At 37.0% G+C, this 72,089-nt stretch overlaps 2 protein-coding genes across 4 annotated transcripts in view; one reads left to right on the top strand and one right to left on the bottom strand.

Annotated features, from left to right (window-relative positions):
* The first annotated feature begins 378 nt into the window (after window positions 1-378).
* Window positions 379-19,623, top strand: LOC106084013 (2-acylglycerol O-acyltransferase 2). The gene is made up of 5 exons (XM_013247403.2): window positions 379-833; window positions 4,493-4,590; window positions 4,720-4,851; window positions 18,745-19,086; window positions 19,149-19,623. Exons 1-5 carry the CDS (start codon window positions 609-611, stop codon window positions 19,504-19,506), a joined length of 1,155 nt encoding a protein of 384 aa, XP_013102857.2. The 5' UTR covers window positions 379-608; the 3' UTR covers window positions 19,507-19,623.
* A 27,117-nt stretch (window positions 19,624-46,740) lies between these two features.
* The window catches only part of LOC106092082 (protein GDAP2 homolog), a 258,895-nt gene continuing 233,546 nt past the window's right edge, over window positions 46,741-72,089 (bottom strand). For all 3 annotated transcript variants that reach the window (XM_059370520.1, XM_059370521.1, XM_013247451.2), the window contains 4 exons: window positions 52,011-52,164; window positions 51,807-51,946; window positions 48,001-48,055; window positions 46,741-47,923 (listed from right to left, as the gene is read on the bottom strand). In XM_059370520.1, coding sequence (XP_059226503.1) covers window positions 47,729-47,923; window positions 48,001-48,055; window positions 51,807-51,946; window positions 52,011-52,164 — 544 coding nt within the window. In that variant the 3' untranslated portion in view covers window positions 46,741-47,728. The remainder of the gene's footprint in view (window positions 47,924-48,000; window positions 48,056-51,806; window positions 51,947-52,010; window positions 52,165-72,089) is intronic.

The raw sequence follows: 72,089 nt of genomic DNA on the forward strand, positions 1-72,089 counted from the left end.
TAATCAACTTGGGTAATAGCAACAAACCGATTATGACACATCAAAAAAAAAACAAACATGTTAAATATTTTTTATTTGTTTTTATTTTAGGAAAGAACATCAACTTTGACAACTGCAGCTTAACCAAACAAGTGTGATCACCACAATTACTCTGCCACTGAGACTTGCCCCCTGCCCTTAGTGAGCGGCAGTTAGGCAGCGGACTTTAGGCATGGTGCGACGACATTCACTCAATGTGAGATAAGATTTGAAATGAAGTTTCCACTTATCGTGTATGAGTGGGGCAACAATTGTACGTCTGTCCTTCCTTCCTTCCCTCCAGCCATATGTACTCTGAAATGAATTTCTAGAATGAATGTGCGGCGTTCTTTACTCACTCAGTCGAATTTAGTAGTGAAACGAGAACAGTCGTTGTGGTCGTGTGTTCTGAATTAAAAACGCCCGTTCATTAACCACCCTCTCTTACGTTCTGTTTGTTGTTTGTTGTTTTTTATTTTGTGTCGCGGTAGTTCATTTCTGAGAACGAAAATATCAACTTTTAATGAATAACCAAAAATAGATTTTTTTTTAATCAACCCATAACAAGTGTATGAAAAGTTTGGTACACGATGACCGTTCTGGAAGACCAATTGCTAAATTTAAAAAAATCCAATAAAAAAATTATGGAGTTCTCCAAAGAAATATCGAAGGAAATTTCCAGCCACATGAAAATCGATTGGGCCCCGGTTCATGTACCACCCCGGCGGCGCATACAAACCTTTGCAGCCGGTTGTTATGTCTACATTTTCATGTTTCTACCCTTCATTTCGTTGTTTCTCACAGTATTTTTCTTGGTTAGTATCAAAGGTGACATGATTTTGTTATACAAAAATTTAAATGAGCAGCCGAATTTTAGCTGCACTGATGGTTGTTTTGTTTTAACTTTAAAGGTAACAAAAAAACTTTTTTTACAAAATTTTTTCCAAATTTAATTTTTTTTGAAATTTATGACAATTGGAAATGTTTTCGGCCGTATACGCAAAACTATGTGAAGCCTTAAAATAGAAATTGTTTATCGAAACTTTACTCGTATTTTCATAGAAAATATTGGAAAAATTTTTAAGGAAATATTTTTTATCTAATTTTCATATATTTGATTCTATAGAGAATATGGTTAAAATTTTATTTTAATAGAAAATTTCATAAAAATCTATTTTTTAGAAAATTTCAGAAAATATTATTGAATTGAAAATTTTGTTAAAATTTTTGTGTTTTATTATAATTTCCATTGGATGATTAAACCACAAAACTTTTAAAATTTTCTAAAAAAAATTTGTCTAAAAAATTTTTTTTATATATTTTTAAAAAAATGTTAAAATTCATATTTTTTCAAGAATTTCATTTGTATTAAATTTTTTATTTGAATTTTATTTAACACAAAACTATTAAAATTTTGTCAATTTTTATACAAAAATTCTGTAAAAATTTTTGTCAACATTTAACTTTTCTTAGATAATTTAGATTGTCCAAGCATACAGGGTGGCTGATGAATATTGCTACAATGATGAATATTGCTACATTTTTTTTTCGGTGTATGGAATACATTTTTCTTTTATTCATGTTAAATTAAATTATTAAATTAATTATTAAATTATTATTAATTAAATTAATTAATTAATTAATTAAATTAATTATTAAATTATTATTATTAAATAGAAAAAAAGTTATTACATTTTTTTTTGGTAGCGGCTTTCATCAGCCACCCTGTAGAAGAGATTGACGAAAATGTCAACAGGATTACGACTGCACTGGTGGGATCCTTCGAAGATAGTTGTCCTCTTCGGGAAAAGAAATCAGCCCAAGAAAAACCCTGGATGACCGGGGAGATTCGCAATATTGGGAAACAGGTCCGCAGACCTTTTAACAGAGCATGTCATAAAAAAGCGGAAGTTTATTGGGATGTGTATTACACACGGCTCAAGGAACACAATAAGATTACCAGAGCGGCAAAACGTGCCCGCTGGAAGCAGGTCAATAGCGTTAATGACGCCGCCAAGATAAAAAGTTTCTCTCAAAAATCCATGTCCAAATTGAAACTTTATTAGACGACATGGGAGTGAGAGCGGAGACAACGGACAACATGTTGAGTCTTTTGATGAAAACCCATTTTCCACAGCATACGAAGGGACTCACGGAGACACCGGAATCTTGGAATAATGACGTTGATTGAAGGTTTATAATTACGTAAATTATGGTGAGGAATACTTGAGGAGCTTCAAACCATTTAAGTCAACCGGACCTGATGGAATATTTCCAGCGCTATTGCAGAAAGAGGCAGACTATCTGGCGCCTCGTCTGGCCAAAATTTTTACAGCGTGCCTAGGACTTTCATATACTCCGAAAGCTTGGCAGGAGGCAAGGGTGTTGTTTATACCCAAGCCCGGCAAGGCAAGTTATGCGACACCAAAAGCCTACAGACCCATAAGCCTTACGTCCTTTCTTCTCAAAACCATGGAACGTATTGTGGACGCTATGATAAAGAGAATGACATCCAGCGAACTGCTGAAATACAAGCAGCATGCCTATGTCAAGGGAAGGTCGGTGGAGATTGCCCTGCATGAGGTTGTGCATAAAATAGAAGAATTCTTCGATGCCAAAATTTACACACTGGCGGTATGCATTGACATCGAGAGGGCTTTTAACAATATGCGGACCGACACACTGATCCAATCCTTAGACCAATACCGGGCGGACCCAGTCCTCAGAGACTGGATAAACCATATGCTAAGGAGCAGGTGGATAAACTGTGTATCCCATGGCATAAATATAAGGGAGAAAGTGGCACAGGGCATGCCACAGGGGGACATTTTATGGCCACTCCTATGGGTGACCACCATAAATGACCCATTACGGATGCTGACAGAAGAGGGATTTAAACCCGTCTGCTATGCAGACGATATTATAATAGTTCTAAGGGGTAAGGATACGAACGAGCTATGCAGAAGGGCCGAAAGGGTCTTGCATATGGCATATGACTGGGCTAGACCCAGAGGTCTCAATGTTTACCCAGAGAAGACTGAAATATGCCTGATCACGAGGAAGACGAAAATGGGCCAATTTGACGTACCACGTTCCATCGGATAGGAATTGCGCCCTCTAGAAGCTCAAGAAGTCAAGATCCCAGATCGGTTTATATGGCAGCTATATCAGGTTATGGACCGATTTGAACTATACTTGGCAGAGTTGTTGGATATCATAACAAAACACGCCATGCAAAATTTCATTCCAATCGGACAAGAATTGCGCACTCTAGAGGCTCAAGAAGTCCAGACCCAAGATCGATTTATATGGCAGCTATATCAAAACATGGACCGATAAGGCCCATTTACAGTACCAACCGACCTACACTAATAAAAAGTATTTGTGCAAAATTTCAAGCGGCTAGATTTATTCTTTCGGAAGTTAGCGTGCTTTCGACAGACAGACGGACGGACAGACGGGCATGGCTAGATCGACATAAAATGTCGCGACGATCAAGAATATATAGACTTCATGGGGTCTCAGACGAATATTTCGAGTAGTTACAAACAGAATGACGAAATTATTGTTTATTTATACCCCCATCCTATGGTGGAGGGTATAATAAAATAAAACGAAATAAAAAAAAATAAAAAAAAATTAAAATAAAATAAAACAAAATAAAATAAAATAAAATAATATAAAATAAAATAAAATAAAATAAAATAAAATAAAATAAAATAAAATAAAATAAAATAAAATAAAATAAAATAAAATAAAATAAAATAAAATAAAATAAAATAAAATAAAATAAAATAAAATAAAATAAAATAAAATAAAATAAAATAAAATAAAATAAAATAAAATAAAATAAAATAAAATAAAATAAAATAAAATAAAATAAAATAAAATAAAATAAAATAAAATAAAATAAAATAAAATAAAATAAAATAAAATAAAATAAAATAAAATAAAATAAAATAAAATAAAATAAAATAAAATAAAATAAAATAAAATAAAAGAAGCATGCAAAATAAAATAAAATAAAATAAAATAAAATAAAATAAAATAAAATAAAATAAAATAAAATAAAATAAAATAAAATAAAATAAAATAAAATAAAATAAAATAAAATAAAATAAAATAAAATAAAATAAAATAAAATAAAATAAAATAAAATAAAATAAAATAAAATAAAATAAAATAAAATAAAATAAAATAAAATAAAATAAAATAAAATAAAATAAAATAAAATAAAATAAAATAAAATAAAATAAAACAAATATTAAAAAATAATAATAATACAAAATACACATATGTTAGAGTTTGAATATTTAGAACATTTAAGTTGAATGTCTTTTGTTTTTTATCTGTGAGATAATTATTTCAGTATAAAATCCAACAAATTTATTCAAATACGTCATTTAGGTATTTATTTACTCCATTGTTTACATAGACTATGAACATTTGCATTTATTTTGTGTTTTTTTTTTAGATATATTTGGATTATATTGGCCGCGCTCTGTTGCTCGTCTATCTGGCCTACATTTATTTCGATCACAAGAAGCATGCATCCGCAGTTAAAAGCAATGGGTAGGTAGGCAGTCCATAGCTGGATATTGTCTCTCACACTCTCTGAGTATTAACCAACCATTGGTTAATGATGAGAATTTTCGACTAATTGATTTATTTTTTCCTATACTTTTCGACTTGTGCCGACAGATGGATGTTTTTACGCAATAATTTCATTACCAGTCATTTGCGAGATTATTTTCCAGTGGAGTTGATTAAGACCGCAGAATTGACACCAGATCGCAATTATTTGGTGGCAAGTTTTCCACATGGCATTATTGGGTAAGTTTGTAGGTTGTGGCAGTATATATGGATATATGTACATTAGACCGTCCCATGCTATGAAGAAAAAAACTTTTTTTGCAAATAGCGTAGGGCTACGCCGAATCAGCAGGAATGTCTTAGTCGAACTACACGTTTCGTCACAGTCATAGTAGTGGTGCAGAGTAAAGTTTGTGTTTTAGTAAAAAACTTTATATAAACGTGTACTTGGTTTACCAATTTCATGCTAGGACCGAAAATACGCAACTGGTTCCTTAGAAAGCACTACATCCAACTTTGGGCGTCATGAGGGCACCGGTTTTAGCTAACAGATAGCAATAATATTTTGTGTTTTGCTAATTGGGATCAGAGGAAAAAAAAATGGAGCGTATGCGTTTCAAAAAAAATATTTATATATACAGTGGTATAAAAAATTCTACTTACCCTATCCAAAAACGCGTTTTACAAAACGAATTTTTGTAGAAAAAAGTTTTTCTGCCAAATGGCTATTCATAATAATTAGTTAAAGTTTTTAGGGTTAAATCTTATCCTAACTACATTACTGCCAGTTTACGTAGCTGCTGTTTATGAAAAGGTATGTAGACATATATATGCCACTGTATATACACTTTTTGTTTTTTTGGGACGCTCTAATGTACATACTTGAATCTGTGTGTGTTTGATTTTGGACTTTGCTTGTATCTGTGTGTGTATGATTTTGGACTTCGCAACTGATGCTGAGAGCATGTTTTTTTAATGAAAATTATATACACTCAAAGAAAAATTTTTGTTAATGATATAAGGGATGGAATTCAATTGGTAAGGAAAAATCTCTAAAATTTTTTGATAAAATTTTTTGGTAATTTTTTTTTATATCCTTTATTATAGGAGGGGGGTATACTAATTTTCGCATTCCGTTTGTAATACATTAAAATATTGATCTGGGATTCAACAAAGCATATATATTCTTGATCGTTGGGACATTTTAAATCGATCTAGCCATGTTCGTCCATCTGTCCTTCCGTCTGTCCGTCCGCCAGTCTGTCCGTCCGCCAGTCTGTCCGACCGTCTGTCCGTCCGCCAGTCTGTTCGTCCGTCTGTCCATCCGTCTGTCCGTCCGTCTGTCTGTCCGTCCGTCTGTCTGCCCGTTCGTCTGTCCGTCCGTCTGTCGGTTCGTCTGTCCGTCCGTCTGTCTGTCCGTTGTCTGTCTGTCCGTCTGTCGGTTCGTCTGTCCGTCCGTCTGTCCATCCGTCTGTCTATCCGAATTTCCGTCCGTCTGTCTGTCCGTCTGTCTGTCCATCTGTCTGTCGGTCTGTTGGTTCGTCTGTCCGTCCGTCCGTCTGCCCGTCCTTCCGTCTGTCCATCCGTCTGTCCGTCTTTCTGTCCATCCGTCTGTCCGTCCGTTTGTCTGTCCGTTTGTCTGTCCGTCCGTCTGTCGGTTCGTCTGTCAGTCCGTCTGTCTGTCTGTCTGTTCGTCCGTATGTCCGTCCGTCTGTCGGTTCGTCTGTCCATACGTCTGTCCGTCCGTCTGTCCGTCTGTCCGTCCGTCTGTCTGTCCGTCTGTCCATCCGTTTGTCCATCCGTCTGTCCATACGTCTGTCCATCCGTCTGTCCGTCCGTCTGTCCGTCCGTCTGTCCGTCCGTCTGTCCGTCCGTCTGTCCATCTGTCTGTCCGTCCGTGTGTCCGTCCGTCTGTCCGTCCATCCGTCTGTCTGCTGAAAGCACGCAAATTTTCGAAAAAGTAAGGCTGGTCGCTTGAAATTTTGCACAAATACTCCTTATTAGTATAAATCGGTTTGTATTGTAAATAGGCCACATCGGTCCATGTTTCGATATAGATGCCATATAAACCGATCTTGGACCTTGATTTCTTGAGCCACTAGAGGGCGCAATTCTTATCCGATTTGGCTGAAATTTTCCATGATGTGTTTTCTTATGACTTTCAACAACTGTTTTAAGTATGGTTGAAATTAGTTGATAACCTGGTATAGCTCCCAGGTCGGATTCTGATTTCTTGAGCCGCTAGAAGGCGCAATTATTATCCGATTTGACTGAATTTTTGGCATGAATTATTTAAGTTTAACCAACAACAACTGTGCGAAGTGGGGCTAAAATTGGTTCATAACCTGGTATAGCTCCCATATAAACCGATCTTGGATATTAACATCGTGAGCCGCTAGAGGGTGCAATTATTATCCTTTTTGGCAGAAATTTGGCATGAAATGTTTTAGTTTAATCATCAACAACTGCGCAAAGTAGGGGTTAAATCGATTCATAACCTGATATAGATCCCATATAAACCAACTTCGGATATTGACTTTGTGAGCCTCTAAAAGGCGAAATTGAATTGAAATTGGTTAATAACCTGGTATAGCTCCCAGGTTGGATTTTGATTTCTTGAGTCGCTAGAGGGCGCAATTTATATTCGATTTGGGTGAAATTTGGTATGAAGTGTTTTGGTTTGATTTCCAACAATTGTGCAAAGAATGGTCCAAATCGGTCCATAACCTCGTATAGCTTCTATATAAACCGATCTCCCGATGTGACTATTGACTATTCGTTGATTTTGCTGCTTTAACAGCAATAATCCTGCTATAATAGCAAGATCTTTACTATGTTACTACGACCATATAAGTGCAAATCCGGCGATAAATATATACGGGTGCTACATCCAAATTTGAACCTATTTTGAGGAAATCTCTCAGATATGTAAAAATCAGTAACAAAACAGTCCGTGCCAAATATTGTGCAGATCGGCTGAAAATTGTAGCTACTATGGCCATTTAAGTGCAAATTGGGCGATACATATATATGGGAGCTATATCTAAATCTTAACCGATTTTAATGAAATTTTGAGGATATGTTAAGATCATCAGGAAAACAATCTGCGTCGAATATTGTGCAGATCGGTTGAAAATTGTAGTTCCTACGGCTATTTAAGTGCAAATCGGGCGATATATATATATGGGAGCTATATCTAAATCTGAACCGATTTTGATTAAATTTTGAAGATATGTTAAAATCAGTAACAAATCAGCCCGTGCCTAATTTTTTGCAGATCGGTTGAAGATTGTTGCTACTACGGTCATTTATGTGCAAATCGGGGGATACATATATATGGGAGCTATATCTAACTCTGAACTGATTTTAATGAAATTTTGCAGATATTTTAGAATCAGTTACAAAACAGTCCGTGCAGATTTTTGTGAAGATCGGTTGAAAATTGTAGCTACTACGGTCATTTAAGTGCAAATCGGCCGATATATGTATATGGGAGCTATATCTAAATATGAACCGATTTTGATTAAATTTTGAGGATATATTTAGATCATCAGGAAAACAATCTGCGCCGAATATTGTGCAGATCGGCTGAAAATTGTAGCAACTACAGCCATTTAAGTGCAAATCGGGTGATACATATATATGGGAGCTATATCTAAATCTGAACCGATTTTGATGAAATTTTGCTGATATGTTAAAATCAGTAACAAAACAGTCCGTGCCTAATTTTTTGCAGATCGGTTGAAGATTGTTGCTACTACGGCCATCTAAGTGCAAATGGGGGGTTACATATATATGGGAGCTATATCTAAATCTGAACCGATTTTAATCACACTTTGCAGATATGTTAAGATTAATAATAAACAGATTCATGCCAAATTTTGTGCAGATCGGCTGAAAATTTTTGCTACTACGGCCATTTAAGTGCAAATCGGCCGATACCTATATATAGGAGATATATCTTAATCTGAACTGATTTTGATGAAGTTTCGCAGATATGTTAAAATCAGTAATAAATCAGCCCGTGCCAAATTTTGTGAAGATTGGTTGAAAATTGTTGCTCTTACGGCCATTTAAGTGGAAATCGGCCGATACATATATATGGGAACTATATCTAAATCTGAACCGATTTTAATAAAATTTTGCAGACATGTTAAAATCAGTAACAAAACAGTCTGTGTCAGATTGTGTGCAGATCGGTTGAAAATTGTAACCACGACGGCCATTTAAGTGTAAATCGCAATACACATATATGGGAGCAATATCTAAATCTGAACCGATTTTAACCAAATCCAATAGAGTTTGTCCTTGGGCTAAAAAAGTGATATGAACAAAATTTTGTGTTGATTGAACAACAAATGCGACCTGCACTTTGATGATAAGAATACATGGACTCACAGACGGACATGGCTAAATCGAATCAGAAAGTGATTCTGAGCCTATCGATATCGGTTATCAATGGGTCTAGCTCTTCTCCTTCTTAGCGTTGCAAACAAATGCACAAACTTATATTACCCTGCACCACCGTGATGGTGTAGGGTATAATAAATCGCAATAAGATTTTCATGTTCACAGGGTATCCTCATTAAACGATTGATTTAAACCTACACCTTTAATTTAGTATTTTTTGGCATATGGTATTAGCAAATTTCTTTGGGTGTATAGCCACAGTAAGTTCAATTAAGCTTGGATTGTGCTCATTGCATAATATCAACTTAATGGTTCTAACAACTGCATCAATTATGAAACATCCATCTTGCCAAACAACATGTAGTAAAACTGCTTTATCTAAATGGGCTTATTTATCGACTGGTTTGGTTAAAATTTTTTTTTTTATGAAAAGATAAATGAACAAATAAATGAACAATGTTTTTAGTATGCTAGGTCGCAATCAATAGGCATTTACAACTTTAATATGTATTTATGAATACCCTTAAAGATAAAGAATTTTTAAAGGCAGATAAGTAGATACTAAGATAAGAAACTAAAATTAAAAAATTTTAGTGTCTAAAGTATTAGAGGATATGAAAATGCATAGTGAGTAAGATATGGCAATATTATTATTAATTTTTTTTTTTAAATTGGCATTTATATTCTTTTTTATACTTTATTTATGTATATGGAAACGTTTCTCTGATGTCTCCCACCTGATACAATATGCTTGATAATTCTAAATAATATACTTATAGTTGTCCACTTCGTCGTCTACCCTCAGATAGCAACAGCAAAAGAAATACCAGTGCAATCTTATCACGTTTTATACTGGAAATTCTTGAAACCATTTTTTCCCCTATTTAATGGTTGTGTATATAAGGGTTTATCAATAGAAGAGGATATTTGTCTAGGAATGGGCTAGATATGAAAACAATAAATAGATTTTGGAAAAAGTAAAAAAATCGCTGGCATAAGATTAAACGAATAGCGGCATACAATAATCAAAATTTGCTTATCTTAACCTTAACCGATTAACGAAATCTCAATTCTTAGAACTTTATGTTCGATACTTATAAAAACATTAATAGTTGAAATCAAGGGGGATTTCAGTCTGCCATTATGGAACAGATAGGGATATCTTTAAGAGATTTGGATTGGACAGTGGCAAATAAACACAATTTTGGTCAATCAAGTTCGACATTTGAAAAGTTAAGACATTTGAAAAATATTCCAAATGATAAATTTAATTTTTAAGACTATCAACTCTTTATTCTCTTGATTATACTGTTCCATTTGTTCTATGGGTTGCCCAAAAAGTAATTGCGGATTTTTTAAAAGAAAGTAAATGCATTTTTAATAAAGCTTAGAATGAACTTTAATCAAATATACTTTTTTTACACTTTTTTTTCTAAAGCAAGCTAAAAGTAACAGCTGATAACTGACAGAAGAAAGAATGCAATTACAGAGTCACAAGCCGTTGAAAAAGTTTGTGAACGCCGACTATATGAAAAATCCGCAATTACTTTTTGGGCAACCCAATAGAAAAATGTTTTTTTGATATGCAAACAAAATTTGTAATTCAAATGAAAACAATGCTAAATTTTGGGTTGCCCAAAAAGTAATTGCGGATTTTGCTTGTGACTCTGTAATTGCATTCTTTCTTCTGTCAGTTATCAGCTGTTACTTTTAGCTTGCTTTAGAAAAAAAGTGTAAAAAAAGTATATTTGATTAAAGTTCATTCTAAGTTTTATTAAAAATGCATTTACTTTCTTTTAAAAAATCCGTAATTACTTTTTGGGCAACCCAATATTAAATCTTATATATAAAAATCCATTTGTGTTTGTTTGTTTGTTTGTATGTTTGTGTGTTCCTTATAGACTCAGAAACGGCTGAACCGATTTTCTTGAAATTTTCACAGATGGTGCACAATGACCCCTCCCCCTTACCCTAATTTTCAGAAACTCCAAATCTCGGAGATGGGTGGTGCGATTGAAGCGAAATTTTGTGTGCTCTCATATAGTACCCTAAAAATAAAAATTTTGTGTTCAAATTTCGGATGGGGTACCTAGGGGGGCTGCCCCACCCTAAAACCTAGCAAACATTTATTTAGACCACTCACGACAATATGGGACTCAAATGAAAGGTATTTAGCATATGAAAACGCATCTTATATCCAATTGTCTTACCAAGTGCTAGGGGGATCACCCCAAGCCCCAAAACACCCCTAAATCGGACATATTTACAGACCATGGCAATATGGGACTCAAATGAAAGGTATTTGCGAGTAGAATACGAATCTGATATCCAAATGTGGGACCACGTTTCTGGGGGTCCACCCCTTTCCCAAAACACCCCCCAAACAGGACTTATTTACTGACCATGGTAATATGGGGCTTAAATAAAAGGTATTTGAATGCTGAATTCGAATATGATATCCAAATATGGGGCCAGGTGTTTGGGGGACCGCCTCTCCCCAAAAACATCCCCCAAAGGGACAAATTTACGACATGGGGCTCAAATGAAAGGTCTTTGGGAGTAAAGCACGAATTTGATATCAATATTCGGGAAAGTGTCTATGGGGCCACCCCACCCCCATAACACCACCCAAATAGTAGGTATTTTCTGACTATTGCAATATGAGGCTCAAATAAGAGAGTTTTTAGAGTAGAACACGAATCCGATAAATATTTTCAAGGCCACCTCACTGAGTGGCCGCCCATCCCCCAAAACACCCCCAAGCCGGCCATGTTTGCCGACTATGAAAATATGGGGCTCAAATTAAAGGTATTTGGGAGTACCACGTATCTGATATCAACATTAGGGACCAACTGTCTAGGGAACATCCCACCACCATAACAAGCTCCAAATAGGACGTATTGGCTCACCAAGACAATTTGGGTCTTAAAGAGAGTGGAACTAAATATTTATAGTTTTTAGGGCCAATACCCCCAAACCGGACATATTTGCTGATTTTTGCAATATGGAGTTTAAATGTGATTAGAAAACGAATGTGGTTTCCAATTTTGAGGGCAATGACAATATGGGGTTCAAATAAATGGTATATAGTTATATGAGAATAGAGCACGTTGCTGATATATTTTCCGGGCTTAGTATTTGGTGGACCACCCCAAAACACCCCTTAATCGGCCATATTTACCGACCATGTCAATGTGGAGCTTAAATGAAAGGTATTGGGGGGTAGAGCAAGAATTGATACCCACTTTCGGGGCCAATTTTCTGGGGGTCTATCCCCTTCCCAAAATACCCCACAAACAGCAATATGGGGCTCAAATAAAGGTATTTTGGAGTAGAATACGAATTTGATATCCAAATGTAGGACCATGTATGTAGGGCATCACCCCTTTCCCAAAACACCCCCAAAGGAAAAAAAAATTTTCGACCATGCCAATATGTGGCTCAAATTAAAGGTATTTGAGATTAAACAAGTAAAAGCGTGCTAAGTTCGGCCGGGCCGAATCTTATATACCCTCCACCATGGATCGCATTTGTCGAGTTCTTTTCCCGGCATCTCTTCTTAGGCAAAAAAAGGATATAAGAAAAGAGTTGCTCTGCTATTAAAACGATATCAAGATATGGTCCGGTTCGGACCACAATTAAATTATATGTTGGAGACCTGTGTAAAATTTCAGCCAATTCGTATAAGAATTGCGCCCATTGGGGCTCACGAAGTAAAATAGAGAAAACGATTTATATGGGATCTGTATCGGGCTATAGACCGATTCAGACCATAATAAACACGTTTGTTGATGGTCATGAGAGGATCCGTCGGACAAAATTTCAGGCATATCGGTAATAATAATTGCGACTTCTAGGGGTCAAGAAGTCAAGATCCCAGATCGGTTTATATGGCAGCTATATCAGGTTATGAACCGATTTGAACCTTATTTGACACAGTTGTTGAAAGTAAAAATAAAATACGTCATGCAAAATTTCAGCCAAAACGGATAGGAATTGCGCCCTCTAGAAGCTCAAGAAGTCAAATCCCCAGATCTGTTTATATGACAGCTATATCAGGTTATGAACCGATTTCAACCATACTTGGCACAGTTGTTGGATATCATAACGAAATACTTGGTGCCAAAAATTCATTTAAATCGGAGAAGAATTGCGCACTCTAGAGGCTCAAGAAGTCAAGACCCAAGATCGGTTTATATGGCAGCTATATCAGGTTATGGACCGATTTAAACCATACTTGGCACAGTTGTTGGGTATCATAACAAAACACGTCGTGCGAAATTCCATTTCAATAGGATAAGAATTGCGCCCTCTAGAGGCTCAAGAAGTCAAGACCCAAGATCGGTTTATATGGCAGCTATATCAGGTTATGAACCGATTTGAACCATACTTGGCACAGTTGTTGAATATAATAACAAAACACGTCGTGCAAAATTTCATTCCAATCGGATAAGAATTGCGCACTCTAGAGGCTCAAGAAGTCAAGACCCAAGATCGGTTTATATGACAGCTATATCAGGTTATGGACCGATTTGAACCATACTTGGCACAGTTGTTGGATATCATAACGAAACACGTCGTGCAAAATTTCATTTCAATCGGATAAGAATTGCGCCCTCTAGAGGCTCAAGAAGTCAAGACCCAAGATCGGTTTATATGGCAGCTATATCAGGTTATGGACCGATTTGAACCATACTTGGCACAGTTGTTGGATATCATAAAAAAACACGCCGTACAAAATTTCATTCGAATCAGATAAGAATTGCGCACTCTAGAGGCTCAAGAAGTCAAGACCCAAGATCGGTTTATATGGCAGCTATATCAAAACATGGACCGATATGGCCCATTTACAATACCAACCGACCTACACTAATAAGAAGTATTTGTGCAAAATTTCAAGAGGCTAGCTTTACTCCTTCGGAAGATAGCGTGCTTTCGACAGACAGACGGACGGACGGACGGACGGACGGACGGACGGACGGACGGACGGACGGACGGACGGACGGACGGACGGACGGACGGACGGACAGACGGACGGACATGGCTAGATCGACATAAAATTTCACGACGATCAAGAATATATATACTTTATGGGGTCTCAGACGAATATTTCGAGTAGTTACAAACAGAATGACGAAATTAGTATACCCCCCATCTTATGGTGGAGGGTATAAAAACGAATTTGATAACCTATTTTGGGGCCATGTGTTTGGGGGACGCCTCATCCTGTCAATGGCAATATGGGGTTTAAATAGATGGTATTTGAGAGAAGAGCACGATGTTGATATTTTTTCAGGGCCACGTATCTGGGGGACCACCTCTCCCCCGAAAACACCACTAAATCAGACATCATGAGAATATCGGGCTGAAATGAAGTAGTTTAATAGTTTAAGAATGGAGTACACCTTATATCCAAATTTAAATTCGTAGACCAATAAATATCATGTGGGATTCAAATAAAAGCACTTCTATTGTGAAACTGTAAGTCAAGTTTGCATGGTATATCACTAAAAGATCTTTAATTGTCGAAAATAAATATTCAAAGGAAACTTTTGTTCCATATAAAGTAAAAGAAGGCGCAGCGGAGCGGGCCCGGGTCAGCTAGTGGGTATATAAGATCCGGCCCAGCCGACCTTAACGCTCGCTAAACTCGTTATTGAATCAAGAGTTTTTAGAAAGCAAATGTGATTCCATCGTAACTTACATGCCCGAAGTAACTCGATATTGATTCAGATCATAATTAAATTCTACTTAGGATATTTATTCATTCCATGTTTATATCGATTCTCCAACCGGTACTACTGAAAAAGAAGGCTATGACTCACTCCATGTGTTCCAAAAAAATGATTGTTTTGAAATGCAAACAAAATTTGTAATTCCAATGCGGTGTTAAAAAGAAATGTTTTTTTTTGTTTTTTTACTTCATGGGTTTTAATGCATTCTGCGTTCCTGAATGCATTAACCGAAATGTTGAGCGGCATACGTAATAAAATTCGTAATATTATTAATGCCATAAAAGCTTACCATTTCATTTCCAAAAAAATTTTGTTTTGGTTGTCGATAATAGATTCTTATGCATATGGCAAATAGCAATCACTTATTTAAAAGGAGTTCATTTATATTATTCACCTAACGGTTGAAGCAAAGAAAAAGTTGTGAATATTTTTTTTTCAAATATTTACATTAGACTGTCCCACGATAAAATTTTTTCGCAAATAGAGAAACGCATACGCTTCCTTTATTTTATTTTGATCCCAATAAGCAAAATACGAAATATTATGGCGATCGAGTAACGATAATCCATGCCACAGACGTCCAAAGTTTGACGTACTGTTTTCTATGGAATCCAGTTGAATCCAGTTCTGGCAAGAAATTGATAAACTAAGCACACATGTATGGAGGCCACCGTAGCGCTGAGGTTAGCATATCCGCCTATGACGATAAACGCCTGGCACCGAATCCTGGCGACACCATCATAAAAAAATTTTCAGCGGTGGTTATCCCTTCCTTATGCTGGCAACATTTGTGAGCTACTATGCCATGTAAAACTTCGTTCGGACTCGGCTATAAGAGGGAGGCAACTTATTATTGAGCTTAAACTTGAATCGGACTGCACTCATTGATAAGGGAGAATGTTCATGGGCAAATTTGCATTTGCAAGCACACATTTATGCGAAATAGAAACACAAACTAAACGCATATGCACTGTTGCGGCTGTGATACAATGAATAATTCGACCCAGAAATTCCTCCGATTCGGCTAAGCCATATACGTCTGTCCGCACATCCTTTCTGTGTCGTTTGTTGGTCTGGGGTGTTTGTTGGGCTGGGGCGTTTGTTAAAAGAAGTCATAAAACACACCTCTTTCAAAAGTTCAGCCAAATCGGATAAGAATTACTCCTTCTACAAGCTCAAGAAGTCAAGGACCCAGATCGGTTTATATGGCAGCTATATCAGGTTATGAACCGATTTGAATCATACTGAATACAGTTGTTGGAAGTGATGCCAAAACACTATGTTCAAAATTTCAGTCAATCCGGACAAGAATTGCGCCCTCTAGAGGCTCGAAAAGTCAAGACCCAAGATCGGTTTATATGGCAGCTATATCAAAACATATACCGATTCGGCCCATTTACAATCCCAACCGACCTACACTAATAAAAAGTATTTGTGCAAAAGTTATTATCCGATTTTGCTGAAATTTGGGCCAGTGAGTTGTGCTAGGCCATTCAACATACTCCTTTAATTTGGCCCCGGTCGGTCCAGAATTGGATTTAGCTGCCATGTAGACCGATCTCTCGATTTAAGGTCTTAGGCCCACAAAAGGCGTATTTATTTTCCAATTTCACCGAAAAATAGGACAGTGAGTTGTGTTAGGACCCTCGTCATCTTTCTGCAATTTGGCTCAGATCGGTTCAGACTTGGATATAGCTGCCATATAGACCGATCTCTCGATTTAAGGTCTTGGGCCCTTAAAAGGCGCATTTATTTTCCAATATCGCCGAAATTTAGGACAGCGAGTTGTGTTAGGCCACTCGATATCCCTCATCAATTTGGCCCAGATCGGTTCAGATTGGGATATAGCTGCCATATAGACCGATCTCTCGATTTAAGGGCGTGGGCCCATAAAAGTCGTATTAATTTTCCAATTTCGCCGAAATTTAGGACAGGGAGTAGTGTTAGGCCCTTCGACATCTTTCTGCAATTTGGCTCAGATCGGTTGAGATTTGGATATAACTGCCATATAGATCGATCTCTCGATTTAAGGTCGTGGGCCCATAAAAGGCACATTTATTTTCCGATTTTGCAAAATTTGGGTCAGTGAGTGGTGTTAGGCCCTTCGACATCCTTCGTCAATTTGGCCCAGATCGGTTCAGATTGGGATATAGCTGCCATATAGACCGATCTGTCGATTTAAGGCCCATAAAAGGTGCATCTTTCTAGTATATGGCATAAATAGGTTCAGATTTGGATATAGGTGTCATATAGGCCGATCTCTCGATTTAAGGTATTAGGCAAACAAAAGGCGCATTTATTGTCCAATTTCGCCGAAACTTAGGATAGAGAATTGTGTTAGGCCACTCGACATCCCTCATCAATTTGGCACAGATCGGTCTAGATTTGGATATAGCTGCCATATAGACCGATCTCTTGATTTAAGGGCGTGGGCCCATAAAAGTCGTATTAATTTTCCAATTTCGCCGAAATTTAGGACAGGGAGTAGTGTTAGGCCCTTCGACATCTTTCTGCAATTTGGCTCAGATCGGTTGAGATTTGGATATAACTGCCATATAGATCGATCTCTCGATTTAAGGTCGTGGGCCCATAAAAGGCACATTTATTTTCCGATTTTGCAAAATTTGGGTCAGTGAGTGGTGTTAAGCCCTTCGACATCCTTCGTCAATTTGGCCCAGATCGGTTCAGATTGGGATATAGCTGCCATATAGACCGATCTGTCGATTTAAGGCCCATAAAAGGTGCATCTTTCTAGTATATGGCATAAATAGGTCCAGATTTGGATATAGCTCCCATATAGACCGATCTCCCGATAAGAGGTCTTGCGGCCATTAAGGCGGATTTATTGTCCGCTTTCGCCGAAATTTGGGACAGTGAGTTGTGTTAAGGCCTTCAACATTCTTCTTTCATTTGGCTCAGATCGGTCCAGATTTGGATATAGCTGCCTTGGGCCCATAAAAGGCGCATTTATTGTCCGATTTCGCCGAAACATGGGACAGTGAGTTGTGTTAGGCTATGGTTACAGCTGCCATATGGACCGATCTCTCGATTTAAAGGCGCATTTATAATTCGATTTCGCTGAAATTTGACACAGTGACTTATATTAGGCTTTTCGACATCCGTGTCATATATGATGCAGATCGGTCTATATTTGGATATGGCTACCAAAAAGACCAATATTTTGTTCCACAAAATTGAACAATAACTTGTACTTATTAGACCACTCAATATCCATGTCGAATTTGGTCCAAATCGGACCATATTTCGATAATGCTGTTATGGGAGCATAAATTATGCATTTTTCACCGCATTCTGACGAAAGGTGGTTGACTTATATACCCGAGGTGGTGGGTATCCAAAGTTCGGCCCGGCCGAATTTAATGCTTTTATACTTGTTTACTAGTCATTTCGATTCTATTCCACTGTGCGACTCTCGGACTCGGCTTAAAAAAGAAGGCCCCTTTCATCCTTGAGCTTACACTTTAATACGACTGCCCTGATTGATAAGAGAGCAGTATCCCCTGTTTCTTAATGGAATGTTCATGAGAATGTCCATTTAAATCTTTCTAAATAGTTTGTGAACTAAATGTATTCTCTAAAATTCATGCTCTACTACTACAAACTTCTGCTAAATTTTCCATGAACATTCCATTAAGGAACAACGGATACTTCTATCATATCAAAGAGTGAAGTTAGATTAAAATTTTCAGCATGATGATAAGGGGCCAGCTTTCTTATGTCGAGTGCGAACGGCGTGCTGCATAGCGACATTGCTTGGTAGAGACGTTTTAATATGGCAGGATACCTCAAGGGGAAACCACCACTGAAAATTTTTCTGATGTTCGCTCCAGGGTTTGAACCCAGGTTCTCGGCGTCATAGTCGGATATGTAAAACTCTGCGCCACGGTGCTTAAGTAGTATTTGGTTTAAAACTTATCTTAGTTCTTTGACAATATTTTCATATTTCTTTTCTTTATATTTTTTACAGCACCGGAGTTACCATCAACATGGGTAAAAATATCAAAAAGTGGCTAGAATTATACCCTGGCATAAGACCCAAAATAGCCACCTTGGATATGCATTTCTACATTCCATTCATGCGTGAAGTACTACGTCGATGGGGTTTGGTTTCATGCTCGAAACAGTCGCTGCTTCATTATTTGAATGTCTCCAATGATCCCAAGCATAGGGATAACAAAGATGGTTTCACCGCAAATGCGGTAGCCCTACTGGTGGGAGGTGCTGAAGAGTCGCTGGACTCACATCCAGGACGTTATATACTGACCCTAAAGAATCGCAAAGGTTTTGTGAAAATTGCCATAAGATCTGGGTAAAAGCTTTTGAAATTTTTTCTCACCATCCATCATTTTAATGTCTTTTATATGTCAACAGTACCCCCATAGTGCCCTCGTTTTCGTTTGGTGAAGTGGATATTTTCGATCAAGTTGCCAATCCTCCGGATTCCATGCTGAGGAAGTTCCAGTCTTTTGTAAAACATTTAACTGGAGTCTCTCCACTCATAGTGCTGGGTCGTGGCTTTTTCCAGTACACCTTTGGCTTTATACCTCAGCGTCGGCACATTGTCCAGGTTATGGGAGCCCCCATTGAAGTGCAGCAAATGGATGAACCCGACACAAAATATGTCAATGAAATCCATCAGAAGGTGATTGATAGTCTCAATGAAATGTTTGAGAAGTACAAACATAAATACATACAAAATGCCGATAAAACTAAGCTGGTGATTCATTAGTTGGGAAGGAGGCCTTTTTTAAGACTAAGACTTTTATTTTTAAGTTGTCTATAGGAATAGTTTTTATTGTTGATTTTGTGTTTTTTTTATTAAATTATTAAATATTTTGATAAATCATGACATTATGATAATTGTGAGAAAAAAAAGACCTTAAAAAATAGGAGAGCCTTGGTAACGGAGTTGATAGCGAACTCTTATTATCAGTGCAGGGGTCAATTCCCACAATAAGACCACCAAAAGAAGGAGAGCCTTCGTAACTGAGTTGATAGCAAGCTCGCGTTATCAGTGCAGGAGTCAATTCCCACAAAAGAGTCTTTAGTCTGCAGTTTTGGTGCCTGAGTGAGGCGCTTAGAATCCGCCACTATAGCCCTTACTTAAGCCCAAAATAAAATTCTTGCATGTTTTTTTGTTTTTAAATGTTTATTTTTTTTTATTTTTTTTATGTTTTTTCATTAACGCAAGCCTTTTATACACTTTTTAATATTTTCTGAATTTTCTTTTTATGGTCTAAAATAATTTGCTCTTTGAGGATTTTATTTGGATATGCTTTTTGTTTTTGAACTTACATAATAATTAATAATCATTTGTTTTTTATTTTTTCTTTTTTAAATTGTTATGTACAAAAAGAGGGCAACAATAAATTGTTATATAATTCTATTCAAATGTTTTATTACAAACTAATATATTTGGTTGCCCAAAAAGTAATTGCGTATTTTTTAAAAGAACGTAAATGCATTTTTAATCAAACTTAGAATGAACTTTAATCAAATATACTTTTTTCACACTTTTTTTCTAAAGCAAGCTAAAAGTAGCAGCTGATAACTGACAGAAGAAAGAATGCAATTACAGGGCAACAAGCTGTGAAAAAAATTGTCAACGCCGACTATATGTAAAATCCGCAATTACTTATTGGGCAACCCAATATGTGGCATTTTAAGGGAATTTTTGTGGGCTCTTTTTCTCATTGTTTTTGGTTTGGTTACTTAAATTTTAAAATAAAATCTACACAAACCAAAGGAAACAACCTAAAACATAGGTTAGATGGATTTTTTTATTAATTTTTTCAACAAAAAAAAAAAAACTTACCATTTTTCAAGTTTTTTGCCTGTTAGGGCAAGATCATTAAATTTTACAATTTTTTGTTTGTTTCTCTTTCGAGACGAGCTCAATGATCGATGATGCAAATGGAAAAGGAAAGCCAAAGATAGCAACACACATCAACCACTATGGCACGCGTTTCGTCTTTGGTGAGAAGACTTTTCAACCATATTAGGTGTGATGGCTTCAAGCGCCTTGCATTGGTATGTTGTATTTGAATCGTATAAATAGCGAAAACACTTTTATGACACAATTACCACATTAAACAAGCCCGACAACCCTGATTATTAGCTGTATTTTTCCCAATGCATGTATTTTTGTGTAATGACAGACATTCTATCTGTGACAAATTACACTTCTTTCGTACTACACATGATTTTGTTCATCTGTTGGAAGTTGTATTGATGGCTTCGAACGCTAAGGCAACGGCAATGGCTCTCACTGTTGCTCCGTGTGCCCGGGTTCGAATGCATTGGAAACAAGTAAAAAGGTGTTAAGTCCGGCCGGGCCGAACCTTGGGTATAAATGTAAACCACCTTTCATCAAAATTAGGTGAAAGTTGCATACCTTATGTCCCATAGCAGTTATATCGAAATAGGATCCGATTTGGACCAAATACTAATAAGTAAAAATCATTGTTCAATTGTGTATAACAAAATATTGGTCCTTTTAGTAGCTATATCTATAAAACCGATCTGAACCATATACAACATGGATGTCGAACAGCCTAACATAAGTCAATGTGTCAAAATGCAGTTAAATCGGATTATAAATTTGCCTTTTTGGGGGCCAAGACTTTAAATCGAGATATCGGTCTATATGGCAGCTATATGCAAATCTTGATCGATGTAGACCAAATTGCAGAAATATGTGTAGGGGCTTAACGTAACTCTCTGTCCCAAATTTCAGTAAAATCGGATAATAAATGCGCCATTTATGGGCCCAAAACCTTAAATCGAGCGATCGGTCTATATGGCAGCTATATCCAAATCTGGACCGATGTGAGTGAAATTGAAGAACGAAGTCGAAGGGCCTAACACAACTCACTGTCCCAAATTGGGGCGACATCGGATAATAAATGCGCTTTTTACGGCCCCAAAACTTAAAACCGAGAGATCGGTCTATATGGCAGCTATATCCAAATCTTTACTGATCTGTGCCATATTGCAGAAATATGTGTAGGGGCTTAACGTAACTCTCTGTCCCAAATTTCAGTAAAATCGGATAATAAATGCGCCATTTATGGGCCCAAAACCTTAAATCGAGCGATCGGTCTATATGGCAGCTATATCCAAATCTGGACCGATGTGAGTGAAATGGAAGAACGAAGTCGAAGGGCCTAACACAACTCACTGTCCCAAATTGGGGCGACATCGGATAATAAATGCGCTTTTTACGGCCCCAAAACTTAAAACCGAGAGATCGGTCTATATGGCAGCTATATCCAAATCTTTACTGATCTGTGCCATATTGCAGAAGTATGTCAAGGGGCTTCACTTAACTCACTGTCCCAAATTTCAGCAAAATCGGATAATAAATGCGCATTTTATGGGCCCAAAACCTAAAATCAAGGGATCGGTCTATATGGCACCTATATCCAAATCTGGACCGTTCTGAGTGAAATTGAAGAAGGATGTCGAAGGGCCTAACACAACTCACTGTCCCAAATTTCAGCAAAATCGGATAATAAATGTGGCTTTTATGGGCCTAAGACCCTAAGTCGGAAGATCGGTCTATATGGCAGCTATAACCAAATCTGGACCAATCCGGGCCAAATTAACGAAGGATGTCGAAGGGCCTAACACAACTCACTGTCCCAAATTTCAGCAAAATAGATAATATATGTGGCTTTTATGGGCCTTAGACCCTAAATAGGAGAATCGGTATATAAGGCAGCTATATCCAAACCTGAACCGATCTGAGCCAAATTAACGAAGGATGTCGAAGGGCCTAACACAACTCACTGTCCCAAATTTCAACAAAATCGGTTAATAAATGTGGCTTTTATGGGCCTAAGACCCTAAGTCGGAGGATCGGTCTATATGGCAGCTATAACCTAATCAGGACCAATCCAGGCCAAATTAACGAAGGATGTCTAGGGGCCTAACATAACTCACTGCCCCAAATTTCAACAAAATCGGATAATAAATGTGGTTTATATGGGCCTAAAATCCTAAATAGGGGGATCGGTCTATATGGCAGCTATAACCAAATCTGGACCAATCTGAGCCAAATTGACGAAGGTTGTCGAAGGGTCTAACATAACTCACTGTCCCAAATTTCAACAAAATCGGATAATAAATGCGCATTTTATGGGCCCAAAACCTTAAATCAAGGGATCGGTCTATATGGTAGCTATATCCAAATCTAATCCGATCAGAGCCAAATTGACGAAGGTTGTCGAAGGGCCTAACACAACCCACTGTCCCAAATTTCAGTAAAATCGGATAATAAATGTGGCTTTTATGGGTCTAAGACCCTAAATCGGAGGATCGATCTGCGGGTTGCTATCTTTGGCTTTCCTTTTCCATTTGCCTCTACGATCATTGAGCTCGTCCCAAACGAGAGAGAAAAAAAAAACAAGTAAAAGCGTGCTAAGTTCGGCCGGGCCGAATCTTATATACCCTCCACCATGGATCGCATTTGTCGAGTTCTTTTCCCGGCATCGCTTCTTAAGCAAAACAGGATGTATGGAAAAATTTGCTCTGCTATTAGAGCGATATCAATATATGGTCCGGTTTGGATCACAATTAAATTATATGTTGGAGACCTGTGTAAAATGTCATCCAATTCGAATAAGAATTGCGCCCTTTGGGTGCTCAAGAAGTAAAATAGAGATTTCGATTTATATGGCAGCTGTATCGGGCTATAGACCGATTCAGACCATATTAAACACGTATGTTGATGGTCATGAGAGAATCCGTCGTACTAAATTTCAGGCAAATCGGATAATAATTGCGACCTCTAGAGGCTCAAGAAGTCTAGATCCCAGATCGGTTTATATGACAGCTATATCAGGTTATGAACCGATTTGAACCTTATTTGATACAGTTGTTGAAAGTGAGAATAAAATACGTCATGCAAAATTTCATTCAAATCGGATAATAATTGCGCACTCTAGAGGCTCAAGAAGTCAAGACCCAAGATCGGTTTATATGCCAGCTATATCAGGTTATGGACCAATTTGAACCATACTTGGCACAGTTGTTGGATATCAGAAGAAAACACGTTGTGCAAAATTTCATTCCAATCGGATAGGAATTGCGCACTCTAGAGGCTCAAGAAGTCAAGACCCAAGATCGGTTTTTATGACAGCTATATCAGGTTATGAACCGATATGAACCATACTTGGCACAGTTATTGGCTATCATAACAAAACACGTCGTGCCAAAATTCATTCAAATCGGATAAGAATTGCGCCCTCTAGAGGCTCAAGAAGTCAAGACCCAAGATCGGTTTTTATGGCAGCTATATCAAAACGTGGACCGATATGGCCCACTTACTATACCAACCGACCTACAATAATAAGAAGTATTTGTGCAAAATTTCAAGCGGCTAGCTTTACTCCTTCGGAAGTTAGCGTGCTTTCGACAGACAGACAGACGGACGGACGGACGGACGGACGGACGAACAGACGGACGGACATGGCTAGATCGACATAAAATGTCGCGATGATCAAGAAAATATATACTTTATGGGGTGTCAGGCGAATATTTCGAGTAGTTACAAACAGAACGACGAAATTAGTATACCCCCATCCTATGGTGGAGGGTATAAAAACTTACCGCTAAATGTGAAATTCTTTCATAATATTGGCTTATGCTTTTCTAACTTTTGCTAAGGATCCTTCAGCTTTATTTTTTTTTTTTTTTTTTTTTTTATAAATTAGGAATTTGCTAAGTAATCATCAGATTGTTTTCGTTCTCTGTTATTGAAATGAATCCCTGAGTTTAAATAAACAACTAATACTCGGTTTGAAAAATGTGGATTTTTCCAAACTTCAACATAATTCGGCAATTTTTGCTTTGTTTTCAAACTCTATGCCAAAATATTTCTAAGCTCTGTTGTTGCACATATATGTAAATATAATAGTTGTAGTGTAAAATCTCTTTTTTGTGTGAAAAGGTTGACAGGAATAGCTAGAATTGCAATTTTACTAATATTTAGTCCAAAAGATTTCTTGGTTTTTTTTTTATCAACTATCAGGCTTTTTGTGGGTGCATTTATAGCAGTTTGTATTCTTTTATTTATTGTTTTTGTTGCAATTAATTTTTTTTTGCTTTTATAAAATAGTGTTCCATATCTGATTTAAATATGTGGGTGTTGTTTTATAGGGAAAAAAGCAGTGCCATATAATCTTTTAAAAATTTAAGGGTTTTTTTTAATATACAATGATTGGTAAGCACTGGAGGTAATCAATAATAAGGAATAGTCGAGTCAAAGGTGCTTTTAAACGACAGGTATTTATCATATGTCTTTTCTTCGATGAAAAAAGAGCTTGCTTTCATCGAATAAAAATGGCAGATTTATCCATAATCCGAATTTAATCTTAAATGTTTTACATATATGTTTCATACGATGTGTACAACTTCCAGAGTTGCTGCATATGAGAATACATATCGTCTAGTACCCACTTAAGCGACTTCTCATTGTTGAGCAGTTTCACAATGTTGAAATAATGGAAAATACTGTAAGGATGGATAAAGAAATCTTTTTAATATTCTCATTAGAATTCAAATTAAAATATTCAACACTATAAAATGATACTTTACAATTTCACCCTTACAATTTAGAACAGCATTATGCTTAAACACACAAAGATTGTTCTAAAGAAATGGAAATAACATCTGTTACAAATGCTTGGTATTGTACTTTTGAAGTCACTTCAACAGTGACTTCAAAAGCGCCATCTATAGGGTTTTCATTTGCATATTGACAATTGGACGAATAAAGTTGGCAACGTCACATGAAGAATATTAGAGAAGAATTGTCATCTGATCATCTGTTGTATCGAAAATCGGAAAACTATTCCTTCGCAAAACAAGAACAAGTAATCAAAATAAAAATAAATCAGTAAAAGCATTCTAAGTTCGGCCGGGCCGAATCTTATATACCCTCCACCATGGATCGCATTTGTCGAACTCTTGCCACGGTATCTCGTTTTGGGCAAACAAAGGATAAAAGAAAACAATTGCTATGTTATTGGAACAATATCATGTTATGGTTCATTTCGGACCATAATTGAACTGAATATTGGAGACCATAGTAGAAGTCATTGTGTAAAGTTTCAGCCCAATCTAGTAAGAATTGCGCACTTTAGGGCCTGAAGAAGTAAAATAGAGAGATCGATTTATATGGGAGCTGTATCAGGCTATAAGCCGATTCATGCCATTTTCGACACATATGTTAAAGATCATGAGAGAAGCCGTTGTACAAAATTTCAGCTAAATCGGATAATAATTGCGCCCTCTAGAGGCTCAAGAAGTCAAGACCCCATATCGGTTTATATGGCAGCTATATCAGGTTAAGCACCGATTTGAACAATTCTTAGCACAGTTGTTTAAAGTAATAACAAAACACCTCATGCAAAATTTCAGCCAAATTGGATAATAACTGCGTCCTCTAGAGGCTCAAGAAGTCAAGACCCCAGATCGGTTTATATGGCAGCTATATCAGGTTATGGACCGATTTGAATCATACTTAACACAGTTATTGAAAGCCATACCAAAACACTACGTGCAAAATTTCAGCCAACTTGGACGAGAATTGCGCCCTCTAGAGGCTCAAGAAGTCCAGATCCAAGATCGGTTTATATGGCAGCTATACCAAGTTATGGACCGATTTATACCATACTTCGCATAAATGTTGGAAGTGATATCCAAACACTATGTGCAAAATTTCAGTTAGTCGTCGGATGAGAATTGCGTCCTCTAGAGGCTCAAGAAGTCAAGACCCCAAATCGGTTTATATGGCAGCTATATCAGGTTATGGACCGATTTGAACTATTCTTGGCACAGTTATTGAAAGTGATACCAAAACACTACGTGCAAAATTTCAGTTAAATCGGATAATAATTGCGTCCTCTAGTGCCTCAAGAAGTCAAGACCCCTGATAGGTTTATATGGCAGCTATATCAGGTTATGGACCGATTTGAATCATACTTAACACAGTTATTGAAAGTGATACAAAAACACTACGTGCAAAATTTCAGCCAACTTGGACGAGAATTGCGCCCTCTAGAGGCTCAAGAAGTCCAGATCCAAGATCGGTTTATATGCCAGCTATACCAAGTTATGGACCGATATATACCATACTTCGCATAAATGTTGGAAGTGATATCAAAACACTATGTGCAAAATTTCAGTTAAGTCGGATAAGAATTGCGTCCTCTAGAGGCTCAAGAAGTAAAGACCCCAGATCGGTTTATATGGCAGCTATATCAGGTTATGGACCGATTTGAACTATTCTTGGCACAGTTATTGAAAGTGATACCAAAACACTACGTGCAAAATTTTAGTTAAATCGGATAATAATTGCGTCCTCTAGTGCCTCAAGAAGTCAAGACCCCAGATAGGTTAATATGGCAGCTATATCAGGTTATGAACCAATTTGAATCATACTCAGCACAGTTGTTGGAAGTCATAATAAAACACCTTATGCAAGATTTCAGCTAAATCGGATAATAATTGCGTCCTCTAGTGCCTCAAGAAGTCTAGATTCCAGATCGGTATATATGGCAGCTATATCAAAACATGGACTGATTTGGCCCATTTACAATACCAATTGTCCTACACTAATAAAAAGTATTTGTGTAAAATTTCAAGCGTCTAGCTTTACTCCTTCGAAAGTTAGCGTGCTTTCGTAAGACAGAGGACAGACGGACGGACATGGCTACATCGAATTAGAATGTCGAGACATTCCAGAATATATATACTTTATGGGGTCTAGATCAATATTTCGAGGTGTTACAAATGGAATGACTAGATTAGTATACCCCCTATCCCATGGGGGTGGGTATAAAAACCACTTTTAGTTATTATACCCACCACCGAAAGATGGCGTATATTCATTTTGCCATTCCGTTTGCAACACATCGAAATATCCATTTCCGACCCTATAAAGTTTATATATTCTTGATCAGCGTAAATATCTAAGACGATCTAGCCATGTCCGTCCGTCTGTCTACGCTACAGTCTTTAAAAAAAGTGATATTGGGCCGAAACTTTGCACAGATTCTTTTTATGTCCATAAGCAGGTTAAGTTCGAAGATGGGCTATATCGGACTATATCTTGATATAGCCCCCATTTAGACCGATCCTCCAAATTAGGGTCTTAGGTTTATGGGCCTAAGCCACATTTTTAATCCGATTTTGCTGAAATTTGGGACAGTGATTTGTGTTAGGCACTTCGACATCCTTCTTCAATTTGGCCCAGATCGGTCCAAATTTGGACATTGCTGCCATATAGACCGATCCTCCGATTTAAGGTCTTAGACCCATAAAAGCCACATTTATTATCCGATTTTGCTGAAATTTGGGACAGTGAGTTGTTTAAGGCCCTTTGATATTCTTCTTTAATCTGGCTCAGATCGGTTAAGATTTGGATATATCTGTCATATAGACCGATCCGCCGATTAAGGGTCTTAGGCCCATAAAGCGACATTTATTATGCGATTTTGCTGAAATTTGGGACAGTGAGTTGTGTTAGGCCCTTTGACATCCTTCGTCAATTTGGCTCAGATCGGTCCAGATTTGGACATTGCTGCCATATAAACCGATTCTCCGATTTAGGGTCATATGTCCCTAAAAGCCACATTTAATATCCCATTTCGCTGAAATTTGGGACAGTGAGTTGTCTTGTTCCCTTCGACATCTTTCTTCAATTTGGCTCTGATCGGATCAGATTTGGACATAGCTGCAATATAGACCAATCCCTTGATTTAAGGTTTTGGGCCCATAAAAGCCACATTTATTATCCGATTTGGCTAAAATTTGGGACAGTAAGTTGTGTTGGGCCCTTCTGCAATTTGGCCTAGATCGGTCCAGATTTGGATATAGCTGCCATATAAACCGATTCTCCGATTTAGGGTCATGTGTCCCTAAAAGCCACATTTAATATCCCATTTTGCTGAAATTTGGGACAGTGTGTTGTCTTAGGTCCTTCCACATCTTTCTTTAATTTGGCCCTGATCGGTTCAGATTTGGATATAGCTGCCATATAGACCGATCACTCGATTTAAGGTTTTGGGCCCATAAAAGGCGCATTTATTATCCGATGTCGCCGAAATTTGGGACAGTGAATTAAGTTAAGCCCCTTGACATTGTTCTGCAATATGGCACAGATCGGTAAAGATTTGGATATAGCTGACATATAGACCGATCTCTCGGTTATAGGTTTTGGGCCCATAAAAGGCGCATTTATTATCCGATGTCGCCGAAATTCGGGACAGTGAGTTATGTTAAGCCCCTTGACATACTTCTGCAATATGGCACAGATCGGGTATCCAAAGTTCGACCCGGCCGAACTTAACGCCTTTTTACTTGTTTTTTTTTAGTTCTCTCAGGGGACGCCTTAAACACGTATAAAGGGTGATTTTTTTGAGGTTAGGATTTTCATGCATTAGTATTTGACAGATCACGTGGGATTTCAGACATGGTGTCAAAGAGAAAGATGCTCAGTATGCTTTGACATTTCATCATGAATAGACTTACTAACGAGCAACGCTTGCAAATCATTGAATTTTATTACCAAAATCAGTGTTCGGTTCGAAATGTGTTCATTCACCGTAACGTTGCGTCCAACAGCATCTTTGAAAAAATACGGTCCAATGATTCCACCAGCGTACAAACCACACCAAACAGTGCATTTTTCGGGATGCATGGGCAGTTCTTGAACGGCTTCTGGTTGCTCTTCACTCCAAATGCGGCAATTTTGCTTATTTACGTAGCCATTCAACCAGAAATGAGCCTCATCGCTGAACAAAATTTGTCAAAATTTGAACACATTTCGAACCGAACACTGATTTTGGTAATAAAATTCAATGATTTGCAAGCGTTGCTCGTTAGTAAGTCTATTCATGATGAAATGTCAAAGCATACTGAGCATCTTTCTCTTTGACACCATGTCTGAAATCCCACGTGATCTGTCAAATACTAATGCATGAAAATCCTAACCTCAAAAAAATCACCCTTTAGTATCGGTGGCCAAGGCACCCCACAGAAAGCGCCTGTAATACCTGACGTTGGTATTATGTCGAGGGTCACTCTTTCGTTATCGCTAGAATTAATGAAAAACAAAAAATATTCCGCTCGTAAAACAACGATGCAGGAGGTGCTGATGGTTTGCCAGTTGAAGCTGAAAACCCACTAACTAACTAACTAGGCCCATATGACTTCTTCCAGTGATTTCAAAGATATTTTAAAATATTCTTCTGAAAAGACTTCAGCCGACAATTGAAAGTAGGCAACTTATACCCGGTCACCAATTTGGTTTCAACAAGTTCACAGAATCGTTGAAGTTTCTGAAAAAGCATTGAAAAATAAAGAAGTTTGTACAGCCGCATTTCTCGACATTTGGCAAGCTTTCGATAAAGTCTGGCACCAAGGTTTATTGTTCAAGCTCCATAAGGATCTACCTACTCAGTTCTATAAAACTCTAAAATCCTATTTGAACGATCGCTACTTTCGTGTACAACTACATAATGAATATTCCAGCCATAAGCCATAAAAAGCAGGTGTTCCACAAGGCAGTGTCCTTGGTCTCTTATGAATCTCGATACTAAGATCAAATGGATGGAGCATGATAAAAAAAAAGAACAAGTAAAAGCTTGCTAAGTTCGGCCGGGCTGAATCTTGTCGAGTTCTTTTCCCGGTATCTCTTTTTAGGCAAACAAAGGATGAAAGAAAAGAATTTTTATAGCTTTGGAACTATATAAAGTTGAATTGAATGTTCGAGACCATAGTAGAAGTCATTGTGTAAAATTTCTGCCTATTCGAGTAAAAATTGTGCCCTTTAGGGGTTCAAAAAGTAAAGTACAGAGATCGGTTTATATAGGAGCTGTACCAGGCTAGATAGACCGATTCAGACCATATTTGGCACGTATGTTGAAGATCATGGAAAAACCAAATTTCAGCCAAATCGGATAATAATTACGCCCTCTGGAGGCTCAAGAGTCAAGATCCTAGATCGGTTTATATGGCAGCTATACCAGATTATAAACCGATTTGAACCATACTTGACACAGTTGTTGGAAATGATGCCAAAACACCACGTCAAAATCGTTCTATAACCAGATATAGCTTCCATATTTTAGCAGAATCCATGGTGATGGGTTCTCAATATTCGGCCCGGCCGAACTTTGTATGCTATTACATGTTAAAATTATTTTTTTTATATAAGAATTGAATCTATACTTACCAACTTTATATGCTGTACCCTCCGAATGACTAAGCGCTTGAATCGCGTTATAATTTTTATGTAAAATTGGGGTCAAACGATCGTTACAAAGTAACTCTGCTGGCGACCAAGTAAATACCAGGATTCCATACACTATGCTTGGTGTGTGGTGTCCTTTGACATTAATTTCCTATTTCAATAAATAAACTTCGATCATTTAGCTCAACTCGAAGGTGAACTAAACAAGTCATAAAGAAATTATTTTCGTTCTAAAGGCTGGTACTGTATTCAGTTTTCGCGATATTTTCCATGCATTCCGAACGCATCAACCGCTTCATTAGGTGTCGGGAAACGTTGACCACTGATATTATTTTTTACGCACGGGAATAAAAAGAAGTCATTTGGTGCCAAAACAGGACTATACGGCGGATGACTCATTAAATCGATGTTTTGAGTGTTAAAAAATCCGGTTGTTTAATATTTTTGGAGCATTTCAATTGATTCGTCTTGGAGTGAACTACGACCTCGGTTGAATTCACCATACCGTCGATAAACACTGGTGCTCGAATTAAGTTCATCGATGCAATGTTGTTGTGTTAATCTACGTCCAAAGTTATAAAAAAATTTTTGGGAGAGATGAATCTTTAAAGTTACTGTAAGCAATACAAAAAGCGCTCGTGTATCAAAACGTTCTGACAAAAATGTCAAGCTATACGATAGAGCTGTCAATTGGCTGATTGCAACACAAGGCTTGTCCAATCCCGAAATATAAAAGGCAACCCTCGTACGAGATCGTAAAATATTATTTTTTGCTAGAAGAGTGTTCTCCCGGCAAGGGATCCATATTTCAATGACAAGATCAGTTCTGTGTTGCATTCGCCAGACCGCACACTAGGAGAAAATCAAAAAAAAAAACAAGAAGTAAAATAGAGCGATCGTTTTATATGGGAGCTGTTTCGGGCTATAGACCGACTCAGACCATAATAAACACGTATGTTGATGGTCATGGAGGATCCGTCGTACAAAATTTCAGGCAAATCGGATAATAATTGCGACCTGTAGAGGCTCAAGAAGTCAAGATCCCAGATCGGTTTATATGGCAGCTATATCAGGTTATGAACCGATTTAAACCATTCTTAGCACAGTTGTTGAAAGTTATAACAAAAGACCTCATGCAAAATTTCAGCTAAATCGGATAATAATTGCGCCGTCTGGGGGGTCAAGAAGTCAAGACCCCAGATCGGTTTATATGGCAGCTATATCAGGTTAGGGACCGATTTGAACCATACTTAGCACAGTTGTTGGATATCATAACAAAATATTCGTGCAAAAACTCATTCAAATCGGATAAGAATTGCGCCTTCTAGAGGTTCAAGAAGTCAAGACCCAAGATCGGTTTATATGACAGCTATATTATGTTATGGACCGATTTGAACCAGACTTGGCACAGTTGTTGGACATCATAACAAAACATGTAGTGCAAAATTTCATTCCAATCGGATAAGAATTGCGTACTCAAGAGGCTCAAGAAGTCAAGACCCAAGATCGGTTTATAGGGCAGCTATACCAGGTTATGGACCGATTTGGACCATACTTCGCACAAATGTTGGAGGTGATACAAAAACACCACGTGCAAAATTACAGCCAAATCGGATAAGATTTGCGCCTTCTAAAAGCTCAGGAAGTCAAGACCCAAGATCGGTTTATATGGCAGATATATAAGAACATGGACCGATTTCGACCATTTACAATCCCAACCGACCTACACTAATAAGAAGTATTTGTGCAAAATTTCAAGCTGCTAGATTTACTCCTTCAAAAGTTAGCGTGCTTTCGACAAACGGACGGATAAACTGACGGTCAGACAGACGGACGGACCATCCTGTGGTGGAGGGTATACAAATATGCCCTGTGGGAACGGGTAAATATATCTCTTTGGAATGATTACATCTTAGGTGTTAGCGAGATCATGTGCATAATTTCAAGGCCCTAGGTTGTCTGGGCGCATTTTGGCAGGCCACCCAAAATTTATCACCTCGGTATTTCGAAAATTTGTTGTCGCTGCAAAATCTTTGTTTGTGATCCAATTTCCATAATATTTGCTGTATAATGCTCAAAAATCCCAAAAAAAAAAAAAATACATAATTTATGCATTGTGATATCGATGTAGCGACAACCCAACGCCTTAGATAACGGCTGTCCTACGCCTTATGAACCCTACATTTTATTCGGCAGATCGGTCAATATACAGTTTTAGCACATTTCGGTTCGATCTAGACCATTATCGGCAAGAGTGTATTAGGGGCTTCATACAACTCACTGCACGAAATAATGCGCCTTTTATGGCCTGAATACCTATAATAGAGACATCGGTCTATAAGAGGCCCATATTAAGATATGGTCTGGCTGTTCAATACTTCAACACATACAGACGAACGGACATAGCTAGATTGTCTTAAAATGCTAAATCGTAAAAATCGATTTATTTTAGGCCTACAATTTTTAGGTTATTTTCAAGGTCGAAAACGCTGTAGCTCCTTCATTTTTTCGAATTCAGAAAATTTTGCAGCATTTCGTAGTTCGAAATTCCCAGACGAATCGCATAATAAATAAAATTCCTTAAAATTTTACATATTATTTTTTTTCACTTTTTTTAGCAAAGGGGGTAACCTTTGAAAATTTCCAATTTTTGATGCGAAAAAAATTTTGAGTTTAATATGCAGCTTTGATGTTTAGTGCAAAAAATGAGTTTTGACCCAACTCCTGTGTTGTTTCCTCGAAAAACAAGCTCAAAATCGCACAAAGAAATCCTTAAAATCGATTTATTATCGGCCTACTATTTTCAGGTTATTTTCAAGGTCGAAAACGCTGTAGCTCCTTCATTTTTTGGAATTCAGAAAATTTTGCAGCATTTCGTAGTTCGAAATTCCCAGACGAATCGTAAAATAAATAAAATTCCTTAAAATTTAACATTTTGTTTTTTTTGCATTTTTTTATCAAAGGGGGTAACCCTTGGAATAGTTTAATTTTTTGATGCGAAAAAAATTTTTGAGTTGAATATGGAGCTTTGATGTTTAGGGCAAAAAATGAGGGTTGGCGCAACTCCTTTGTTGTTTCCTCAAAAAACAACCTCAAAATCGCATAAAGAAATCGTAAAAATCGATTTATTTTAGGTCATCAATTTTCAGGTCATTTTTAAGGTCGCAAACGCTGTAGCTCCTTCATTTTTTCGAATTCAGAAAATTTCGTAGTTCGAAATTCTCAGACGAATTGTATAATAAATACGATTCCTTAAAATTTAACATCTTATTTTTTTTGCACGTTTGTTAGCAAACGGGGTAACCCTTGGAAAATTTTCAATTTTTAATGCGAAAAAGTTTTTAAGTTGTATATGCAGCTTTGATGTTTAGGGCAAAAAAATGAGGGTTAGAGCAACTTCTGTGTTGTTTCCTCGAAAAACAAGCTCAAAATCGCATCGAAAAATCGTTAAAATCGATTTATTTTAGGTCGACAATTTTCAGGTTATTTTCAAGGTCGAAAACGGTGTAGCTCCTTCATTTTTTCGAATGCAGAAAATTTTGCATCATTCCGTAGATTGAAATTCCCAGACGAATCGTATAATAAATAAAATTCCTTAAAATTTTACATTTTATTTTTTTTTTAATTTTTTTTAGAAAGGGGGTAACCCTTGGAAAATTTTAAATTTTTGATGCGAAAAAGTTTTTGAGTTGAATATGCAGCTTTGAAGTTTAAGGCTAAAAAATGAGGGTTGGCGCAACTCCTATGTTGTTTCCTCGAAAAACAACCTCAAAATCGCATAAAGAAAACGTTACAAATCGATTTATTTTAGGCCTAAAATTTTGAGGTCATTTTCCAGGTCGAAAACGCAATAGCTCCCTAATTTTTTCGAATTCAGAAAATTTTGCATCATTTCGTAGTTCGAAATTCCCGGACGAATCGTATAATAAATAAAATTCCTTCAAATTTTACATTTTATTTTTTTGCATTTTTTTTTAGCAAAGGTAACCCTTGGAAAATTTTAAATTTTTGATGCGAAAAAATTTTTGTGTTGAATATGCAGCTTGATGTTTCGGGCAAAAAATGAGGGTTGGCGCAACTCCTGTGTTGTTTCCTCGAAAAACAAGATCAAAATCGCATAAAGAAAACGTTAACATCGATTTATTTTAGGTCTGCAATTTTCAGCTTATTTTCAAGGTCGAAAACGTTGTAGCTCTTTCATTTTTCTGAATTCAGAAAATTTGGCAGCATTCCGTAGTTCGAAATTCCCAGACGAATCGTATAATAAATAAAATTCCCTAAAATTTAACATTTTATTTTTTTGCTTTTTTTTAGCAAGGGGGTAACCTTTGCAAAATCTAAAATTTTTGAGGCAAACAAATTTTTGAGCATTTTTTTAGCAAACGGGGAAATACATGTACTTAAAAGGGTCGGAAATAGATGTTTTGATGAGTTATAAATGGAATGGCAAAATGAATAAACACCCGTCCTTCGGTGGTGGGTATTAAAATCAGCAATGCTGCAAAACTTATGTTGTTCTAATGAGATTCCTGTGTGCGTCTAGCTCCTTAAACGCTGAAATCACAAAAACCAAATTAGTTAACAAGAGGATGAAAAACTCTGAACGGGAAAATGGGCAAAACATTGTTGGTTTCGTGAGCATGAGTTATTGAGTAATAAATAACTCATGCTCAATAATAAATAAAAATGCTCAAGAATTTGTTTGCCTCAAAAATTTAAAATTTTCAAGGGTTACCCCCTTTCCTAAAAAAAATACAAAAAAAATAAAATGTTAAATTTAAAGGAATTTTATTTATTATACGATTCGTCTGGGAATTTCGAACTACGAAAAGCTGCAAAATTTTCTGCATTCGAAGAAATGCAGGAGCTACAGCTTTTTCGAACTTGAAACTAACCTGAAAATCGTCGACCTAAAATAAATCGATTTTACGATTTTTTGATGCGATTTTGAGCTTGTTTTTCGAGGAAACAACACAGGAGTTGCGCTAACCCTCATTTTTTGCCCGAAACATCAAAGCTGCATATTCAACTCAAGAATTTTTTTGCATCAAAAATTTTAAATTTTCCAAAGGTTACCCTCTTTGCAAAAAAATGCAAAAAAATAAAATGTTAAATTTTAAGGAATTTTATATATTATACGATTCGTCTGGGTATTTCGAACTACGAAATGCTGCAAAATTTTGTGAATTCGAAAAAATGTAAGAGCTACAGTGTTTTCGACCTTGAAAATAACCTGAAAATTTATGGCCGAAAATAAATTGATTTTAACGTATTCTTTATGCGATTTGAGGTTGTTCTTTGAGGAAACAACACAGGAGTTGCTCTAACCCTCATTTTTTTGCCCTAAACATCAAAGCTGCATATACAACTTAAAAACTTTTTCGCATTAAAAATTGAAAATTTTCCAATGGTTACCCTCTTTGCAAAAAAATACAAAAAAAAAAAAAATGTTAAATTTAAAAGAATTTTATTTATTATACGATTCGTCTGGGAATTTCGAACTACGAAATGCTGCAAAATTTTCTGCATTCGAAGAAATGCAGGAGCTACAGCGTTTTCGACCTTGAAAACAACCTGAAAATTGTAGGTCAAAAATAAATCGATTTTAACGATTTTTGAAGCGATTTTGAGGTTGTTTTTCGAGGAAACAACACAGGAGTTGCTCTAACCCTCATTTTTTTGCCCTAAACATCAAAGCTGCATATACAACTCAAAAACTTTTTCGCATTAAAAATTGAAAATTTTCCAAGGGTTACCCCCTTTGCTAAAAAAATGCAAAAAAAAATAAAATGTAAAATTTTAAGGAATTTTATTTATTATACAATTCGCCTGGGTATTTCGAACTACGAAATGCTGCAAAATTTTGTGAATTCGAAAAAATGTAAGAGCTACAGTGTTTTCGACCTTGAAAATAACCTGAAAATTTATGGCCGAAAATAAATTGATTTTAACGTTTTCTTTATGCGATTTGAGGTTGTTCTTTGAGGAAACAACACAGGAGTTGCTCTAACCCTCATTTTTTTTCTTAAACTTCAAAGCTGCATATTCAACTTAAAAACTTTTTCGCATTAAAAATTGAAAATTTTCCAAGGGTTACCCCCTTTGCTAAAAAAATGCAAAAAAATAAAATGTTAAATTTTAAGGAATTTTATTTATTATGCGATTCGTCTGGGTATTTTGAACTACGGAATGCTGCAAAATTTTCTGAATTCGAAAAATGCAGGATCTACAGCGTTTTCGACCTGAAAATTGTAGGCCTAAAATAACTCGTTTTAAGGTTTTTTTATGCGATTATGAGCTTGTTTTTCAAGGAAACAACACAGTAGTTGCGTCAACCCTCATTTAAAGTTCAAAGCTGCATATTCAACTCAGAAATTTGTTCGCATTACAAATTGAAAATTTTCCAAAGGTTACCCCCTTACCCCATGTTCCCGTTCAGAATTTTTAATCCTCTTGTTAACTAATTTTTTTGTGATTTCAGTGTTCAAGGACCTAGACAATCTTGTTCTTAAACCTCGGGAATCATTCAGAATTTCAAAGGTCATAATAAGGGGTTTCCGATGATTTTTGCTCTGGTACAAACCCTGCGACTACCAAATACTTATTACCTCCAGTGTCATTTCATATCATTCAGCAATTAGTGTTGTTTTCTTTTTTTTTATAAATTTTCAGCATTTTATTTATTTACCAATTTTAGGCAGATTTTATAACAAAAGTGGGTATTTGATTTAGGGTATAGGTTCGTTAGGTTTCATTTTATGATTTGGTTTCTTCCAAAAGAAGTTCAATTTATTCAACATGTTTTAGGTTTCGATTTGTTATTTTTTTTGGGTATTTTTTTGTAGTTGGTTTGAGTATAAAGGAAATAGTATTGAAAACGAATGAGAAAATGATGAATAAATATTGGAAATTTACAATTACAAAGATTTTTTTTATTAGTTGTGATTTTTGTTTCAAGTTTTTTTCTTTTTGTTTAAGGAGTTAATGGCGGAAATGTTCGTTTGCTTTTGTTTTTAGAAATTTGGAATTTAATACTTTTTAACAATTTGGGATTTTTTTTTTATAATTTAATTATGTTTTTTTTTCTTTATATTTAATAACAACAAATTTGTTTTTTTTCGGTTTCAATATAAGTTTCTTTCTTATCGGGATTTTTCTTAACTGTATAACGTTTACTAAACTGATACTAAAAACAAATTTTTCTTTTTTTTCAGTTTGTTTTCATTTTTGGAAAATTTTCTTCTTTTTTTCATTGTGGGAGTTGGTTTTTTTGTTTTTAATTTTTTTTATTCTTTAAAACTAATTTTAACATAGTTAAGGTTTTACATTTTTTTTTTGTATCATAAGAATTTAAAGTGGGGAGTTTTTTTATTCCTTAATTTTAAATACATTGTTGTTAAACAAATTGGTAATGCTGCACTGAGGGAAGTGATAACAACAATCAGCTCAAGTTGAAAAAGTATTGAATTCTCAAATAGTCTTAAATAAATATTCATAAAAAATTCATTCTTTTAGTAATGTTTTTCATTGCCTAAGTAAACAAACTTCCAAAATTTTATTCTAAAAATCACAAGGCGCCTCACGGTACCCTCCATAGATACCTGGCAGTTAATGTCCGTTATCATCCACTTTCAACCTAACACAAATTAATTAACTGGAAAAGCCACTAACTTCTTGACACTCGATTCATTCGCCAATTCTTCAGAATCAGCTGTTTCCCTTTCATAAAATCAGCTGTTTTCATTGAACTCGCGAACGAATTGAGTGACAACAATTTTGTGGTTTTGGCAGTTAACTTTTCCTATATTATGAGAAAGGTGAAGTAGAATAATTAAATTGTGGTATTCCTAGGATGCATTACGGGCCACTGACCAACTATTATTTGGCTCTAACTGGTTCTAGCCTTGAATAAGAGATCGAATCAGAGTTCCTTTATTTGGTAACTCCGGATTCAGAAAAATATCATCAATCCAGTGATTGATGAAGCGCAGGGCGTTACCTTGTGTAAGTGGTGAAGATTGGTTTCTTTTGGCAGAGGTCTTTAAAGCCGGGGTTACTAGGGCGAACTAGTTAGCATGCCCACCTAAGACGCTGAATCCATAAAAGGATAACATTTTAGCTGTGGTTATCCCCTTCCTAATGTTGGCGACATTTGGAGATCTACAGCCATGTCAAACTTCATTACAAAAAGAAGTCACCCAGCGGCATGCGGTTCGGACTTGCTTGTATAAAGGATATACCTTATCTTTAAGCTAAAAACTTGAATCAAAAAGCACTCTGCCATATGAGAGAAGTCTTTCCGCAGTTTCATAGTGGATGTTGAAGTAAAATTTTGCAATTATTTTGATCAGATTTGGTTATACAATTGTCTAAGGAGAAGGAAAGAGAGAAGGAGATTATTCAACAAACTTTAGCTCTCCTGGATCCAAGATGCCAACAACGATTCAAATCATTCATTTGCTGCAGCAAAGGTTCGTATCGGTTTTAACCGACACTGCACGGAATCTAGACAACAAACGCTAAGGGTAAACTCACTTAGACTGCCGCAGGTTCTTAAATAAAGCGCACCTTGCCCCGAAGGTCAATGGAAAAAAGTTAGGATAGTGTTTTGGGGAAGGGGAGAACCCCTAGAAACTTTGTCCCAAATTTGGATATCAGATTCGTATTTTACTCGCAAATACCTTTCATTTGAGTCCCATATTGCCATGGTCGGTAAATATGTCCGATTTAGGGGTGTTTTGGGGGTTGGGGTGGTCCCCCAAACACTTGGTCCGACAATTGGACATCAGATACGTTTTATAATCTTAAATACCTTTCATTTGAATCCCATATTGTCGTTATTGGTGTATATATAAATTTGGTAGTTTTTGGGGTGGGGCGCCCCCCTTAGGTACCCCATTAGAAATTTGAGTACCATACTTTTGTTTTTAGGTTACTATAAGAGAGCACACAAAATTTCGCTCAAAACGCACCATCCATCTCCGAGATCTGGCGTTTCGGAAATTAGGGTAAGGGGGAGGGTCCGCTCCCCCTTCAGATATCAAAAAATGTAGAACCCTATTTTCATTATGCCATCAGTGAAAATTTCAAGAAAATCGGTTCAGCCGTTTCTGAGTCTATAAGGAACACACAAACAAACAAACACAATTTGATTTTTATATGTAAAATAGTGTGGGATATGGGATATGGAAAATATTTTGCCCTGCTGTTAGTTCCAGATAGTAATGATGACAAGTATAACCTGAATGACGATGTGCAAAGAGATCAGAGTAGGAGTTACCAGGGTTAATCTACAAGGCAGCAGAAGCCGATGGGTAACCAGCTACACTACTAAGGACTTGAGGCGACACTGTGATGAAGTGTAGGTGTAGTTGTAGGCATGGCGACACCTCTTTGGCTGCTATGCCATTTTCCATCATGGCATCTCGCCAGCATTAGGAGGGGATAACCAAAGCTGGGAATTTTTCTGTTCTAGCCATCATCATAGGGTTGTATGCTAATCTCCACGGTGGCCTGCTGATGTTGCCTGGTATAGTGAGGTCAAAGTTACTATAACATGCTTCAGGAGACGATGGGTTACCAGTTTGAGACGGGAGTCGACTCGCCGATGGCACGTAAGCTTTAGCTCGTCTGGGTAATATGGCTGGAAGAATGCAAACCAGACGATTGTAGCATCTTTATACTACAAACAAGTAAAAGCGTGCGAAGTTCGGCCGGGCCGAATCTTAGAAGCCCACCATCATGTATTCTGCTAAAAGTTTAAGCAAAGGATTTGGACCGAACATGACACCACTGTTGGTAATCGTAACAGATCACTACGTACAAAATTTCACCACCATCGGATACAAATTGAGACTTTCAGGGACTTGAGATGTCAAATCAGGAGATCGGATTATATGGGAGCTATATCAGGTTATAGACCGATTTGGACCGTACTTGGCACAGTTGGTAAAAATCATAAAAGAACAACGCATGCAAAATTTCAGTCAACTCGGACCAAAATTGCGGCTTGTAAGGATTCAAGAAGACAAATAGGGAGCTCGGTTTATATGAGGGTAATAACTTGCACGCTTGCAAATTATTGAAATATTATGAAAATGGGTGCACTGTTAAGAAAGTTCATCGTGCGCTTCTTCTTCTTCTTCTTCAACGACGATGCTCATTTTTGGCTCAATGGGTACCTACATAAGCAGAATTGTCGATTTTTGAATTAAGATCAGCCAAAAGCATTGTAAGAGCTGCCAATGCGTCCAGAAAAAGTCAATGTTTGGTGCGGTTTATGGGCTGGTGACATCATTGGACCGTACTTCTTCAAAGATGATGCGAATCGTAAGGTAACTGTGAATGGTCAGCGCTATTGTGAGATGATAGCCAACTCAAGTCTCCTTACCCATTGCAAACAAATTATCAATGGAATGAAAGCAGATTGAATGACTTCGAGACTACTCAAATCGCAGTTTGTACTTCCACCGCCTTTCAGATGTACGAATTGCTGAGAGCAAATTGCCAAAGCATCATCAACGATTCTGCGGGTTGTTATAAACCAGCTGATCGAATTTGTGCCAAAGTGGTCGGTTCCCTAGAGTGAAAAGGCGAGAAAGAGGGCCATTTGTCACATTTGTGGTCTTCAAGCCAATGACCAACCTTCACAAACGTATCACCAACGTGAACTTTTCTAAGGTGCTGAGCCACTACAATGCCTTTACATTGATGCTGAAGCATTTGGATGCACTGCGTGTAGTGTACCTGACCAAGTTCCTTATCCTGTCTTCACCTACTTCAAATTGACTATTACAGAAATTTTATTCCTCTGGCCGAACGTAGAATAGATGTTCAAGCGCCTTGATCTTCTGCGCTTCTTATCCAATCTCTGTCGCCCAGTTTCGCGATGTCGTTCTCCACTTGATCACTCAATCGGTGTTTTGGTCTTTCCATTTTGTGTTTTCTTTTATGGTCGCTTTCAAAAGACTTCTTTGCTGCAGCTTCTTCATTTACTCTGACAATATGAGATCATGTTGTCAGAATGGATCAAGCCAACGTAAACGTTGTATTTTGATGTGTTTAACTATGCTCTGTTGCCATACGGCTCGTGGTTCATTCGACACCTATATTTTCCATATATTTTATGAAGGATTTTTCTCCCAAACACTCCAAGTACTGCCTCATCTGCATTCGCAAGTACCCATGTAACGTAGCCATGCAACAGCACGGATGTCTTTAGGCACTCTTATTATTTGTCACTTGTCTAGAAAAAAGGCAGAGCGGTGCCGTCACTGAAGCCAGGAAATGATGCTAGTAAGGGAGAAACGTATAGACCGATCTTCCTTCTCTGGCCGGTGACCAAAATATTTGAGGCACTACTTCACTTGAGTTCTGTAAAAGATTTCCTAATGACTGGCCATCAAGAGGCCACCGTAGCGACGATGTTAGCATATCCGGACCCCGGACTCGCCACAATTCACTGTTCCTAAATTCAGCAAAATCGACTAAATTCAGCAAATGAGTCTTACATGAGTTGAAGAACTAAATCGGGAAATCGATATATATAGCAGCTATATCCAAACATGATCCCATCAGCACCATATTCGAGGATGGTGTGTAGGGTTTGAACATAACTCAATCAACTTAATTTCATCAAGATCGGATAATATGCTACGCTATTTATGGGTGAAAGACCTTTAATCGGGAGACCGGCCTACATAGGGGCTAAACCCAAAATTGATCTGATGCAAATTGAACTCGACATGGACGTCGAACAGCCCAACGCAGCTCACTGTGTTAAATTTCAGCGAAATCGTGCAATAAATGGATCTTTTGCTGGCGTGAGATATTAAAACGGGAGATCGGTCAATAAGGGGGCTATATTAGATATACAGCGATTTATTATTAAGCCGAGGATCTTAAGACAAGTCATTGTCTCAAATTTTAGCCAAATCGGGTAATAAAAACAGCTTTTATATCTGGGGTCTATATCAAGATATAGTCTGATATAACCCATCTTCGAACTAAACCTGCCTATGGAAAAAACAAGAAAAGCGTGCTAAGTTCGGCCGGGTCGAATCTTGGGATCCCATGAATTCTGCTTATATACGGGAGCTATATATAGTTAAAGACCGAATTGGACCGTAGTTGTTGGAAGTCATAACAGAACACCATGTACAAAATTGTAGCCAAATCGAATGAAAATTGCGGCTTCCAGGGGCTCAAGAAATCAAATCGGGAGATCGGTTTATGTGGGAGCTATATCAGGTTATAAACCGATTTCGACCGTACTTGGCACAGTTGTTGGAAGTCAAAATAGAACACTACGTACAAAAATTTAAGCCAAATCGGACAAAAATTGCCGCTTCCAGGGACTCAGGAAGTTATATGGGGAGCTATATCGGGTTATAGACCAATTTGGACCGTACCTGGCACAATCGTTGTAAGTCATAACAGAACACCACATGCTCAAATTCGTCGAAATCGGACAAAAATTGCGACTTCCAGGGGTTCAAGAAGTCAAATTTGGAGATCGGTTATATGGGAACTATATCAGGTTATAAACCGATTTGGACCGTACTTGGCGGAGTCATTGTAAGTCATAACAGAATACCACATTCTCACTTTCCGCGAAATCGGACAAAAATTGCGACTTCCAGGGGTACAAGAAGTCTAATTTGGAGATCGGTTATATGGGAGCTATATCAGGTTATAAACCGATTTCGACCGTACTTGACACAGTCGTTGTAAGTCATAACATAACATTATGTGCAAAATTTTAGCCAAATAGGATGAAAATTGCGATTTCCAGGGGCTCAAGAAATCAAATCGGGAGATCGGTTTATATGGGAGCTATATACAAATCTGAACCGATATGGCCCATTTGCAATCCTCAACGACCGGCATCAATATAAAGAATCTGTGCAAAATTTCAACCGGCTAGCTCTACACGTTTGACCACTATCGTGATATAGACAGACGGACGGACATAGCTAGTTCGAATATATATACTTTATAAGGTCCTAGGTAAATATTTCGAGGTGTTACAAATGGATGGAATGACCTCATTAATATAATGAGGGATATATTAAGACATCCAATCCCATGTCAGCCAGTTGTAGGTACCGAATTGACCCGATGGAGTTCTTCATCGGCAGGGGCTTCTTCTCTTCTCTTCTCTTCTCTTCTCTTCTCTTCTCTTCTCTTCTCTTCTCTTCTCTTCTCTTCTCTTCTCTTCTCTTCTCTTCTCTTCTCTTCTCTTCTCTTCTCTTCTCTTCTCTTCTCTTCTCTTCTCTTCTCTTCTCTTCTCTTCTCTTCTCTTCTCTTCTCTTCTCTTCTCTTCTCTTCTCTTCTCTTCTCTTCTCTTCTCTTCTCTTCTCTTCTCTTCTCTTCTCTTCTCTTCTCTCTTCTCTTTTATTTAATTTTATACCCTCCTAATTTCGTCATTCTATCTGTAACACCTCGAAATATGCTTCTGAGACGCCATAAAATATATATATTCTTGATCGTCAGGTTATTTTAAGTCGATCTAACCATGTCCGCCTCTAGATTTGATTTGACTGAAACTTTGCACGTAGTGTTTTGGTATCACTTTCAACAACTGCACTTAGTATGATTCAAATCGGTATCAAATCTGGTATAGCTGTCATATAAACCGAACTCGGATCTTGACTTCTTGAGCCAATAGAGGGCGCTGAATTTTTCCATGAGGTGTTTTGTTGTGTCATGTAATTTTAAGTTAATCTACCCATGTCCGTCTCTAGAGGGCGCAATTCTGATTGAAATTTTGCACATGGTGTTTTGGTATCACTTCCAACAACTGTGCTAAGTATGGTTCAAATCGGTCCATCGGACCTCTAGAGGGCACAATTCTCGTCCGATTTGACTGAAATTTTGCACTTTCAACAACTGCACTTAGTAAGATTCAAATCGGTTAATAATCTGGTATAGCTGTCATATAAACCGATCTAGGATCTTGACTTCTTGAGCCAATAGAGGGCGCAATTCTCATTCGATTTGGCTGAAATTTTGCATGAGGTGTCTGGTATAGCTGTCATATAAACCGATCTAGGATCTTGACTTCTTTACTCAATAGAGCGCGCAATTCTCATTCGATTTGGCTGAAATTTTGTATCCATATAAACCGATCTTGGGTCTTGACTTCTTGAGCCTCTAGGTGGCGCAATTCTCGTTCGATTTGGCTGAAATTTTGCACGTAGTGTTTTGGTATCACTTTCAACATCTGCACATAGTATGATTCAAATCGGTTCATAAACTGGTATAGCTGTCATATAAACCGATCTTGGGTCTTGACTTCTTGAGCCTCTAGAGGGCGCAATACTCATTCGATTTGGCTGAAATTTTGTATGAGGTGTTTTGTTGTGACTTCTAACAACTGTTTTAAGTATGGCGCTAAGTGTGGTTCAAATTGGCCCTTGTTTTGATATAGCTGCCTTATAAACCGATCTTGGGTCTTGACTTCTTGAGCCTCTAGGGGGCGCAATTCTCGTCCGATTTTATTGAAATTTTGCACGTGGTGTTTTGGTATCACTTCCAACAACTGTGTTAAGTGTGGTTCAAATTGGCCCTTGTTTTGATATAGCAGGCATATAAACCGATCTTGGGTCTTGACTTCTTGAGCCCCTAGGGGGCACAATTCTCGTCCGATTTGATTGAAATCTTGCACGTGGTGTTTTGGTATCACTTCCAACAACTGTGCTTAGTATGATTCCAATTGGTCCTTGTTTTGATATAGCTGTCATATAAACCGATCTTGGGTCTTGACTTCTTGTGCCCCTAGGGGGCACAATTCTCGTCCGATTTGATTGAAATCTTGCACGTGGTGTTTTGGTATCACTTCCAACAACTGTGCTTAGTATGATTCCAATTGGTCCTTGTTTTGATATAGCTGTCATATAAACCGGTTTTGGGTCTTTGACTGAAATTTTGCACGTGATGTTTTGGTATCACTTTCAACAACTGTGTTAAGTGTGGTTTTAATTGGCCCTTGTTTTGATATAGCTGCCATATAAACCGATCTTGGGTCTTGACTTATTGAGCCTCTAGGGGGCGCACGTGGTGTTTTGGTATCACTTCCAACAACTGTGTTAATTATGATTCAAATCGGTGCACAATCTGGTTCAGGTGTCTTGACTTATTGAGCCTCTAGAGGGCGCTCTTACTAGTTTTAATTTAAAAATCTTTACTTAATTTTCTTTTTTCCGGAAGTTGGGGAGAAAATAAATCCTTTTTAAAATTTTTTTTTTAAAACTGTTTTTTTTTATTGCTTGAAGATTTTATGGAAGTTGGGAATTTTATATAAGATATTCCTTCTATAAGCTGAAGGTGGCATCATATCTCCCTCATTAACTAGCATTACTAAAAATTAATTTTAATGCATTCCATTGCCATTGTCTTCATACCTTTACAAACAAAAATCAAATTCAACAATACTGTATGTGTTTTGTTTTTTTTGTTAATTTTTTATGGTTTTTTTTTTTTGTTTCATTTATTAAGGGCTACAACAATGTTTGGTTTGTTTTATATTTAAATTTCGATTTTTTTATTAAGTGTATATAAGTTTTTTTTCATCATCATTTTTTTATTAATTAATAACTAACTTTCTAAAATTAAATATTAGCGTTTACGTTGGTTTTTTTGAAAATGGTTTTTATGTTTTTTTTTGTTTTGTTTTAATAATGATTTATAACAATATAATAATAATTAATAATAATTATAATTAATCATAATAATGTGGAGTTTTTTGTTTGTTTATGCTTTCATATAAAGGTACATCATTTTAGTTAATTATTTTTCTGTTTGGTTGATTGATTTCCTTATTTTTTTGTTTTATTTAATTTGTGGTTGTTTAAAGGTTTCCTTGTTTTAAATTTCTATTTTTTTGTTTTCTGTTAATAACGTCCGCCCAAACTCTACTTACATTTTGTATATATAGTTTTTTTTTTATTTATAGTTTGGGTTATGCTAAATTTTTCTTTAATTGGGGGGGGGAGGCCTTTTTGTATGGAGAGGACTTTTGGTGGTGGCGGTTCTTAGTTTTTCTTTGAAATTTTCTTGCTTTAAATCTTCCTGCAATGGGACTTTTGTTTATTGTTGTATGGAGTTTCGCTTGTATATATGTAGTAGGCATGTTAGTATATATATGTATATATGTATGCATGTATGTATATAGTTAGGTAAGTATCTATGTATGTATCTTACTTTTCATTTCATTAACATTTCTATTTCTATAAGGATTTTCGGTTTAAATTTCCGTTAAGTTTTTTGCTTTTTTATTTTTTTTTTTCATTTTTGTTTTGTTTTTTTTTTTGCTTATTTCACATTGCATAACACATTCCATAGACAGAGACTGTTCCTAATGATGGCAACACGTTGGCGGGCTGCCCTAGGACTAGGAGGACTTGTTTTAGTGATTGTGTTGTAAGTGTGTGGGTGTGTGTGTGTTGTGTTGTGGGTGTTTTATGGTTAATGGCAATTATTTTGATGGTGGTACAAAAGGACTTTTTTTCTCTAATACAAAAAAAGACCACAAGGATGGCGGAAAGGCTTCGTTTTCGTGGAAGGAAGTAGGTTGTTGTTGTTGTTTTTTGTTGCTGCTGTTTTTTTTTCTGCATTCAGGTGTTTTGGTTTTTTTTTACTTTTTTGCTTGAATTTTGTTTTATACAGCCTCTGGTCTGATGATTGTAGTCTATGACGTGGTCGTCTGTGTTTGTGGTGTGAAATAATGTATGCCATTTGTGGCCATATCGTATTCTGTTATATACGCGGGAATCTCCAATTGATCTTTTGTAATCGCCGAGTATAGGTGTTCCACGCCCGGCAATGAGTGTACTTTGGCTTTAATGGCTGGTGCCATGAATGTGGTAAACCACCAAGTCATCATCTGTAAACACACAAAAATCGAAAAACAAGGGAAATGAGTCTTTTGGCCAAGCAGAAGTGTTTGATTGTGATTCATACCTTTGTCCAAAATGTTGGGTGTACAATGTAGAAAGCTTTTAGATTCTTTTTGTATCTGGAAGGAAAAAGAAAAATTATAGGAAGACAAATTTAGAAAATAAAGACATATTGAATGTTGATTAAGAATAAGAAAAAGTTTTGAGAGGATTTTATTTATGGAAACTTTGGTAAAAAAAATTATTTTATGGAATTTAAAAAAAAATTTTTTTTTTAATTTTTTTTTTAAAATTTTTTTTTTTATTTTTTTTTTTATTTTTTTTTTTAATTTTTTTTATATTATGTGAATTATTTTAATTTTTTTATGGATTTTTTTTTTTTAATTACATTTTTTTTTTTAAATTTAAATTTTTTTTTTAATTTAAAAAAATTTTTTTTTTAATTTTAAATTTTTTTTTTTTTTGATTTAAAAAAATTTTTTTTTTTTAAATTATGTGGATAATTTTGAATTTATTTTCAATTTTTTTGCCTGTTAGGGCGAAGATTATTAAATTTCACAACTTTGGTTTGTTTCTCTTTCGAGACGAGCTCAATGATTGGAGTCGGCAACCCACCAACCACTATGGGACGCGTTTCGTCTTTGCTTAGAAGACTTTTAAACCATATTAGGTGTGATGAGTTTAAGGGCCATGCATTGGTATGTTGTATTTGAAACGTATTTATTGCGAAAACGCCTCTATGAAACAAATACCACATTAACCACGCTCGACAACCCTGTCTATTAGCTGTAATTTACCCAATGCATGTATTTTGGTGTAATGACAGATTTTTTTCCTGCGACAATTACACATGATTCTGTGCATCTGTTGGAAGCTGTAATGATGGCTTCGAACGCTAGACAACGGCTCTCGCTGTTGTTGCGTGTACCCAGGTTCGAATCCCGGTCGGCCTCTGCCGATTTTTTTCATATTCAAGTTTTTTGTTGCCTGTTTGGGCGAAGATCATTAAATTTTACAACATTTGTTTGTTTCTCTTTCGAGACGAGCTCAATGATCGAAGATTTTCTTTGCAAATGGAAAAGAAAAGTCAGAGATAGGTGTGATGACTTCAAGGGCCATGCATTGGTATGTTGTATTTGAATCGCACTTATTGCGAAGAGGCCTCTATGATACAAACACCATTTTAAGCACGCTCGACAACCCTGTCTATTAGCTGTCATTTACCCAATGCATGTATTTTGGTGTAATGGCAGATTCTGTGCATCTGTGCATGATTCTGTGCATCTGTTGGAAGTTGTAACGATGCCTTCGAACTCGATTGAAAAAAATCCGGTAATAAATGTAGCTTTTGGGGGCTTCAGACCCTTCATTGGCATTTCGGTCCATATGACAGCAATATCTACATGCAATACCATCTTTACCATATTTGTGTCGGATAGCGTGTGGCTCACTGTTACAAATTTCAGCGAAATTGGGTAATAAATTTAGCTTTTATGGTCTTCAGATCCTTTACTTCCAGATCGATCTATATGGCAGCTATATCTAAATACAGTCCGATCTAAACCATATTCGCTCTATCCACCAGTTTGGTGAGTGTAAGATCGTGGCTCGGGATATCTCCAAGGCATTTGATAGGGTCTGGCATGGTGCGCTTTTATCAAAGCTTGTCGCTTTTGGTGTCGGTAATAACTTCGTTCGATTTATATCGAGCTTTCTCCGAGATCGCACTATACGAGTTGTTGTAGAAGGGTTCGCGTCCAATGAGTACACATTGACCTTAGGTATGCCACAAGGTCCTGTCCTTTCCCTTTTTCTTATTTTCATTGACGATCTATTGGATCAGACTTCGAAACCAGTCTACTCATTTGCCGATGACAGTAGTCTGTGTCATTCATATTCATTCGACCCTAGGCCCAGTCCCCAAGAAATTGTGGACAGGAGGCGCATTATGGATGAGACGCTCTCCCAAGATTTATTGGACATTTCCGAGTGGGGTAGAATGAACAGCGTAGACTTTAACGCACAGAGGACGCAGTGCTGTTTCTTGTCTCACAAGCGATTCACTGACTCACTACAATTGTCGATATCTATCGACGGTATGGATATTGAACAGTCAGAAGCTCTTGATGTTCTGGGCATGAAGATACAATGTGATGTCCGTTGGTCAAAACACGTATTCGAAGTGTCGAAAGAAGCATTCAAGTGCTTGGGCTTTCTTAAGCGGTGCAAGAAATATTTCCCCTCTTCTGATCTTCTCAATATCTATACTACCTACATCAGGCCGAGGATGGAATATAACTCTCATATATATGGACAGGAGCTCCAAAATCATTCTTAGAGCTACTTGACCGGGTTCAATGGAGAGCGATGGTGTTGTTTGGGGACAGTAGGGTATCCAACTCTATTGCTTCCCTTAAACATCGTCGGAATGTGGGTGGCGTTGTATTGCTCTATTGTTATTTACATGGCGTGTGTTCCAGGGATATTCGTCTTCGCATGCCTAACGTAAGGATGTTCATCAGGAATACCAGACATGCCAAGAACTCACACCCGTTTGTAATCGATTGGCCAGTCGACCGGACCACGCATTACCGGGAAAATCCATTTTTCACCCGAACCATTCGTATGTGGAATCGACTTCCGGCTGATGTCTTTCCCACCGACATTGACGTTCAGAAATTTAAGACTAATATCAATAAACACTACTCCCTCTTTGCCCCCTCCAACCCTTAACTTTCCTAATTGCCAACTCAATGCACTGCATATGTAGGGGGCATCCCCTGCGTGTTGGTTACGCGAAAAAAAATTGCCCCGTGTAGGGGCTTAAGAAGCAAAAAAGACCGATTCAGACCTTACTTGGCACAGTTGTTGGGAGTTATAACAGAACACTATGTGCGAAATTTCACCCAAATTGGATGAAAATTGAGGCTCCCAGGGGCTCAAGAGGTCAAATCGGGAGATTGGTTTATATGGGAGCTATATCAGGTTCTTGACCGATTTAGACCGTACTTTCCACATTTGTTGGAAGTCATAACAGAACACTATCGGCAAAAATTCTGACAAATCGGACAAAAATTATGTCTTCCAGGGGCTCAAGAAGTCAAATCGGGAGATCGGTTTATATGGAAGCTATATCCATACCTGAACCGATATGGCTTATTTGCAATCCCCAAGGACCTACATCAATAGTAAGTATCTGTGCAAAATTTCAAGTGGCTAGCTTCACGCGTTCGACCGCTATTGTGATTTCGACAGACGGACGGACAGGGCTAGTTTGAATCAGAATGTCGAGAGGGTTGCCCAAAAAGTAATTGCGGATTTTTCATATAGTCGGCGTTGACAAATTTTTTCACAGCTTTTGACTCTGTAATTGCATTCTTTCTTCTGTCAGTTATATGAGCTGTTACTTTTAGCTTGCTTTAGAAAAAAAGTGTAAAAAAATTATATTTGATTAAAGTTCATTCTAAGTTTTATTAAAAATGCATTTACTTTCTTTTAAAAAATCCGCAATTACTTTTTGGGCAACCCAATATATACTTCAAGGGGTCGCAGATCAATATTTCGAGGTGTTATAAACGGAATGACTAGGGTATAAAAAATTATTATTAAGGAATATTAGTGAAATGACATAATGTAAAAAATTTCTTATGAATTTTAGTTAAAAAAAAAATTTCAAATATTTTCTACAAATTCATGTCAACAGTAGTTTGGGACTGTAGGAATCTAGGGTTGAGGACATTCACCAAGAAGGTGATATATACATAGAATGCTTAAAAAAGTATAGCCGCAGTTTTTTAATGAATGTTCATGGATAAATTTGCAAAAATTTGCAGTTTGCTAGAAGGCAGGTAGGTTCTTTCAATAACTTACTTGTAAGGCAATACACTGTAAACATCACGCAACCAATGTAATGATGGATAATTATTGGTGCTGGTTAAAGTGTGGAAGTAGGCAATAACATAGTCTCCTTTAACGATGGGATCCAAGAGTTTTATCAAATATAATAAGGCCTGAAATGGAAATATATTTTATAATAATTAACAACCACAATAAAAAAATCATACAAACACAAACCTTTTCCAAATCGATGTTGTGGGCAGGGAACCATTTGCCGCAAAACACTATCACTGGTCTGCCCAAACGATCCACGCCACTCTGATAAAGACAACCGATGCCGGAAACTTCGCTTAAATCTTCAATTTGAGCACGATGTAAAAGACGTTCATATCTGTAACAACATTTCAAGAAAATACAAGCAAATGTTAGGTGTGTGTGAAAATTTTTAAAAATTATTATAACTTGGGATATAAGTGTAACATATTCTTGCTAATTACGTCTTTTAAACGAATTAGTAAACAAACAAACTGAATGACTTTCCAAATTTCAGATTTAAATTTCACACATTTTTGTTTCTTCTTCAATATAGGAAAAAAACATTCAATAACGGCAATGAGCAATCAAATTTTATGGGAGTGTTAATTTTGACTACAAACATATGCCATATGCAATTCCATAAATACTTGATACTTTAATGAGTTTCCTTTTATGGCGAAATAAACAATTTTCAATTCGCAAAACAAGGGCAATTAATAGTCATTATTTCCATATAAAATGGGCTTATACTGCAAATTTATATTTTGAAGTAAAAAAGACGTGCGGAATAATAAGCCAGTAAGGAGGCGACTATATAATACCCTACACCACCGTGTCCACCTACTACTTTTAATACATAGAAACTATGTCGAAATCAAATTGGGCTTCAATTTTGGATACCTATTGATATAGAGTAGAACCTTGCAAGATTTACTTACGATAGGGCCGAGATTGTGGCTACTACAACAATAAACGGATAATAAACGCGCGTTTTATGGACTTTAGAACCTTAATCGGCAGAGCTATATCCACATTTGAATCTGTTCAAAATTTTGCCTTGATATCACAACCTTTTATATAAAAAATTATGTTGTATTTGAAACGTATTAATTGCGAAAATGTCTCTTTGATACAATTACCACATTAACCACGCTCGACAACCCTGTCTGTTAGCTGTACTTTATCCCAATGCATGTGTTTTTGTGCAATGACATTTTGTAAAAAATAAATTACGCCCACCATTTTAAAATATTCTCAATAAGTAAAAGTGCGTTAAGCTGGGCCGAATCTTATAAACCCTCCATCATGGATTGCATTTGCAAAGTGGACCGTACTTTTCGCGGCTGTAAAAAGTCATAACAAAAAAAAACCCACGTTGAAAATATCATGCAAATCTGTTAATAATTGCGCACCCTACATGCGAAAGAAGTCAAGTCAGGGGATCGATTTATATGGGAGTTATATCAGGCTATGGACTGATTTGGACCACACTGGGTAAGGTAGTTGGAAGTCACGGCAAGACATTGCTTTTCAAATTTCAGTAAAACAGGTGGTAATGACGCTTTTTAGGGGCTCAAGAAGTCAAATCGGAAGATGGGATTATACGGCAGCTATATTAGGTTATAGACCGTTTTTGCCCATACTTGGCATAGAAATCACGATAACGGTCAAACGCCTAAAGCTAGCCGCTTCAAATTTTGCTCAGATACTTAATATCGATGTAGGTCATGGGGGATTGCAAATAGGTCATATCGGTTCAGATTAGGGTTTAGCTCCCATATAAATCGATCTCTCGATTTGACTTCTTGAGCCCCTAAAAGACTCAATACTGAGTATGGTCAAGATCAGGCTATATTTGGATATTGCTGTCATATAGACTGATCTCCCGATTTAGGGTTTTGGGCCCAGGGCATTTTTCCCCAATTTGGTTGAAATTTGGCGCAAGGAATTATGTTAGGCTTTCCGACATCCCTTTTCTGTATGGTACAGATCGATCTATATTTTGATATAGCTGGCATATATACCGATCTCCCGAATTTAAGGTCTTGGACCAATAAAGGGAACATTTATTACCCGATTTCGCCCATTATTTCGACATAGCTGACATATAGACCGAACTCCCGATCTAAAGTCTTGTGCTCATTGAAGTCGTGACTTATGTTAGGCTTTTGGACATCCGTGTTCTATATGGTTTAAATCGGTCTATATTTGGATGTAGCTGATATATAGACTGATCTGCCGATTTAGGGTTTTGGGCCAATAAAAGGCGCATTTTTCCCCGATTTCGCTGAAATTTGGCGGAAGGGCATACGTTAGGCTTTCTGACATCGGTTCCCTATATGTTTTATATTGGTCTATAGTTGGGTTTAGCTGTCATATATACCGATCTCCCGATTTTAGCCCTTGGACCCATAAAAGCGGCGTTTATTACCGGAATTCGCTGAAATGTGACACAGTGAGCTGTATTAGGCCCTACGACAACCGAATTCAATGGCCCCCATCGGTCTATATTTGGATATGGAGCGATCTCCCGTTTTAAGGTCTTGGGTCCATATAAGGGGCACTTATTATGTAATATCGCTGAAATTTTGCAATGTGACCTATGTTAGGATTTTCGACATCCGTTCTCATAATGCGAATGTACATGTTCGTTCATTCAAGTGTCCTGTTTAATTGAATTAGTTCCTTGCTCGAACTACACAACTATACTGTAAAACAATTTAACTGTCTTGTCCTAGAAAAACTTTACAATGGCTTATTCATTGAAAACTTTACAGACTTTTTAGTATACAACTTTAAATTCTTGGCCACTTTACTAGACTACTTCCATTTGCCTTCCATTGACCATATTTTAAAATAACTGTATTCTACACTAATCAATCACTCAGTGATCATCTATCACAAGCCTCTCTTAGCATAAATCTAGCACTCGCCAAATGTTTCTCAAAAACATATCATCATCATCACCATTAATCCCATTCAAGTGACAACAGTCAACAAATCGTTTACTAAAGTGAAATTATTCAAACAAATCGAGCAAAAGTTGCTCCCGAAAAAATCCAATTCACAGTCACCGGCAATTTGTCATTGACATTAACAATTATTAAGTGAACGTTGATGAATCCCAAACAGTTATGAAAACAACAGCAACAACAATATACCTATTACTTGGGTATGAACACAACTACAACAACAATGGCAATAAAACATTGCTGATTTATGGACAACGTTGACGTGTAATGGTGATGAATGAATCAGTAGCTCGCTGAAGTAACGAGTTTTACCGACTTCATATCGTGAGTTCGTAACAAAGGTTGGCGGGAGAGAAGGGCTGCGAGTGTGTGTGTGTGTATGTGTAGTAATATCAAATAAAATATATACTCGTGGAGCAATTTTCTCTAGATGTGGCGGCTGGTACTGGCAGCTCCTCCTCACCAATGCGTAAAAAATTATATCAAACAAATAAACCGCTAGAGATAGAAATACGAGAGTTAAGCAAAGAGTATTATGACAAATGTTTGTTGGTTTCTTTTTTTGTTTTATCAGTCGCAAAGATTTTGACAAATTTGGTTATTTATATGGATCATGTGGTCGGTCTCTTGTATGACATTATCAGTTGTTATAATAGACTACTGCAGTGCGTTAATTGAGCAACACGATGCTGAAGAGGCTCAATTACCACACAATTAGAACCTAGAGATGGATATTTTTAATTAACGGGTTTCTGTCTTTAGAATAGGTAAATATTAAGAAACAATTCAAGATGTTTCTTCTTCTTTTTAGAGAATTATTTCTAAGTTTTGGCCCAGATTAAGAATATTGAAAAGGATTATTAAGAATATTGAAAAGGATTGCTAAAAAAATTTATAATTTTTGTACCCAACCCCATTGAATAGGGCTTATACTAATCGTGTCATTCTAGTTTGTTGCATATTTTCCCTCGAGATATAAATCTACGCCCAGTGTTGTCAACATTTTAGGAGCAAAAAGCGTAACAAAAACTGTAAAAAGGGCAAACGGAATACAATTTTTGGTAAACAAAAGTAAACAAGTAAAAGCGTGCTAAGTTCGGCCAGGCCCAGTCGGGGGAACCCACCACCATGGATTCTGCTAAAATATGGGAGCTATATCTGTGTATAGACCGATTTGAACTGTACTTGGAAGTCATAACAGAACACTATGTGCAAAATTACATCCAAATCGGATGAAAATTACGGCTTCCAGAGGCTAAAGAAGTCAAATCGGGAGATCGGTTTATATGGGAGCTATATCGGGTTCTCGATCGATGTAGTCGGTACTTGGCACAATTATTAGAACGAATAGAGATATCCGCTTAAAATTTGCCACAGACACTTCTTATTGATGTACGTAGGTATATAAAGTGGTCCTTCGATTTGACTTCTTGAGGCCCTAGAAGCCTCAATTTGATCGAAATTTTGCGCAGAGTGTTTTTTATCCCCCCCATGGGAGTATATAGATTTCGTCATTCCGTCTGTAACACATCGAAAACTGATCTGATCGATTTAGCCATTGTTGGAAATTATATCATAACACTACGTGCAAAATTTCAGCCAAATCGGATGAAAATTGGGGCTACCAAGGGCTCAAGAAGTCAAATCGGGAGATCGGTTTATATGGGAGCTACATCAGGTTCTTGATCGATGTAGTCGGTACTTGGCACAATTATTAGAAGGAATAGAGATATCCGCTTAAAATTTGCCACAGACACTTCCTATTGATGTACGTAGGTATATAAAGTGGTCCTTCGATTTGACTTCTTGAGGCCCTAGAAGCCTCAATTTGATCGAAATTTTGCGCAGAGTGTTTTTCATCCCCTCCCATGGGGATATATAGATTTCGTCATTCCGTCTGTAACACATCGAAAACTGATCTGATCGATTTAGCCATGTCCGTCCGTCTGTCTGTGGAAAGCACGCTAACTTTTGAAGGAGAAAAGCTAGGCACTTTTGCACAAATACTTCCCATTAGTATAGGTCAGTTGGGATATTGTAAATGGGACTTTTTCGCCCAAGTTTTGATATAGCTGCCATATGAGCCAATGTCAGATCTCAACTTCTTAGGTCTATAGGGGGTGCAATTCTTATCTAATTTGGCTTGAATTTTTCGTGAGGTGTTTTATTTTAATTTCCCATAATTGTGACAAGTATAGGCCATCTCGGCTCATAACCTGATATAGCTGCCATATAAACCGATCTCGGATCTTGACTTCTGGAGCCTCTAGAGGTTGCAATTCCACTTTGATTTGGCTGAAATTTTGCGTGAAGTGTTTTTTTTTTGGCTTTCAATAGCAGTGCCAAGAATGGTCTAAATAGGTACATAATCTGATATAGCCACCATATAAACTGATCTCAGATCTTGACTTCTTGAGGCTCTAGAAGGCTCAATTACCACCCGATTTGGCTGAAATTTTACACAGGGTGTAAATTGACCTTCAACTCTTAATAACGTTCGGAATTGAAATTGATTTTACAATCTAATGTTTGATTTTGCTGAAACTTGAAGCAGTGAGTTTTTTAAGCCAGATCGGACACTATTTAGATATAGCTGCCATATAGACTGATCTCCCGATTGAGGATGTTAGCCGATAAAAGCCGCAATTATTATCCGATTTTGATGAAATTTGAAATTGTGAGTTGATGAAAGCCTCCCGATATCCAACTCTATTATGGTTCAGATAAGTCTTTATTCAGATAAACCTACCATGTGGACCAATCTGCCGATTAAGGATCTGAAGCCCATAAAAGCTTCATTTATTATCCGCTTTTGCTGGAACTTGACAAAGTGACTTATACTAAGTCTCCTGTCATCCGAACAGCATATGATACAGATCAGATTATATTTAAATGTAGTAGCCATATAGACCGAACTCCCAATTTAGGGTCTTAATCCCATAAAAGGGAATTTTGTGCCCGATTTCGCTGAAACTGTGACTTGTATACGGACCTAAATCAAATATGATCCAGACCAGCCCCCATTTGCTTATTACTAGGGATATGGTAGTGGAGTTGTTATAAAAGTGATCAGCGAAATAATATCTGGGGCATCGAACCAGATACGCCTTCAATCACAGGGGGTGGTTAATTGCTTTCCGGCAAGAAGAAATTCCCTGCAAACATCTTAGCCTATGGGTTAGCCATATCAACCGGGTCAGTGAATATCTGGTCAACTTAAACTTGAGTCGGGATAGTCGACGAGTTGCCCCTTACTCTTTTTACAAATAACCAAAAGCTCTTACTTCCCCTTGGAGAAGAACATAAATAAACTTTTCCTATCTAAGTAAAGGGTGATTTTTTTGAGGTTAGGATTTTCATGCATTAGTATTTGACAGATCACGTGGGATTTCAGACATGGTGTCAAAGAGAAAGATGCTCAGTATGCTTTGACATTTCATCATGAATAGACTTACTAACGAGCAACGCTTGCAAATCATTGAATTTTATTACCAAAATCAGTGTTCGGTTCGAAATGTGTTTCGCGCTTTACGTCCGATTTATGGTCTACATAATCGACCAAGTGAGCAAACAATTAATGCGATTGTGACCAAGTTTCGCACTCAGTTTACTTTATTGGACATTAAACCAAACACACGAATGCGTACAGTGCGTACAGAAGAGAATATTGCGTCTGTTTCTGAGAGTGTTGCTGAAGACCGTGAAATGTCGATTCGTCGCCGTTCGCAGCAATTGGGTTTGTGTTATTCGACCACATGGAAGATTTTACGCAAAGATCTTGGTGTAAAACCGTATAAAATACAGCTCGTGCAAGAACTGAAGCCGAACGATCTGCCACAACGTCGAATTTTCAGTGAATTGGCCCTAGAAAAGTTGGCAGAAAATCCGCTTTTTTATCGACAAATTTTGTTCAGCGATGAGGCTCATTTCTGGTTGAATGGCTACGTAAATAAGCAAAATTGCCGCATTTGGAGTGAAGAGCAACCAGAAGCCGTTCAAGAACTGCCCATGCATCCCGAAAAATGCACTGTTTGGTGTGGTTTGTACGCTGGTGGAATCATTGGACCGTATTTTTTCAAAGATGCTGTTGGACGCAACGTTACGGTGAATGGCGATCGCTATCGTTCGATGCTAACAAACTTTTTGTTGCCAAAAATGGAAGAACTGAACTTGGTTGACATGTGGTTTCAACAAGATGGCGCTACATGCCACACAGCTCGCGATTCTATGGCCATTTTGAGGGAAAACTTCGGAGAACAATTCATCTCAAGAAATGAACCGGTAAGTTGGCCACCAAGATCATGCGATTTGACACCTTTAGACTATTTTTTGTGGGGCTACGTCAAGTCTAAAGTCTACAGAAATAAGCCAGCAACTATTCCAGCTTTGGAAGACAACATTTCCGAAGAAATTCGGGCTATTCCGGCCGAAATGCTCGAAAAAGTTGCCCAAAATTGGACTTTCCGAATGGACCACCTAAGACGCAGCCGCGGTCAACATTTAAATGAAATTATCTTCAAAAAGTAAATGTCATGGACCAATCTAACGTTTCAAATAAAGAACCGATGAGATTTTGCAAATTTTATGCGTTTTTTTTTTTTAAAAAAAGTTATCAAGCTCTTAACAAATCACTCTTTACCTTGGCACACGAAGTTCTTGTCTGGTTGCGCAGCAGTTCAGTATTGGCGTGCTTGTTCAGACGCCTGCATCTCTGGTCATACCAACTCTTATCTTTTGATTTAACCTATAGAGTCCTAATGGGAATAAATGACCTCATTCCAATTAGGATTATCTTTTCTATTATTTCAGTCGCAGCATTTATGTCGTCGTTGAAGAAACAAGGTTTCCCATGAAAACGCTGGAAAAAATCATTCAGCTTGACCTAACATGCTTTTTCGTAATGAAAATTGTACGCTTCAGGGCTGGAGAAGAAGCGGGGCGAATGGCAAAGTACGAAAAAGATGCTGAATTAATGCGATGATCGGAGTTACCAAGAGGTGCAAGTATATTAAGTTCATACTTTTCGGAGGAGTTGTGGACATTGAGATGTCCAGCAACAGCGATTTCACAGTCAGGCAAACCCTTCAAAATCTTACTTAATGAATCAGAAAGGACGTCGAAGTCATTTTTGGACGTCGAAGTTCGACACGGCCGAACTTAGCACGTTTTTACTTGTTTTATTATAAATTGATGTTTTTTTTTAATAAAAAAGTTGCATGCATTTTCGTTTCGTTTCGTTAATAAAAAATTAATCAAAAAAAAATGCTGAATTTTGGTTCTCATTTTTGCTCCAAATGGATAAGGATGACTTTCCAGGGTTAAGAGATTCACTTGTTTGACATATTTTGCCTCTATGCTTCTATGCGATATTGGGTTGCCCAAAAAGTAATTGCGGATTTTTCATATAGTCGGCGTTGACAAATTTTTTCACAGCTTGTGACTCTGTAATTGCATTCTTTCTTCTGTCAGTTGTCAGCTGTTACTTTTAGCTTGCTTTAGAAAAAAAAGTGTAAAAAAAGTATATTTGATTAAAGTTCATTCTAAGTTTTATTAAAAATGTATTTACTTTCTTTTAAAAAATCCGCAATTACTTTTTGGGCAACCCAATAATTTAAAAAATTCAAACACCTTAACAAATTATATAACAATTCCACTTTTATAGCTTAAAATCTTTATCTCTGTACCAAAAAAAAAAAAGGAATAATAAGACATGTCTGTGGCATCAGCTGCTTAAAGTTTCATTCCATTTTATATTTAAGACCATTTAATACAGCTAAACTTTTATGATTACCATACTGCAGTGATTTTGGGCCACAATAAAATTTTAAGAGCAAAAAAAAAGTTACAGGTCCACGCGTATTAAAGTTTCATCATCTGCTATCTTATCAAACTTCCCCCGAGATGATGTCAAGTGAGGGATAGATTAAAGAGTATAGCAAAAAAAGAAAGAGAACTGCTACAGATGCTTATCTTAGGAAGTGAAATATATTTTGATATACACATATGGATGTGTGTGTGTGTGTGTGTGTGTTTGTATGTCCCCTTTGTAATACGTATGTATTTATTTACCCGATAAACGCGTTTTTATGACCGCCTTATAAAAAAGTAGCATTCATTATCAGTGTAATGAATAATAATCGTAATATTTGCTCTGCAGTCTACCATGCCATAATGCAGTTAAAACAGTAGCTAATGTTTGTATTTGCATTTTGCTTATATAAAAATAGATACATTTACATATGTGATGGAAAATCAGAAGAGTTGAAATTGTAGTGATAGTTTTCTTAAAAAAAAATTGTTTTTAATTTTAATATCAATAAAGTAATAATTATTTCTCAACATAAATTAGGTTAGGTTAGGTTCAAGTGGCAATCTGCCATCAGACTCACTTAGACGTTTTCGTCCATTGTGATACCACAGGAACAGAAGAACGAAGATGCCTTCTAGTTCCTACCGTTGAACCATCCAGATCGCTTTAAAAAGCCCAATAACTTGCGAATATTCACATCCGCTAAATCAGACAGGTTGTCAAAGAAATGAGAACTTAAAGTGGAACTCCTTCTAACTGCTTGTGAGGGACACACACACAGAAGGTGTTCTATAGTCTCTTCTTCCTCGATGTCCCTACAGCTTCTGCAAAAGTCGTTGCAGGCAACCTTCAGTCTGTTAGCATGTTTTCCGTTTAGACAGTGACCTGTCATGAAGGACACAATGACAGAGACGTCAATTCTAGCCAATAACAGCAAAACGAAAGAGTTCTTCAAGTCTAGATGAGGCCACATAGTTTTGGAATGCTCACAGCCCCCTCTATGTGACCATCTATCATTCGTTGCCCTTCGGGCCTGGTTCTGAAAACTTAGCTTACATGTCGCTAGAGGCGTACCCATAGATTCCAGTGTCCCTGGAGTGTGTAAGGTACTTCTTAGACTCGCAAGCTCGTCCGTTTTAGAATTCTCTGGGATATCTCTGTGGCCCGGCACCCAGAACAAGTGAATTTTGAACTGTTCAGCCATCTCGTTGAGAGATTTGTGACAGTCGAAGGCGGTTTTTTGTGTTCAGAAATACGTTCTCCAGGGATTTAATGGCTGCCTGGCTGTCGGAGAAGATATTTATGCCAATCGTCGTTCTATCAGGAATAGTGGTAAAGTAATTTTTATCAAAAAAGAAGGCATCCTTTGGATTTGATTGAGTATTGAACAGTGGGTGGACTTTTGAAGCGCCGTCCACCAGGCTACAACACCATATAGCATTATAGGTCTGACAACTGCAGTATATACCTAATGCATATCACGCGGTCTAAACCCTCAACTTTTGCCAATGGCTCTCTTGCAGGTGTACAGGGCAGGAGTTGCCCTTATTGCCCTTTCCAAAATGTTGGATTGAAATGTCAATTTACTGTCCAGCAAAACACCCAGGTATTTTGCTCTTTCTGTAAATGGGACATTCTCTCTACCTTAGAAGACAGGTTCCACTGGAGGCAACTTGTATCTCCTAGCCCACTTTGCTGTTGCACGTGGAGCTTCCTGAAGTATATCTCTTAAAGTGCTGGGAAACTTTCCGCTAAAGGCAATTGCGAGAGAACCCTCTATGTAGCCGACTAGGTCGTGAAGAGCTGTTTCAGTGGATTTGCCTTTACTATATGTATGCTGCTGCCCCGACAAGCGATCTCCAGGGATCTGTGCCCTAAGATATGTTTCTATCAACCTCTCAAGAGTCTTCAGCATAAAGAATGACGGACCAATAGGATGAAAATCTTTCGCCTTCGTGTGGTAGGATATTCCTGCTTCGGAATGGAAATGTCCTTCGTGTCCCTCCATCCCACGGGTATATATGACATTTTTATACAAGCAGAGTATATCTCTCTAAGCCAGGAAACCAGTCTATCATAGACAGCTTGTAATTCAAGCGATGATACATCATCATGGCCTGGCGACTTAAAGGAATCGAAACTTCTTATCGCCCAATGGATTTTTGGCTCAGACACAATTTCCCTAATGCCCTCCGACGAATGCATATCAGTGACCACCTCTTCTGGCGCCACGTTGTCCGTTGGAGAATTTCCCGGGAAATGTGTATCAACGAGTAGTTCTAGTGTTTCCTTACTAGACATTGTCCATACATCCTTCGACTTCTGAATATACCCCACCGTTATAGGCCTCGAGAACAGAATCTTCCTTAGCCTAGAGGCCTCAGATGTATCCTCCACGGAGCTGCAGAATTCTACCCAGGATTTGTTCTGAGCCTTTCTAAGCTCGCCCTTATATTTTCTTAGCTCAGCCTTATAGATGTTCCAATCTTGTGGTGCTCTTGTGGCTTTTGCTCTGTTGAAGAGTTTTCTGCAGTCCTTCCTTAGACCAATCAGATCATAGCGGTCCCTGTTTGCCCCTTGGCCTGGCACTAGGGCATGCAGACACAAGCGAGTCATTCGGGGCCTTCGTGATCCGCTTGACCACTATTACTATATCCTCCGTAGTTTCCACTTCCTTTTCTAGTCTAGAAGGGATAGTGGTGCAGAATTTCTCCAAGGTTAAAACTAATATAACGATGATCAGAGAAGCTGTGGTCATCCAACACTTCCCAGACGCATATTCTTCTACTTATGTATATCTTCCGATTCAAAGGTAATATCTCAACATAAATTAGTGTAGGCAATTCTTTTACAACAGCTTGAAATTTTGATTGGCAACACTTGTAACCCATTTGGTATCTACCATTATCTATTATCTATTCTATCCATGCCCTTTTATGCAAAACATGAGAGCAGTGCAAATATCAAGTGGTGCATTTCATACTCAGAGCGGCTAATTTGGAGAGGTAATGCAACAACAACAATAATTATTGATAAATCGTACTAAGCTTAGTCATCGGCAAGTCGTGAACACAGCCGACTGCTTTGACAGTTACAATTTGTAATGGATTCGATGTTTAACGAGGGATAGCACGAACCACTAGAGAGTTCAATAGCTGCAGCCGAACTTATTGCTCTCAAAGAGAATCATAGATAATCTTTTTTGATATTTATTCTGCCTAAGCTCTGCCATGCAAAGCACGAGGGCAGAGCTTATCAAGGTGTGAGTGTCACAGCTTATTTGCATTGCAGACACTACAACAACAAGAATAACTATTGTATTGCTCTGCACTCGTGCTTTGATAAGCTCGGCTCTCGTCGATTACTTTGAGTTACCATTAACAGTTTGATGTATTGGCTATTTACGAGGATAGATAGGACAAGCAGAGAGTTCAATTACTGCTACATAACAAATAAGTTCCCATAGTGATTCTCATTCTCTGAGAGAATCTCATTTGGTGTTCATTCTGCCACTGCTCTGCTATGCAAACTATGAGAACAGTGCAAATATCAAGTGGTGAATTTCACACTAAGAGCAACTTACTTTTATTGCTGAAGTACTGCAACAACAATAATAACTATTGATCAATCGTGGTATGGAGAGCCATAGGCAAATTGTAAACTACATCACATAGCCGATTGTTTTGACAATTATCATAAATGTTGTGTAGGATTCGATGTTTAACGAAAGCAAAATTACCCCACAAGAGAGTTCAATTACAAAAGCCAAAGCAGTGACATCGCGAGTGCAAATTTTATTCTGATGAATAATCTCTACTGTTAAAAACATGATAGCAGTGCAAATATTGAACAGCATATTTGAATTTCTGAGGGATTACAACAACAATTTGATTGGTGGTACATAAAAAAGTTGTTAACTGTCGCGCAGCCGATTACTTTAATGTTTTACGAGGCATATATAGAACGACCAGAGAGTTAAAATGCTGTAGCCGAAGCCTCAGCATGTTATTAGGAATTATGGCTGTTGTCTAGCCTAGGATAAAAGTATCATTAACTCAATTTTGTTGCTTGCAACAATTCTCATTGGAAATACAAAGAAGATCTCTTGTCACCAAATTACATTCGAAGATGTTCTTTCTCTATACTTTTGAACATCTGGCATTTAATTTGATATTTTAACTTTTAACAGTAGATCAACAAGAAAAATTCTTAAAAAATAGCTCAAATCTGAAAATAAAAAAATGTTCTTTCCTAAATACCGAAAAATTTGTTCATAGTCCAGGCAATATTTTTATGAATTCCTATCATTCCAACAAAGACTCTTGAACTTTCTTAATGACATCATGCTTGAAGCGATATTTTCGCCATTGAACTAGTTAGTCCGTCAGCCAGCCAGATGTAGTCTACGACAATGACGATGACGACGACGACGACGACTTGACTTGACTTGAATGGAATTGTATTTGGATTATAAATTGTAGTTATTTAAATTCAACCGCAAATACGGAACATTTACATAATGCATTTGTGTATATACACAACTGGCGTTTAATTCATTGTTACTCGCAACGCGCTTCGATTCATATTTATTCTAGAGATGAATAATATGAGTCGAGTACGTTTGCTATAATGGATCAATTACATTGATACACAATAAGAAAATGCCCCTTGAGCTGTTAAGCAAATAGTCTTTGGACTAAATGTCGGCAAGTGGGAGGGCGAGGGGCGATTGTAGACTTTTCTTGGCAAATGTAAGTCGAAAATAATGAAATATAGCTTTAATGGAAGCAAGAAAAATAAGGCATTTTCCAAGGAACATTTGTATAAAACGGATGATAGAGCTGGACCTTGTTCCTGTTTTCCAATGAAGAGGAAGGGTGGTTTTAGTACCCTTTTAACTGGGAAGGGTGGTTGTAGTACCCTTTCCCTTTACACTTAGTACTATTTTTCTTGGACAAGGGTCGTTTTAGTACCCTTTTCCTTTGGCAAGTGTATTTTAAGAACCCTTTTCCTTGGGGAAGTGTATTTTAAGAACCCTTTTCCTTGGGAATGGTTAGTTTTCTTGGCCTTTTCTTGGGGGAAGGTTGGTTTTAGTATCCGTTTAACTGGGGAAGGGCGATTTTGGTACAATTTTCCTGGGGAAAGGGTGGATTTAGTACCCTCTTTCTTGGGGAACGGTAGTTTTAGTACCCTTTCCCTTGGGGAAGGGTGGTTTTAGTATCTTCTCCCTTGGGGTAGGGGGATTTTAGTACCTTTATTTTGGAAAAGTGTTCTTTTCTTTCACGAAAGATGATTTTAGAATCCTTTCCCTTGGGGAAGGGTGGTTTAAGTATCCTTTCCCTTTGGGTGGTTTTAGAATCCTTTCCCTTGATGAAGGGTGGTTTTAGTACCCTTTATTTTTCGGAAGGTTGGTTTTAATAGCCGTTTCTTTGGGTAATGGAGATTTTAGAAGGCTTTTCCTTGAGGAAGTGTGGTTTTAGTACCATTTCCCTTGGGGAAGGGTGGTTTAAATACCCGTTGCTCTGGAGAATGGAGATTTTAGTACCCCTTCCCTTGGGGAAGAGTGTTTTAAGCACCTGTTCCCTTGGGGAAGGGTGTTTTTAGTACCCTTTCCCTTGGGGAAGGGTGGTTTCAGTACCCTTTCCCCTGGGGAAGGATGGTTTTAGTATCCTTTCCCTTGGGGAAGGGTGTTTTAAGTACCCTTTCCCCTGGGGAAGGATGGTTTTAGTACCCCTTCCCTTGGGGAAGAGTGTTTTAAGCACCCGTTCCCTTGGGGAAGGGTGGTTTTAAGCACCCGTTCCCTTGGGGAAGGGTGTTTTTAGTACCCCTTCCCTTGGGGAAGGGTGGCTTCAGTACCCTTTCCCCTGGGGAAGGATGGTTTTAGTATCCTTTCCCTTGGGGAAGGGTGGTTTCAGTACCCTTTCCCTTGGGGATGGGTGGTTTCATTACCCTTTCCCCTGGGGAAGGATGGTTTTAGTACCTCTTCCCTTGGGGAAGAGTGTTTAAGCAACCGTTCCCTTGGAAAAGGGTGGTTTTAGTATTCTTTCCCTTGGGGAAGGGTGGTTTTAGTACCCTGTTGTAGAAGGTTGGTTTAAATTCCAGTTTCTTTGAGGAAGGGTTGTCATTATACCATTTGCTTTGGGAATGGTGATTTTAGAAGCATTTTCCTTGGGGAAGGGTGGTTTTGATACCTTCTCCCTTGGAGAAGAGTGATTTAAGTACCCTTTACCTTTGGAAAGGGTGGTTTTAATACCCTTTTCTTTGGGGAACGTTGATTTGTGGTTTTCGTACGCTTTCATTTGGGGAAGGATGGTTTTAGTATCCTTTCCCTTGGGGAAGGGTGGTTTTAGTACCCTTTCTCTTAGGGTAGGGTGGTTTTAGTATCCTTTCTCTTGGGAAAGGGTGGTTTTAATATCCTTCACTTGGAGAAGTTTGGTTTTAGTACCCTTGTTTTGTGGAAGGTTGGTTTTAATACCCGTTTCTTTGAGGAAGAGTGGTCATAATACCATTTTCTTTGAGGAATGGTGATTTTAGATGCATTCCCTTTGGGGAAGAGTGGTTTTAGTACCCTTTTCCTTGGGGAAGGGTGGTTTTAGTAGCCTTTCTCCTTGGGAAGGGTGTTTTAATACCCTTTGCCTTTGCGAAGGGTGGTGTTAGTAGCCTTTCTTTTGGGGAAGGGTGGTCTTAATACCCTTTTCTTTAAGGAATGGTTTTCTTTGGGGAATGGTGATTTAAGAGGGCTTTTTCTTGGGGAAGGGTAGTTTTAGTATCCTTTCCCTTGGGGAAGGGGAAAATTATAAAAAAAATTTTATTAAGAATTTTGGAAGTTTTTTTTTGTTTTTTTGAAAAAATTTCGATACCAACTTTTTTTTTATAGAAAAACCCCCGAGCCAAATTATTTTATACAAAAAAAATTTCAATGCCAAGTTTTTTATAGAAAAAATTTCGAGTCAAATTTCTTTTTAGAAAAAATTTAGAGACAAAATTTTTGTATAAAGGAAGTAAAGGAAATTTTTGGAGGGAAATTTTTTTGTAGAAGACACCTGATACGAGAAATTTTTTAGAAAACATAATTTTTAAGAGGCGAAAAAAAAATTTTAGGAATATATTTGGAGATTACTGTTTTTAAAATTTCGAATCAAATTTTTCATAGCAAAAATTTCCAGACAATTTTTTTTGAAAAAATTTCGAGACAATTTTTTTATAGAAAAAATGTCGAGAAAATTTTTTGTATAGAAAAAATTTCGGTACTAGACTAATTTTTAAAGAAAAAATTTCCCAAACCAATGGAAAAAATTTCGGTACCAAATTTGTTATAGAATTTGTTTTAGAAAAATGTTAGTTACCAAATTTTTATACAAAAAAAATTCGTACTAAATTTTTTTATAAAAAAAATTCGTTCCAAATTTTTTTATAGAAAAAATTCGCAACCAAATTTTTTATAGAAAAAATTTCGTACCAAATCTTTTATAGAATAATTATTGCTCCCAAATTTGTTATACAAAACAATTTCGAGTCAAATTTTTTACAGAAAAAAAATCTTCACAATTTTTTTTTTGTGGAAAAAATTACGCTTCGTGCCTTTTCATATAAACAGAACAACTATAAAAACAATTTTTTCCCACAAACTTTACGTGAAGATTTTTTTATAGAAAAAATGATGGTACCAAATTTTTCATAGAAAAAATTTTGTTACCTAATTTTTTTATAGAAAAAGTTTTGCTACCAAAGTTTTCATAGAAAAAATTAAGATAGCAAATTTTTTACAGAGAAAATTTCGCTACAATATTTTTCATAGGAAAAATTCGCTACCAATTTTTTTTTTTTTAAATTCGCCACCAATTTTTTATGGAAAAATTTTTATAGAAAACATTTCCTAACCATTTTTTGCGGAAAAAATTGCGCTTCGTGGCATTTCATATAAACAGAACAACTATAAAAAATGTTTTCTCACAACCTTTTCGTGAAGTCATGTTTTTTTGAGTTTTTTTCCTAAATTTAATTTCTTTAAAAATCCAATTTAGATTATCATGGCCCATTACAGCGGAATAACAATAACAAAACAACATTGTCAAAAGTCACATCGTAATCTTACATGGGGAAAATGCACATATGGAATACTACAATGTACGAGTACGAGTATACAGGGGTTACATTGGAAAATAAGTATTCGAATGAATGAAAGAAGACTTAAAGTCATGACAAGGTGAAACAACTCAATTGGGTAGTCATTTGCCTTTGTTTGGCATTTATAAGCGTGGATCTTGCAAATGACTTTCACTACATGTTTATCACATGAAATAAATCCACTGAATTTTCGTGACATATCATTATAAATTTTTGTTTATTAATTTAATATGAAAAAAAGAACAATGGAAAGGATTGCCAACGAATCAGCAACAACAACATTTTTATCATCACATCTGATTTAGTTGAAAGGAGCAAAAATAAGGAAAAAATCCTTCGTAGAAGACCGTCATAGGCGGCCAACGAAGGCTAAATAATCCAACAATGATGTCAATGTGATAAATTATAAATTAGTGTCAATGACGTCACAGTCCTTAATACGACAGAAAGCCTCATATGAAATACCATTCGGAAGCAACAACAAAAACGGCAATCACTAAAAATACCTTGAACACCATACGATTACAGTTGGGTTATTTACATTGCAATTTTTTCAACACCTTCTCGCTCCCCCCACTAACATACATAAACAGCAAGTCCTCTGACTAAAGAGCAAACATGAGTTCTATACCCTAGGAATTTAGAAATTGTCTTTTTTAATCTTTTTCTTCGGAAAGTATGTTGAAAACACGTGCCTACATTTGGAGAAATTTGTTATACTAACCTATTTAACAGAAAATAAAATCAATGAAATTTTCTATAGAAAAAATTCAATCGGCATGGCTGAATAAAAATTCCTACAGAAGAATCAAAATTTAGCCTGGCTGAATAAGGTTTTCTATAGAAAAACTTCAATTCAGCCTGGCTGAATAAGGTTTTCTATAGAAAAACTTCAATTCAGCCTGGCTGAATAAGGTTTTCTATAGAAAAACTTCAATTCAGCCTGGCTGAATAAGGTTTTCTATAGAAAAACTTCAATTCAGCCTGGCTGAATAAGGTTTTCTATAGAAAAACTTCAATTCAGCCTGGCTGAATAAGGTTTTCTATAGAAAAACTTCAATTCAGCCTGGCTGAATAAGGTTTTCTATAGAAAAACTTCAATTCAGCCTGGCTGAATAAGGTTTTCTATAGAAAAACTTCAATTCAGCCTGGCTGAATAAGGTTTTCTATAGAAAAACTTCAATTCAGCCTGGCTGAATAAGGTTTTCTATAGAAAAACTTCAATTCAGCCTGGCTGAATAAGGTTTTCTATAGAAAAACTTCAATTCAGCCTGGCTGAATAAGGTTTTCTATAGAAAAACTTCAATTCAGCCTGGCTGAATAAGGTTTTCTATAGAAAAACTTCAATTCAGCCTGGCTGAATAAGGTTTTCTATAGAAAAACTTCAATTCAGCCTGGCTGAATAAGGTTTTCTATAGAAAAACTTCAATTCAGCCTGGCTGAATAAGGTTTTCTATAGAAAAACTTCAATTCAGCCTGGCTGAATAAGGTTTTCTATAGAAAAACTTCAATTCAGCCTGGCTGAATAAGGTTTTCTATAGAAAAACTTCAATTCAGCCTGGCTGAATAAGGTTTTCTATAGAAAAACTTCAATTCAGCCTGGCTGAATAAGGTTTTCTATAGAAAAATAAGGTTTTTCACAGAAAAACTTCAATTCAGCCTGGCTGAATAAGGTTTTTCACAGAAAAACTTCAATTCAGCCTGGCTGAATAAGGTTTTCTATAGAAAAACTTCAATTCAGCCTGGCTGAATAAGGTTTTCTATGGAAAAACTTCAATTCAGCCTGGCTGAATAAGGTTTTTTTTTTTTATAGAAAACCTTCAATTCAGCCTGGCTGAATGTTTTCTAGTATAACTATGTCCTGAGTGTATGTGGCTTTGAAAAACTTTGCTGATGATGATGTTGATAATGATGAGCGCATATGGTGGGTCGTGGGGTGGTTAAAAAATTAAAATCAATTGTATTTGAACCTAGGCCTAGAGAAATATTTTCGCCCATTATGCCACCCACTAACTAACCTACATTAAAGGGTCCTCAATATGTATGGATAATGAGAATGTGTACAAGAATACCAAATGAAACGTTACGATTTTCACACAATCCAAGTAAAATTACACTGACTGAGTACTTTTCGTGTTATACAGACGATGGGGTGGTAGAATGGTAGGTAAACTTTGCAAGTAACCACCGGTCGTGTGCCATGGTTGATTCTCCATTGAGAGCGTACGAGCTGAATAGTGGAAAACATCAAAAAAAAAAAAACAAAATTATAAAACCTCAACATGTCATGCCTTTGGATGTTCTGGGCCTAAGAGATTTGTGTCTTTTGTAGTCAAACACGAACTCAGTTTAGTTTAGTTTAACAATTTTGCCATTGTCAATGAGCTATGAGCCAGGAGTGGGCATTTTACAAACATTTGCCCTATGGCAATGTTGTCAAATAGGTGTAAATTGAAAAACTTTAATTTAATAAAGATATAAATCAGCTACAAGTAATGAAAGTATCTTTAGGAAGCTAAATTAGCAGCATGAGGATTTAAAAAACAAAACATTAATTCAGTAAGACTGACAGAGAAATTCTAAATCCAAAATTTAGTTCGGGAAGGTAAAATAGGGGCTGCATTAAGCCAGACTGAGATTTTCCTAACGAAAACCCTAATTCAGCCAGGTTGAATTACTATTTTCCTAAAGAAAACCATTATTCAACTAGGCTGAATTCCGATTGTCCTATAGAAAACCTTATTCAGCCAGGCTGAATTACGATTTTCCTATAGAAAACTTTATTCAGCCAAGCTGAATTACCATTTTCCTATGGAAAACTTTATTCAGCCAGGCTGAATTACGATTTTCCTACAGAAAAATCTTATTCAGCCAGACTGATTTGAGATTTTCTTAAAGATAAATCTTATTCAGCCAAGCTGAATTACGATTTTCCTAAAGAAACCCCTTATTCAGCCAGGTTGAGTTACGATTTTCGTCAAGAAAAACCTTTTCCAACCAGTCTGAATTACGATTCTCCTCAAAAATCTTATTCAGCCAGGCTGAATTACGATTTTCCTAAAGAAAAACCTTATTCAGCTATGCTGAATTACGATTTTCCTAAAAAAACCTGATTCAGCCAGGCTGAATTACGATTTCCCTAAAGAAAACCCATATTCACCCAGGCTGAATTACAATTTTCCTAAAGAAAAACCTATTCTCCCAGGCTGAATTACGATTTCCCTAAGGAAAAATCATATTCAGCCAGGCTGAATTACGATTTCCCTAAGGAAAAATCATATTCAGCCAGGCTGAATTACGATTTTCCTAAATAAAAACTTTATTCAGCCGGTCTGAATTACGATTTTCCCAAAGAAGAAACTTATTCAGTCA

The sequence above is a fragment of the Stomoxys calcitrans genome, chromosome 5, assembly GCF_963082655.1.
Source record: "Stomoxys calcitrans chromosome 5, idStoCalc2.1, whole genome shotgun sequence".
Lineage (NCBI taxonomy): Eukaryota > Metazoa > Arthropoda > Insecta > Diptera > Muscidae > Stomoxys > Stomoxys calcitrans.

Coding starts and splice junctions, on each gene's coding strand:
- LOC106084013 (XM_013247403.2), top strand. CDS start 609: ATGACCGTTCTGGAAGACCAATTGCTAAATTTAAAAAAATCCAATAAA. Junction 834..4,492: donor TTCTCACAGTATTTTTCTTG/GTTAGTATCAAA, acceptor TTTTTTTTTTAG/ATATATTTGGATTATATTGG. Junction 4,591..4,719: donor TCCGCAGTTAAAAGCAATGG/GTAGGTAGGCAG, acceptor TTGTGCCGACAG/ATGGATGTTTTTACGCAATA.